The 72,089-nt window shown below is 38.8% G+C and overlaps 2 protein-coding genes, 1 non-coding gene and 1 pseudogene across 4 annotated transcripts; 3 read left to right on the plus strand and 1 right to left on the minus strand.

Annotated features, from left to right (window-relative positions):
* Window positions 1–1,293: 1,293 nt before the first annotated feature.
* On the plus strand, window positions 1,294–8,439 carry LOC102951557 (annotated as a pseudogene).
* Window positions 8,440–12,773: 4,334 nt separating this feature from the next.
* VPS35 (VPS35 retromer complex component) lies at window positions 12,774–41,244 on the minus strand. Its single transcript, XM_007096715.3, has 17 exons — window positions 41,164–41,244; window positions 35,254–35,352; window positions 33,916–34,012; window positions 32,474–32,597; window positions 31,039–31,221; window positions 29,181–29,394; window positions 27,921–28,004; window positions 27,409–27,518; window positions 23,815–23,911; window positions 23,568–23,716; window positions 21,619–21,826; window positions 20,708–20,863; window positions 17,964–18,086; window positions 15,932–16,111; window positions 15,196–15,435; window positions 13,951–14,094; window positions 12,774–13,307 (listed from the first exon to the last, which is right to left on the minus strand). Exons 1-17 carry the CDS (start codon window positions 41,164–41,166, stop codon window positions 13,128–13,130), a joined length of 2,391 nt encoding a protein of 796 aa, XP_007096777.1. The 5' UTR covers window positions 41,167–41,244; the 3' UTR covers window positions 12,774–13,127.
* On the plus strand, window positions 30,239–30,311 carry TRNAK-CUU. Its single transcript has one exon. It is a non-coding gene; the product is annotated as a tRNA-Lys (tRNA).
* Window positions 41,245–41,459: 215 nt separating the features above from the next.
* ORC6 (origin recognition complex subunit 6) lies at window positions 41,460–48,380 on the plus strand. Of its 2 annotated transcripts, XM_007096714.3 has the most exons (7): window positions 41,460–41,795; window positions 43,232–43,361; window positions 44,566–44,729; window positions 44,949–45,038; window positions 46,558–46,670; window positions 47,136–47,204; window positions 47,814–48,380. In XM_007096714.3, the coding sequence occupies exons 1-7, from the start codon at window positions 41,731–41,733 to the stop codon at window positions 47,939–47,941; spliced, it is 759 nt and encodes a 252-aa protein (XP_007096776.1). In that variant the 5' UTR covers window positions 41,460–41,730; the 3' UTR covers window positions 47,942–48,380. The 2 variants fall into 2 exon arrangements, with proteins under 2 accessions (XP_007096776.1, XP_015399570.1); XM_015544084.2 differs by lacking the exon at window positions 47,136–47,204.
* Window positions 48,381–72,089: the final 23,709 nt, after the last annotated feature.

Here is a 72,089-nt window from a genome sequence, read left to right on the forward strand (position 1 = left end):
ATGAGACTTAGGGGTTCTAAACTTTGCTTGGGGTCTTCTAACAAGTAAGCGGTAGAGCCATGATTTAAACTCAAGTCTGGTTACTAAAGCCATGATTTCACTCCACTCCCAAGAAGGCACATGTAAGTAGGAACTGGTTTGAAGGCTGAGATGGTGGACAGAGCTGTGCGGGAGCCCAGGGAATGAAGACAGTTTTGCCCCCATGTCAGGTTTCCTCCTCTGCTCTGATTCTACATGCAACAGCCCCACACAGCCTGGCAGGCAAGTAAAGTCAGCTCCTTTCACATCGCAAAGCCCAGATACCAAAATAACAATAGCAATAATAAAAATCATTTTACTTCCACTTCAAAAAAGAGCCAATGATTTCCTTTTCTTTTTTGTGCCAGATTTGGTTTCTTAGTTACACCTCTTCGGGGTGTGATTCATCCTGAGACAAAACTCCGGTCCAGTTGTAAGCCTGTGGAACCAGACAAATTAATTTGTGCTTCCAAATTACCATGGTGGGACAGGCATAGAATTGACTTTCCTATTCCAAAAGGGAGACATCAGAAAGAAAGGGGTGACAGATTCCAAGCAAGACCAGAGCCTAGCAAGGCAAATTCGTTGGATCTTAATGTTTGCTATGGACTGAATGTTCATGTGTCCTCCAACCCCCATGCCAAAGTGTATATGTTAAAACACTAATTCCCAGTGTAATAGCATTTAGAAGTGGGGCATTTGGGAGGGAACTATGGTTATATTAGGTCTTAAAGAATTAATGCCCTTATAAAAGAGGAAGAGACACAATATCTTTCTACTCGAAGATATGAGAAGATGGTCATCTGCAAACCAGGAAGTATGTCCTCACCAGATCTGCCAGCAGCTTGATGTTGTTCTTCCCAGCCTCTGGAACTGTCAGAAATATTTGTTGTTGAAGCCACCCAGTCTATGGTATTCTGTTTCGGCAGGCCAAACTGATGAATCCAAGGCTCAAGAACGATTCTCTGCCTGGATACCCTACCTTCCAGGACCACTGGGGCAGCAGTGTCAACCCTAAGGCTCTTTGCATGAGTCCCAGCCCCTGAGGCACTGTGAAGGTATAGCCTGGCCCTCTGAAACAAATGTAGCACACATACACAACAAACAGGGATTAACTCTTTAGCATGGTCCCCTAGCTACCCAATACCTGAAGGAGAGGGAGAAGTATATGCCTGCTAGACCCCATTCTCCTGTCTTCTTACAGACAGACAACAGTAGTACTACCTGCATCTTCTACATGACCTGCCATCACTTTTCCTATTTAAACTGGCCTAGATGGATTCTCAGCCCCTGGTTGGTGGGAGAGGGGCCCATCAATCTGCTCCAAGTGTCATTTCCACCAGGCCCAAAGTATCTTTTCAGCAAATGACGAGGCAATTAGTAGACAAGAAAGGAGATAAATGCTGGCTTGTTTCTTCTTTCCTCAATCATCAGAGTTGTTTCCTGCCTCAAACATCATTGCCGCCACGAGAGGGACAGTCATCTCTCGGCTGGCCATGTCTGTCAACATCAGTCTGGAACCAGCTCTGCTCAACCATAACTCCCTGGATGACCCCAACTAAGTATCTTCCCATTCTGGCCCATGTTCCCATGTGTAAAATGAGTGGATTCAACTAGATTAACCAGATGACTGTTTCTCAAATGCAGGCTGACAGCCAGTTGAGGATCACAAAATAAATGTAGTGGGTCAAGACCAGCATTTAAAAACTAATAATAAAACATAGGGTAGAACCAAAAATATCAGAATACATCATACTAAGGGCAGTCACTGTTTTTGTTTTACTTTTTCCTCACCAATATGTGTGTACATGCACATGTGTGCAGTATGTGTATACATTGGGTTATAATGTAAACAGTATATTCTAGGTGGGTTGTGGTTCAAAAAGCTTGAGAGTCATTGCACAAATAATCCCAAGGGCCCATCCCTGCTCTCTGGCCCAAGAATTTGTATCCGTGACATTGGGTCACTTTTCCCACCACCAGAACAAACTGGTCTGCAGGAGGCAAATAACAGGACAGATAAAGCAGCTGCCATCTGCATAATTTATACACATCCCCTCTTTACACATACCCCTCCCCATGCCCACACACCCCAAACCACAGGGAGGAGCTTCCTGACAGATTCTGCCCCAACCCCGGTGATAAAAGTGTTAAGGTACAGTCTTCCAACCTCTTCCCCCTCTCTAAGAGGCCATTACTCCCAGTCCTAGTAGTCCTGACAGGTAGTCCACTCTGAGCCAATTCGCCAGAGGGAAGGACTGTCTATGCTGGAGAAACAAAGGGGCTAAGGTGAGAGGGAGCTCTAGGAAGCCAAACTAAGACCCCACACAATCACTACCTACTGTCAACCTTGAAAATAAAAACAACCAGTTACTTTACCAGCAAAATGGGTCTATTCAGAAATGGCAGAGGAATTGCAATTTGGACATGCAAGCCAAAGCAAAATCATAGGCTAGTCCAGAGAACAAAGGAAAGGAACATTATAGGGGAAAGGGAAGTTGGGAGGGGCATCTTTGGATTAAAGTCCATTAGAGGAAACTGAGAAGGGTGATTACAGTTTCTCATTGGCTAAGTTGTGGCAGTTTCTCATTGGCTGGTCTGCTGTTGAGCAAGGAGCAAAATCTTCCTCCTGCTTGCTAGGGTAATAAAGTAGGTTTCTTCCTGTTGGAAAATGCAAGGTATGGATCTTTCTGTTGGGATCTGCAATTGTCCTAGAGTTGATAAGGGCTGAGATCTCCCCTTCTGGCCTCCTGCCTCAATTTTATTTTTTTAATTAATTAATTAATTAATTAAGAGAGAGACAGAGAGAGAGTGAGCAAGGGAGGGGGAGAGAGAGAGGGAGAGAGAATCCCAAGCAGGTACCACACTGTCAGCACAAAGCCTGATGTGGGGCTCACACAAACCTGAGCTGAAATCAAGATGCTTAACAGGTGTCCCTTGTCCTCCTGCCTCTATTGTAATTGAAGTTTCCTGTATTCAGTGTCACACCACTGTGAAAAAAAATTTTTTAATGGCTTTTTCAATGGTGAATTAGAACAACTTTTCTACCAACCTGGCAACCTGGCAACATGTTGTAAAATAGTATTTTATACTATTGCATTCCTTTTGTCCCAGCAATTCTGTTTCCATTAATTTCCCTTGGGGAAATTATGTAGATAAGTGAACAAAGATACACAAGCAAAATCAAACAAAACAGAAACAATTGATAGTTGTCTATCAACAAATTGAGGAAATATGCTCATCCATATAATGGAAAAATGATATCATTAAAGATAATAATGGTTACCTGTATTCCGTATGGATGTGGGGAAATGTCCAGATTTATTATTTCATGGGGAGAAAAAGCAGATTATAAATCAAAATAGCCAAACCCCATTCCACCCCCCACCCCAAATCTATGCGTTTTGGGTTTTTTGCATGTTTGTTTTGTCTGTCTAGTTCTGTGGAGGAGGGAAGAGTTGGGGGGTAAAAAAAAGGGGGGGGGGCATGAAGCCTGGAAGGATTTAAACCCAAATGTTCAAAGTGGGTATCTCAGGGAGGAGATAACGGTAAAAATTTTACTTCCACTTGATGCCCTTCTGTATTGCTTGTTTTCTAAGTGCACATACTACTTTTACGATAAAACATAATGAAACAAAACTATTCCTGTTCGGGAAAATAGTAGTAACAACTTGCTTGGAAGACTCAATCTCCCTGCATTCGCCGAGGGGAGCTAGAACGCGGCGCAGCGCGAACCCTCCACCTCCCCCCTCCCCCCGCCCCGCAGGGTCCCCTGCCCCCACTGCCAGCGGTCCCCGACTCCTCCCACCCCAGTCCCCTGGCAACTCCCCGCTCTCAGCTGCTCCCCAGCCAGCCGGCTGTCCCCAACCAGGCACCCCGACCCCGGCCCCGCCCCAGGTGTTCCGGACCCAGCCCACTGGTGGTCCCTACCCTACAGGCCAGGGGCCCGGTCCCCAGCGTCCCAGCCCTGTCCTGGCTGCAGGCAGCCGTCTCTCCGCCCTACTTCCTCCCGCTGCGCCCCCTAGATCCCCACCGACCAGGCGCCGGCTCCAGCCGCGCGCCCCCTGCCCACGGGCTCCCTTCGCCAGCCCCCGGCATCCCTGCCACCTACAGCATGGAGCCGAACGCATCGGGCAACGCGTGCGTTACCGGGCTGGGGCTCCAGTCAGGGCTACACTCCGGACGGCACGCCGGCCACTTCTCGGCGCCGGTGGCCGCGCTGCTGGCGGCGCTCAGGGCGCTGCTGGCGCTGGCCACGGTGCTGGGCAACTCACTGATCGTGGTGGTCTTTGCCGTGGACCGCAGCCTGCGCTCCAGCGGCAACTTCCTCCTCAATTTGGCTGTCGCCGACCTCCTGGTGGGTGAGTGCGGTCTAGGGACCGGCGGCATACAAGTAGCCCTGCAGAGGAGAACCCTGCGCTCGGAAGTCTCCCTCGAGAGTTGGGACGCCTTGGGGCACCCCAGACCAGGCTGGAGTTGGCAGCCCGGGGGCCAGGCCACCGCTCCCCTGTGTCCACAGGCGGCTTCTGCATCCCACTGTACATCCCCTACGTCCTGACCGGGGAGTGGAAGTTCGGAAGGAGCTGTGTAAATTGTGACTAGTGATGGATTACCTGGTGAGCACCTCCTCGGCCTTCAATATTGTCCTCATCAGCTATGACAGGTTCACCTCTGTCACCAGGGCGGAAAGAAAGCCAGAGGTTCTACACAAACCCGCTGGCGTGGAGGACTGCCAGGGACACAGTCGGGTTTGGAGTTGCTGGGCTAGTGGCGGAGAGAAACCACCATACGATTTCCATATATTTTCAGAACCCCAGATATTCAAAGGGAAAAGAAAAGGAGATGCTAAAAGTAGGTTACAAATATTGATATCCGTTTTAAATACATTTAACAAATTAAAGAGTTAAAATGCAATATAAACTGTGCCTTTCACATGATTTATTTTTATCCTTATAAAGTGTACCCTAGGTGTTACGGTCATGAGTATGGTCAGGAAGGATGCAAACGTAAAGTCCTATTAAGGCATCTTTCTCTTTCCATCCATTGTTCTCACCCTGAGTCCACGCCTCTGCTCAACTGTCACCTCCTCAGAGAGACATCCTTGGTCATCTGTGTCAAGTAACAGCCCTCACCTTCTCCAGTTCTCCTTCCCTGCTATACTCATGCTTATCACGGCTGGACACTGTATTCGAGGTCTGTCTTCTTCACTAGAACCCAAGCTCTAAGGGGGCAGGGGTCTTGCTACCTGATGTTTTCCCAGTGCTTGCTTGTAACAGTGCTAGGCATAGGTACTGATTTAATGAAAGCATAACCTCATCTGGAGGCGTGATCCAAAGTCCACATTCAAGGCCTGATGTAAAGGTAATATGGGTGCCAAGTGGCTTTTTGTCCTCCCTGGTAAGTATTCATGGCTGCCTCCCCAAGAACAGTGCTGGGTGGGAAGGGAAAATACTTCAGTATTTCCAGAGCAGATAGCAAAGGGAAGGGTTTGCATGAGCAATCACAAGTACATTGCACTCACAGTGGTGCTTTTTAGGCTGGTCCAGGAGTCAGGAGGCCTAGGGTCCACTCTTGATTTAAGACACAACACATTGTGTGCCTTTGGCACATCACAGCACCTCTGTGCACTTGTTTTCCATTAGGAAAGTGAGGGGTTAAAAGCCCTTTGGCTCTAACCTCTATGATGGCTAATTCTTTTGGTCCTCACCTCCCTGTAAGGTAGAAACTAAAGATTTTTATCCCTATTTTGCACACAGGGATGATAAGACCCAAAGAAATTAATCATCTGGGGCAAAACTGAACCTTAAATGAGACAGAAGAGAAAAAAAAAAGCATTTTTACTGCATTTAAAGCATTTTCCTTTGGGTCTTTTATGAAAATTCCTTTTATCTTTTGTTCAAGTAATCTATGTTCACTATAGGAAAATTAGCAGCTTTGGCAGATAGAGCCATCCATTGTTAAGTCCACTCTGTGGCACTCAGGCAATTTGCTTTTTCCAGCTGCAATTTCCAACCCATTTGGGAAGCACTTTTTTTTTTTTTATTACATATTTAGACTTAATGGGCTTAGAGGTGGGGGGCAAGCTTGGCATTTTTAAAAAGGCCATCAGGTGATTATAAGGTATTAGAAGGTACAACCAAGAATGAGACTCATTGCCTTTCGTCACTGCTCTAGTCCAGCTCATCCCTGTCTCTCATCTCTGTTACTGTTTATTACATTTTCACTGTATTTGACCAAAATAATTTCCTAAGTACCAACATCATTTAAAGTGGCGTTTTCTAAATAAGCCCAAAGTAAACATTACTTGGGCTCACTCTCCTGTAATCCATTGGTGATTAGGTTTCCTTTGCTATGAATGAAAGGCTTTGGGGTACACTGAGGGCATACAGAGTAAGATGGCCTAATTAGCAGTATTAAATGTTCTGCATTGAACCATGTAGAGGGCTGGGTCTTCTGCTTCAGTGACACACATTCCCAAAGGGTCTTCAATATGGCAGCCCAGTTGGGGGAAAATGCCCATCTCTCCAATCTTCAAAGAACCTTTCATTTTCACAGTTATCTCTCACCATCTCAGAACTTTTTCTGCACACCAAAGATACAGGGGAGAAAAAGCCAAGAACATTTATTTCATGCTTCTGCCCTTACAGATATTTTTATGCCCAGTAAGAATGATAGGTAATATTTGACAGCCTATTTTAAGTCAGATACTGTTTAAAGAACTTTATATGGATTATATCCAAGAGCTGATATACATAGGGTCATGACAACCCTGTGGTCCAGGTAAAGGTGTCCCATCTTATACATGAAGAAACTGAGGCACACAGAGGTTAAGTTGCCTAGGACAAACAGCTAGCCAAGTGACAGTGGGCATTTAAATTCAAGCCACCTGACTCCAGAGCCTCTACTCTTGGTCACTGAGACCTTGTGCCACCTACAGGAACAGTAGGTGGGACTGGACTGATCAAAAATAAAAATACAGAGTGAGCACATAAAGTTAACAGCAGGATGTAAAGTTGGAAGAAGAAGCACGGTGCAACACAGTGCTATTCGATTTGTGGATGTTGAGCGAATTATGTATATAATGTATACATGTTCTGAGAGGTGTTGAAAATGTATGCTTTCATACGTGGAGGAATACCACTAACATCCAAATGGGCAGACTTTGAGTTGTGTCCGCAAGAGGGAGGCTTTTCACCCATTGCACGGAGGCTCCTTGGAGTGGCAGAGTAGAGCTAGGGAAGAGTTGGCTGATAGGGAAGTAGAACCTCTCCCAGCCCCCAGACACTGGCTAGCTCAACAACTAATATCCGACCTCACCATTGGCACCATGCTGTACCAGGCTGAGTGAGTGAAGGTGCCTCAACTTCCCCTCTTACCGGCCTCTGCTGTTTCCTTTTAGGTGACTTACAGAGCTCAGAAGGGCATGACCAGGAATATTGTTTTCGAGTTGGTGGGTGGTGGCATTCCTCGTCTATGGACCTGCCATCATCAGTTGGGCATATGTGGCCAAAAGGAGCATCCTGCCTCGGGGGGAGTGCTATGCTGAGTTCTTCTACAACTGGTACTTCCTGATGACGACCTCCATCATCAAATTCTTCACTCCCTTTATCAGCGTCACTTACTTCAACTTGAGCATCTACATCAACATTCAGAAGCGCACCTCCCTGAGGAGGAACAACATTGCCCAGAGCCAAGACAACTCGGAGATGAACTTCCAGGGGAGAAAAAACAAATTATACTTTTTGTTAAACTAGCTGAGACGAGGAGCAGGAAGAAGAGAGACCAGGTACTCTCCCCCAGACACAAGGGTCTTTCCTTGGATGTCCCTGGGACTCAAGATTTACCACCTCTGCAGGTAGACATCCAAGCCAAAGCAGCACACTGGCAACAGAACAACTACAGGGCCAGCAAGAGTGTCTGCATTGCCCAGAGACAGCCAGACCTCGCCAGCTCACTGGCCAGCCGCCTGTAGCTCTTCTGGATTAACCAAGTGGCCAGGTGGCTAGCCATCATCATGTGTGTTTGGCCTGTTGCTGGGCACCCTACACATTGCTCATGATCATCCGAGCTGCCTGCCATGGGATATGCATCCAGCACTCCCTCCATGAGATGTCTTTCTGGCTCCTCTGGCTGAATTCGGCTATCAACCCTGTTCTGTACCCTTTATGCCACATGAGTTTCAGAAGAGTTTCATCAAACTGCTATGCCCTGGAAAAGCCAAGATCCACCCTCATATGTACATAGGACAGAAATGCCTCCTGGAGCAGATTGCCTAAACCCCTTATACTGTCCAAAGGAAAGATGTTTACAAACACTTCCCTAGGCCACTGCCACACATTTCTCCTTAGTCTTTACCACAAGGAAATGTAAGAACCATCTTACATTATAAAAAACAAGTGAAACAATTTACTGCAAGTACTATTAAAAATGTGTCTATGGAATTGTTATCTAGGGCTTCTTACTCAAAAGTATGGTCCCTGGACCAACAGCATTATATGGGGGCATATTAGAAACATGGAATCTTTGGCCCCACCACAGACCTGCTGAATTCCAGAATCTGCATTTTAACAAGATCCCAGGTGATTTGTATGTTTAATAAAGCTTGAGAATCTGGTCCAAGGGATGTGTAAAAGGATAAAAGTAGTTGACAGGCATGGTTTTGTGATAGCCCATATCCTGAGAGACATCCTATTTAAGGCTTAAAATCATTGTGGTTCAAATTTATATTAATTTTACTGAATCTGCACACTATCCTGTCAACCCATTTTATTCTTTGATAAGGATCACCAGTTTAGATTTTAACTTTTCTTTTAGTAGGCTCCATACCCAACATGGAGTTTGAACTCACAACCCTGAGATCAAGAGTTGCGTGCTCTACCAGCTGAGCCAGCCAGATGCCCCAATATTAACCCTTTTGATTGGAGTTTTGAGTACTCCATTGCCTTTGTATATAGACAGTAAGCTTGATAAAAAATGGTAGAACCCAGGGGCACATGGGTGGCTCACTTGGTGAAATGCAGGGCTCGATCTCAACAACCATGAGGTCATGACCTGAGCCAAAATCAAGAGTAGAATGCTTTACCAACTGAGCCACCCAGGCACCCCCAAATGTGCTCCTTTCTAACAGTATATCTAATGGTCATGAAGCCATTTGTATTTACACTTAGCTCTGCCTTGTAAAAATAGATTAAAGTCACAGCTTAAGATTTTACTTCGTCTTAGGAAGACATTTCTAACCTAAGGCTAATCACTGTGATGAGTGGTTAAAATATACAGTACATCTCCAGAGATTTTGGAGGCTTGGACCTAGTTTTGTTGGCACACTGCAGTGTGATGCAGAGGAGTGAACAGCAGTATGAGGTCCTTCCCTACCCATTCCCAACTGACTTATTTTGAATTACCACAAGCCAGAAAACCTAAGTCTTTAATCAAACCTAGGGCAGGTCACTCAAGTATACAACAAATGAGTAGATATTGGCTAGCTGACTCAGTGTCTGCTGTCCAACTCCAGGACACCCCCAATCATAGCAAACAGGAAGGCTCCTTGAGAGATTTCCTCACCCCATCACTTTTCATTTATAGTATGTAGTCTGGAATTCCCATCATCAAAGACAATGCCATTGAGAAATCCTTTCAATTCCATTCTGCTTGAACTTTTTTCTTTGAATTCTTATGAAAGCAATGTAATGGAAGAGCCCTCTGAAATCTAGACTTTGTATTTAAATCCCCTCTCAGTGTCTATGGTGGTATACTTATTCCTTGCAGTCTGTCCTATTTCTCAATGGCTCTGAGAGATATACATGAACTGTACTACAACCATTCTTCCTTTTCTTCAAAGCACTCTATGATGCCTGATCAAGTCCAACACCTCCCTCTTTTTAGCTACACTAACAGATAAAACAGCCTGCAAACTAACCGGGACCCCTAGTGGACAAGGTAAAATCAGAGCTCCTTTATCTGATGGCTCCCAATGTCATGGCTAAAGGACCAGTCAGAAGCATGAGTTTCTAGGTGAAAAAGCAATCATCTGGACTCCAAGAATCACTTCAGACAAGTGGAGATAGGAAAGGGAGGGCAGAAATGTCCTAAAACAGCAAGCTTCTCAGAATGAGAAAGGGTCATTCACTCATATCACCTCTTAGATATGTCCTCCTAACTAACTGTCCCCTAGTCTTGGAATTCTCCATGCAACATTAGGCCTGACCTAGGCTCAGTGCTTCTCTCCACCTACGAAGGATTTTTTTCCCCCGGTCTATCAAGAACCAGTACTTTTTTTGTAAGACACAATAAAAACTACTAGAAAAAAGGAGGCCAGGGAAGCAGGCATACAAAGCACAAGCCCTAATTCATTAGATTCAACAGACATAAAATCGCCAAACTGGTTTAAGTGTGTCAATTCTTAGTCCTTTTTTCTTTTTTAACTTTTTTTAAATTTCTCATTATAGACAGGTAAGAGTTTAACTTGCTTCAGTCCATGGATCACTCTTGGATAGCCTGGCTCCATCTATAAAATATGGGACTGCAGGTCAAGCATTAGCCTCACAAGGCTAAAAAGACAGACTTGAAGTCACATGAGGATTCATAAAACCTCCTCCAGGCTTTACTCCAACACCTTCAGCCCCCAAAAGCACTTCTATGCTCTCCTGGGCATACCCTTATCACATTACTGTTGGTCTTCACACCAGATGAAAATTCTCAAAGCTAGGGACCCTATCTTGTTCACCTTTATACCCAGTGCCTGTACTTGGCATATAGTAGGTACCCAATTTTTGTTCAGTAAAGGAATGTGTGAATTAAGATTAGCAGAGCTTTGGTTTATTTCCTAAATCTGTTCTCTTCACCTCACCAAAACAATGGGAAATACTTTATACCCTGTACTGACATTTTACCTCTGAACCTTCCTGAGCTCAAATTCAAGTATTCTCCTTGAGTCACGTCTTTATTTCTCCAGCTGTATTTCACAAAATATGTGAATAGAATGAACATGTTGACTTCTATTCCACAATCAAGTTTATACAGAGTAAAGTGGCACCTGCAAAGTACAGAAAGGATTTGCTAGACTAAAAGGGTCTACAGAGAAGCTTGGGATACTTGGTAGATTTTAATGGTACCAATTCTATAACTTTATTCTTTAAAACCTGATGTCTTAGTCCATTCACGCTGCTATAACAAAATACCATAGGCTGGGTAACTTATAAACAGAAGTTTATTTCTCATAGTTCTGGAAGGTGTTAAGTCCAAGATCAAGGCACCAGCATGGCTGAGTGAGGGCCCTTCTCCAGGTTGCATACTGCCAACCTGTGTTTTCACAAAGTGGAAAGGAGCAAGCAAGCTCTCTGGGCCTCTTTTATAAAGGCGCTAATGCCATTCGTGAGACTCCACCCTCACGACCTAAGCACATTCCAAAGGCCCCACCACTCAACATCTTTGGAGGCTAGGATTTCAACATATAAATTGCAGGGGTGGTGGGGAGAGGGGGATACAAACATTCAGACCATAGCACCTAAGAAGTGCTAGACGTCTATCAATGTGGGTGAAGGGGCAGATGGTAAGGTATTAAGTGAGGTGATCATTTGAAAATGTCCATACATTTGCAAAGTCTCCCTTCAAGAGGTGGAGCTTAATGTAATTCCTCTTACTCTTGAGTATGAGTTAGTCTTAGTGACTCCTTTCTAACAAACAGAAGGCAAAAACAACAGTATGTCACTTCTAAGGTCAGGTCATAAAAAGGCATGTGGCTTCCTCTTTGCCCTCTCTCACATGGGTCACTTTGGGAAAGCCAGCTGCTGTCATGAAGACTTTCTAGCTGCCCTTGTAAAGGCCCACAAAGAAAGGAATAGAGGCCTTTAAGATAATGGTCATGTGAATAAGCTTGGAAGCCAGTCCCAACCAAACCTTTAGATGGTTGCAGCTCCAGGCAAAATCTTGAGACACCCTAAGGCAGAACCACTGGCTAAGCTGCTCCCAATTCCTAAGCCAGAACACCATGAGATAAATGTCTGTTGTTTCAACACACTAAGTTTTGGAATAATTTGTTACATGACAGATAAAGGTGGTGAGCCTTCTGGGAATTAATGTGGAAGTACCATGCCTAAGGAGAAGAGAATAAGGCCAAGGAAAGCAAATGGGTATAAACAAAAGAATAGATGGTACCTTGCTCAAGAAGTGCTTAAAATGAAAGCTTAAAATGAACAAGCAAGTGCTGTACATAAGATTGTCTATTAACCACAGGCATTCTACTAGCTCCTTCTATAAATCTAGCATGAAAGGGTAAAAAGTCCCAAATTGTTAATAGCAACTTTATTGTTTCACTGGTGCAAAAAAAAAAAAAAAAAAAAAATCATGGTAATTGTACGATGCATTTCCCCTTAAATTTACAATGAAGGTTATACATAAATTATACTGATCACGAATTTTCTATTTTATGCTATTTAGAACAAAATTATTTTGATAAATATGCCCAGAGTAAAACATAGGTTCTTAATGAATGACGGAGTCCAAATATGCAAAATATAGCTTTTGGTTTTGACCATGGTGCTTTAAAATTCTCAAACATGCATTAATATATTCTAGTTTTAGGGAAAATATTACACATGGCCTTATCTTGCATTTAGGGAAAAACCCAAGCTGAATTTCACATACAGTATCCCTTTCCCCTAAATTAATCTCAAATTGGACTAGAGAACAAAGAGACAGACACTTTCAGGTTAGTACTCCCAAGTAACGAAAGAAATTACACAACCAACAAAACGAAATAAAGGAAGAAGGTCTTCATTAGTAGCTGAGATAAGTGGTAGTTTGCTGTTTTTTTTGTTGTTGGTGGGTTTTGTTTTTTTGTTTTGTTTTGTTTACAGATCACAGGAGTTTTAAATAGCAGATCAATCATGCTACCTGGGGTGATCAGACAGATTGAGCACTTATGAAGTGAATAGTTTTATTAAGGTCCTGAAGGTGAGTGTCCGGAGGTGCTGGGTAAAACACATCACAGGTAAGAAACGGGAAACCTACCTCAGCATTTCTGAAAGGCACAATCTATGGAGGGGAAACCTAGTATAATAAAACCCTTACTGGATGTACATGGAAAGAAGTATGGTGAGCCAGTTTCCTTTTTAAAGGATGAGACCTTCATAAATTGGCCCCTCAGATTCTGGTGACTCCCGCCTCAAACGCAAATGCTCCAGTGTGTTATGAAAATGTTTGTTAATCTGCTCTGTTTCTTCACTGGACTCAAGATTTGGGAGGTCTTCTCGTATCTTTTGGATAAGCTGGTTCAAAACCTGAATTGTGACCTACAAAAGAACACGCACAGTTTCATAACCAAGCATGTACAATAAAAAAGAAAAGATAATTCAATAAAAACGTTTTAAAGATTGTCTTACACCAATCACCAGAGTAATCAATCATAAAAAAAGACATATGAAAACATGATCCCTGCTTTGAGCAACAACTATTGGCAATTCACCAAAACAACCAACAAAACAAAATGAAAAAAAATCAATAAAAATTAGAGCATCACAAACCAATAAAAGAATAGCAAAATTTTACTTAACCTACAAATCTTCAACACTGTACTGCTAAAAGGATAATTCATTTAGGAATTATTCTAAACTTGTATGTGATGACCAATCAGTATGCTACATTTGTAAATTATTTTGTGTTTTTCAAACAGACAGGGACTATTTTTTTTATAAAATATTCATAACAAAAGAGATGAGAATTTCTTGTACATGATGAGTCCTTCTGTTAGAGAGATGCATCTATAGACAGAAAAGGATACTAGAGAATAAAAGAGACTACTAGGTGAATTCTCTAAACTCTGACCCTCTTAAAAAAAAAGTTATCAGGATCATAAACTTTAATATGTATCAGATCTCTGAAGAGCAGGAAGGGAAGTATTAATTCACTAACAATATTTTATTATAGTTTACTTACCGCATCATTTTCCTTTTCATAAAAATAGATGTATCTGTTCAGAATTTCTATAAAAAGTTGCACTTGTAAAGAGGGGTCCATGCACTGATTTGCGATTTTCAGAGCTTTCTTTAAGCATTCCATTACCCTCTTGCCTCCATGAAGCTAGAATAAAAGTGAGGGGATTGGGGGTAAGGGGAGAGTATTAAAGAGATTAATGAATCACAAATGTCCCATTTCACACAAAGAAATCAACAGAACCCTACCCTACACTGGCTCTTTTTTAAGGTACACAACAAATTTAAAACCTCTTCATTTTTTTTTAAAGACACAGCTATATTTTAAAACATGTATTTGTTTTACATATTCACTTTTTTAAAGAGTATCCATTTCTTTAAATGTTTATTTAATTTTAAAGAGAAAATAAAGGAGAGAGAGAATCCCAAGCAGGCTTCACACTGTCAGTGCAAAGCTTGAAGTGGGGCTCAAACTCACAATGAGACCATGACCTGAGCCATAATCAACAGTGGGATGCTTAACCAACTGAGTCACCCAGATGTCCCTGTTTTACATATTTGTATCTTAAATGTTTTATATTTATTATGTATACCTTTCTTTTTTTTTTTAGAGAAAATGTGAGCAGGAGAGAGGCAGATAATTTTCTTTTTTAATATTTTTGAGAGAGAGAGAGAGAGAGAGAGAGAGAGAGACTACGCGCAGGGGAGGGGCAGACAGAGGGGGACACAAAATCTGAAGTAGGCTCCAGGCTCTGAGCTGTCAGCACAGAGCCCAACGTGGGGCTCAAACTCACGAACTGCAGAGATCATGACCTGAGCTGAAGTCGGACACTTAGCCAATTGAGCCACCCAGGCGCCCCAGCAGAGAGAATCTTAAGCAGACTCCATGCCCCATGTGGAGCCTGACATAGGGCTTGATCTCACAACCATGAGATCATGACCTGAGATGAAATCAGGAGTAGGACGCTTAACCAACTGAGCCACCCAGGCATCCCTGTTATGTATACTTTTTAAAGGTAGTAGTATATACTTGCTGTGTTATAATATCCTTAAAGTGGGGCTTCACCACAGTATGTAACTCTGTACAGTATACTTTACCATCCATTTCATTTATTTTAATAAACAAAGCAATTTTCTTTGTCAGGTTTCCAAGCACTCCAAATGCTTCACTTCCAGCACACAAGGACCTGGCAGCTACTTCCAGCAAACAATCCCCTCTTCTATGACCAGGAATGACCTCTCTCCTTACCTCTTCCCCATTTTTGTCTGTGTTTCTGCCAGACCAGAAGAGATGTGCACAGGTGCTCACAGCTCGGCCCTGATCTGGTTTCTTCAGAAGTTTGGATGCAGCAAGTGCACACTGAGTCCTCAAAGGTTCATGATTCTCTTCACTGAAGCACTTCATCCTCTCAAAAGTACCAATGATCAAGGTGATGGCAGCAAGCTGTGCTTTGGAATCACTGATTTCATCTTCATACAGAGAAAATGCCTGGTGAACAAGAAGCAGAAGAGACCTTTACTACTATCTACTCAAGCATTTTCTAAAGTACTTCCCACCAAACCCCATCGTGTGAGACACTCTGTAGCCCCTTCAGATCACAAGATGCTTACCCCTCCCTTGGAGAAGCACAAGACACAGCTGATATGGAAAGATACTGACAACTTCCAACAAAGAAACTTGTTTTAACTACTGTTTAACCCAGAGTTCCCAAGCTGAATAAAGGTACTTTTTACCCCATGAAACACTTTTACCTAGGCTTACCTAGAAATCTTAAATCTCATTAGCACCCAGTAACTGATCCATTTTCCTGTTCCAAATCAATCAATATGACTACAGTATTAAGGAGTTCCAAGATGGTGGGAAAGGGATAGTTACAAATTCAGTTAAGAGACAATCCATGTGCACTAACCGCCATAACTACAGACAGGTGGCTGAACACAGCAAAACTGTAACATTAAACACAGAAAGGAAAACAGACCATCACCTGGGACATAAATTCATATGCTACTGTTTCGTGATTTTCAAAACCAATTTCTCCAGCAGCTAGAGCCCCTTGAAGAAAAAGTCTTAAGGGTAATTCTGCCAGCTCTGCTTTGATCAAAGCACTGATAGTCTGGTGAGCAAATGAAAAAATCTTCTGGCATTTTTTTTCCCATTTGTCATCCTAAAAGGAAAAAAAAAAAAGTTTAAATTACCTTACTTTCAAGATTAACTTGCTCAAGAATATTCATTTTATGTGAAACGTCTTTAGAACAGGGAAAGCAGGAAAGCTGAGCTCAAGGTTCTCCTGGTATCCTTCTTCTGTTTCATTTATAAAGCACACAAATGAATCAAGCACAATGTCTTCTCAAAACATCAATTTGTAGTTACTGACTTGACCATTTTTGTATATTTGGCATTTGTTTTTTCTCATCAGAAAATCAACACATACCCCAATTGGACAGAATTAAGAAAATAAACCAAAGAATTTTAAAAATTGAAATCATCCCTAAATCTACCATCCAGCAATAATCACTAATAACATTCTGATGTTAAGGTCTTCTTTTTTGTCTATGCAAATCATAACTAACTAGGATCTCTGTTCTGGTTTTGTTTTCTACTTTAACTCACCAGAAGAGTTAAACTGGGTTCGTGCTGCATGTACTTGCACCCTTCACTTATTTTGTCATAACTTTTCCTCATGATACTAAGTTACTGGAAATCATTTTAATGACTAGAAAATATTTCACAAACTGGATGTAGGATATCTTACTTAACTACTCCCTTTGGAAATAATCTGCAATATGACAATGAATGCTCTGTATACATAAAGATTTATTGAATCCTTAATTATTTCCTTAGTATAAATTCTTAGAAGTGGACTTTATTAGCTCTTTTAAGGCTCTACTTAAATAATGCCAGAGTTTTCTAGAAAGACTGTACTATCTCACATACCCACCATTACTAGGTGAGAATTATCATCACACCATTGGCACTGCTGAACCTTATTTTTCTTTCCTTTTTACCAGTTTAATTTCTAAAACAGAAGTTCATTGTTGTAATTACTAGTGAGGTTAGATATTTTATCCATATTTAACCATCAAAATTTCTTATTAAAGCAATCAATTCTTTTCATTTTTAAAATCAGATAATAGTCAAGGATTAAATGCAATAATCCAAGTATATACACAGTCCTCAGCATAGTATACGGCATGTAGTAAGTGCTGGCTGCTATTTCCATTGTTACTTTCGCTAAAATCTATACATAGAATGCTGGAAAAGGGTCTAAATGAGTGGCTGGCATGATAAAAACTGGCCAAAAGCTGCTATGTCATGCTGGCATATCTACTAAATAAATCTGCTTCTCCACTATTAGAAAAGTAAGTTTACTGAGGCTTACTCCTTAACACTAACTGACTGTCCAACTATCAGGTATGCTATATTTAAGTATTTTCTATAAAACTGTATTATCGAAGACTTAAGTCATGATTCTACTTAAGGAATAAGTGCGTAAAAAAATGTACACAATTCATAAAATAATTCAATTTTAGGCTTTTGGAGAGAGGTTATTATGCAATGTCAGGCCCTTTCATTAGGCAAAGCTACCTTGAATCAGACCTTACCTGTTATGTACTTGCAACCTCTACATGAGATTACTGTATCACTTTAGAATTGGTAAAGACCCTAAGAAAGTAAAATCATTCCTAAACTAAAGCACTCTGAGCCAATTCTCTAATAAACTTATCAATGTCTCACAAGTAATCTTTAAATACAGGAAAAACTCCTAGCATAAATTTATACTGTTTTAATCTTTCATTTCTAAGTGTTTTTATGTGATCCCTCAGCTACTATGCAATCTACCAACACCACTGTTAGGAACACTTAATACAGGATGCATAATGAATTGACTTATTGAAACTGGAATTTTATTATACCATTGTCTATTTTTGTATATGTCTCAATTTCTATAATAAATAACACATACAGATGAAGAAAAAAAGAAAAAAAAGTAATGACATACTTAAAAGTCAACCCACCACTTTAGAATTCTCTTTGTAGCGAAACGCCAGCTGGTAAGCTGCAAATACCAAAGGTGGCAGTGTGAAGCGAATCCGTTGATTTCCACCAGCTCCAAAATGTTTTCGTGCCGTGTTTAAAATCTGACACCCCCCCAAAAAAAAACAAAACCCAAAACATTAATCTTTCCTGAACTATGATTAATCATTTATAAAATTAAATGAGGGCTCTAATCATTGTCATTGCTACCATTTTTGACTGTATCTAATATGCAGCAGGCTTTACAGTAGATGCTTTTACATTTCTTATCTCGCTGGGTCAATACAATCAACATCGCAACCAAGACAGATAGTAACCCCATTTCACAAATGAAGAAACCCGAGGTTCAAAGGTAATCTGCCCAAGGTTATACAAGTAGAGACAATGACAGATGTACACATATTTTCATATAGATATGTACATAGTATACTGTGTTTATAAAGATGGCAGGCTCTGGGGGAACATGGGTGGCTCAGTCGATTAAGGGTCCAACTCTTGACTTCGGCTCAGGTCATAATCTCACAGTTCATGGGTTCAAGCCCCACATAGGGTTCCGCGCTGACAGTGGAGAGCCTGCTTGGGATTCTCTCCACCACCACAACCCCCCCAACACTCCTCCCCCGCTGGCGCACGCACTCTGCCTCTCTCTTTCAAGATAAATAAATAAACTAAAAAAATAAATAAGACTAAAATTAGGGGCACCTGGGTGGCTCAGTCGGTTAAGTGTCCAATTTCAGCTCAGTCATGTATTCACTGCTCACGGCTCAGAGCCTAGAACCTGTTTTAGATTCTGTGTCTCCCTCTCTCTCTGTCCCTCCTCTGCTCCTGCTCTCTCTTTCTCTCTCTCTCTCAAAAATAAACATTAAAAAAAAATTTTTTAATAAATAGATAATTAAAAAATAAATTAAAAAATATAAAAAGACTGCAGGCTCTGAACACAGACTTACATTTAAAAGTAGTTTCTAGGGGTACCTGGGTGGCTCAGTCAGTTAAGCATCTGACTTCAGCTCAGGTCACGATCTTGCAGTTCGTGGGTCCGAGCCCCACATCAGGCTCTGTACTGAGAGCTCAGAGCCTGGAACCTGCTTCGGGTTCTGTGTCTCCTCTCTCTCTGCCCCTCCCTTGCTTATACTCTGCCCCTCTCTCTCTCAAAAATAAACATTAAAAAAAAATTTTAATAAAAAATAAAAAAATAAAAGTAGTTTCTAACACTTACTACCTGAGTGACCCTGAGTAAAGTATTTACCTTCTCTTAGCTATAAAAGTTTCATTTGAAAAATTGGGGTAGCATATTTCTCCTAGGGTTGTTGGGAAGATCAAGTAATACATGTGAAGTGTTACCAGTTCCTGACACAAGGCAAGTGCTTAGAAAATGTTGGCTATTAGTAGGATGCAAAAACAGTTATATGCACATTGCTGGTATGTCATACCTCCTAATTCAGAAAAAAAAAATACCATTAAAGTCAAAAGAAATGACAATATACTTTAAAAAGAGCCATTGTGAAATATCAGGTTTTTCAGAAAAAACACAAATATTCATGAAATATTTTTTAATATGTGTGACACACTGTGTGACATATTCAGATTCTGTATTCACAAAATATCCTCTGATATAATAGACAGATAAGAGAATGCATTCCCCCTTGGGGAAGTCAGAGCTAATAATCCTTGTCTTAATTCTCAGTACATAGGCAAAATCAATTGGCTAGATGTGGAAGGCATACTTCCTACCACTACATTTGGTATGCAACAAAAAGTGAAAACCAACGTAGCATAAAGGGATCACTTAAAATATTTGAACAATCAGCCAGTCATCGTACACATATCACACACAGTGCACAGAATGTGACACTGGAGTGCCCAGAATGTTTATCAGTAAGCCAAGTCAAAGACTATCATCTTGCCAATAGAAACCAGCTTCTTTTTCACACTGCTTATGAAGGAGTACAAGAGTGTCAACTATAACAAAAGAAATCAATAGAAGGAGAAAGTCAGGACTCAACCTCAAATAAAAATATTCCTCATTTTAGCAGTCTAACTATAGAGTTTCATGTATCTAACAACAGTTAAACTACACCTTGCCCAAACAGTAATTAAACAGCCATCTGTGCTACCTTTCATTAAAACAAATCATCTGGGATCAGTCACCAATATTCCTACTCAGGCAACATGTTATTCATTTCACAAAGATTTACTGAGGACTAATGATAAACAAAGGGAGAACCTCAACTGATTGTTCTTTACCAAGAAAAAGAGGTTAAGAAAAAAAGACAATTTCAATTCTAAAGTGTTTTCATAAATTTTCAATGTGGCAAACACATACAACTTATATTTTCAAACCTTCGAAACATAAATACAACTGAATATGAGGACTGCTGTTTATACTTTAAATTTTATTATAATAAACAGTGGACAATTCTAAAAACAGCACAGTTGAAAAAGAAAATGAACATGAAATGAGTACTGAACACCCAACTAAAGGAGGATGGGCTTTCTGCAATTCTTAAGAAGTCTTCAATGAAACTAGAGCAACCAACTTATTCCCAATAAGCTCACAATTGTGCATTTATATATAAAGTGAAAGTCCATGGATGTCACTTAATCTTATTTGGTTGCAATTTTTTTTAAACTTTCTAAGGCCACAGCTGCATCAGACCATTCAAGTCACATCTACATGTGATTTCACTAGGAGCTGATGAAGCTGTATAACTGAGTTAACTCATACCAAGTACTGCTGGTCAGGGTCCTCAGACCGTAGAAGATGAATGAATCTGCCCACAAGGCTCTGCTCATCAGCAAAGTCTTCTGGATCAGGGTCTTCTATGGGCTGATCTGGCTGATCCTGAATCAATGTGGATACCAAATTCATTATGGAATCCACCTATAACACAAGAGACACAGAAACCCATTGAAGTGAAACTATCAGCATATAAAATCACTGTCAAAAGTGTTTCTAGTTGTATAAAGTTATCAAATAGTATTAACAATATAATTCCTTTTGTTATAAGAAAGTTTACATATGTTGATACAGATATAGACAAGAGTCTGGAAGAGATGCACCAAATTTTTTTTTGGCATTTTATTTTTTTAATAATTTATTTTTTAATTTACATCCAAGTTAGTTAGCATATAGTGTAACAATCATTTCAGGAGTAGATTCCTTAATGCCCCTTACCCATTTAGCCCATCCCCCTCCCACAACCCCTCCAGCAACCCTCTGTTTGTTCTCCATACTTAAGGGTCTGTTATGTTTTGTCCCCCTCTGTGTTTTTATATTATTTTTGCTTCCCTTCCCTTATGTTCACCTGTTCTGTGTCTTAAAGTCCTCATATGAGTGAAATCATATGATATTTGTCTTTCTCTGACTAATTTCACTTAGCATAATACCGTTTAGTTCCATCCAAGAGATGCACCACATATTAATTAACAGTATTATTCTCTTACTGGTGAGATTACAGTTACTTTCTTCTTTATACATATATATTTTTTTTTCTAATTTCTGATTTATATAATGAGTAGCTAATTATAACCTTTTTTAGTATTACTCTCTCCTCCCATTTCATGTGTCTTTCTCAAGATCTAAAATCCTAACTACATTGTCTGTTTTCCTAATATAGCATGTTGGTATTCTCTTACCTGGTCTTGAGAGACAATTTCTGTGTTATAATCCAGAACATTACTAAGCACGTAACAACTCATGCTCTTTCTGGACTCATAGTCAAAATACTCAAAAAGTGGGTGAAAATGTTTTAATTTCAAGACTGTTAAAATATTGTTGTAAGTGTCAACAGGTATCTTCAAAAGTCTGGTGAGCTCCTTTGAAACTGCACTACTGGTAGCAATACTACAAAAAGAAAAACAACAGCCCTTTAATGAATAAAATTAGCTTTCTATATATATGAATAACTCATTGCATAAAAATTTTTCATTTATACATTAAAGGAAATAGGTCAAGTGAATCATGCCATCTCAAAATACTCCAATGACCTTCTTCAAGAAGATACAGATGTCTATCTAAACACAAACACGTACTCACCTTTTAATTTTCCATTAATACAAATAAGATGTAACACTCTCCAACTCATCAACCAGGTTGTACAGCTTGAGGTAAAATAACTATCTAGAATTTGACATTTCTAAGAAAAGTATTTTAAGTGGTAGTTAAGTTCCTGGGTAGCCAATAAATACTGTATATTCATGATGAAAATCAGTAGTAAGAAAAATCCATGCAAAACTAGCACTTCTACAAAACAGTTTCTTCTGCATCAGATGTTGGTGATTAAGGAAAAGCAGGCTAAATTCAAGGTAGTAGCTCATAGCAGCATTCTGTTGAGATGAGGCATATCCGGGCATTTATAAGACCTTTAGAGGTTGGGATTTCTAATTCCTTATTTTGTCTAATTTTACTTTAAAACTTACTTGGTGGGGGAATGTAGATACATAATTTAATTTTCTCTCATATTTAACATTCAAGATCTGGAATGTTTTTCAGTTCACAAAAAAATGGAAATAACCAAAAAAAGGGGGGTGGAGTGCCAAATAAAAGGAGGTAAAAGGAAAATGAGAAATCTTCCTGATGTAGCTAAACCACCAGAAAGGAGATGGAAAGGAAAAAGATGGTATGAAGTAAAATTATGAATAATTTTATTATTAAAAATATACTTTTTAATTATTAAAAAATAATTGACCCCATGTTCAGATGCGATGCAGGATGGGACAGTAGGAGGACTGCTGGTGAAAAGGTAAAGGGACCAGAACTGCCCACGGTGGCCACTAGAGGATGCCACAGACTAGGACAGCATAGTTGAGGAAGCTCCCAAGTAGGCAACAAAATCAACTTTCCTTGATGGTATCAAAATCAAAGCTGAAAATAGAAAAATATTTCAAACCAATTTAATTTTCACACCTTAAATATATATATGTTTCTAATTTTTCAAAACTTATTCACCTGCAGGAAATCACTTCTTATGGAAACACTGCTTAACATAAACAGTTGACCCATGAACCACACAGATTTGAATTGTGCAGGCCCACTTATACATGATGTTTTTCTACAAATACAGTACAGTACTATGAAATGTTATTTTCTCTTCCTGTAATATTCTTATAATTTTCTCTTTTCTCTGGCTTACTTGATTGTAAGAATACAGTATATAATACATAGAACGTAGAAAATACGTGTTCATAGCTGTTTTTTGTTGTCAAGGCTTCTGGTCAACAGTAGGCTACCAGTAGTTAAGTTTTGGGGGAGTAAAAAGTTCTAAGCAATTTTTCAATTGTACACAAGGTCAGTGCTCCTAATCCCAATATTGTTCAAAGATGAACTGTTAATTTTCTTACCAGTTTGAAAACTCATTCAGATTCTGAAATGGAAAGACTGCTTATACTCCATGAGTGCCACTACTTTATCAATGTACATAATCAAGGAATTGGTTGGCACTTTCTGCCCTGATTAACACCAAGCAAGTCAATCTAACAAACGCTTCAGACAAATGCTAACATTTCCAAAAGCAATTAAGAATAACAAATCTGGGATTTAAAAAGTGTTTTATGAGGGTTTTTACAAAAATGTAACTTTGACTTACTGTTCAAGGTTGAGCTTATTAAATATCTCCACTGTAGTTTCTAGAACTTTATCAACATAGTCCACACGATCAGGGTAACACTTCATAGCAAGATTAATGAGAGAGACTTGTAAAGACACAACGTCCTCAGAAGGCATGTCTTGTCTAGACTGAAATGTTTAGAAAACCACAGAATTTAAACAATCACAAAAGGATATACCAGCTGAGAAGTTTCCAAGTTTTGGGAATTTAGAAAAGCCATTCAAACCTGTATTACTGTAGCCACCTGCTGTGAAAATATGTCAAAAAGTTTAATATCTGCTGGGATTCCAGGTCCATCTTCACGGTGAGCAAATAAAGCTAATCTGAAAAAGAAAACAATCTTTATTTTAACAAATACAGGGATTTGAATGGTGGGATCATGGGTGACATTTTATTCTTTATACCTTACTGTATTTTATACAAGGTATTTCTACTAGAACATTAAAAAAGATTTTAAAAAAGAACGTGGAATTGAGCCATTCCCTCCATTCATTTTTTAATTAAGTTTTTATTCTAATTCTAGTATAACAGCATTATATCAGTTTCAGTGTACAGTATAGTGATTAAATTATTCCATACATCACCCCATCCTCATGACGAGTGCCCTCCTTAATCCCCATCACCTATTTCACCTATTCCCCACCCCCCACCTCCTCTCTGGTAACCACCAGTTTATTCTTTACAGTTAAGAATCTGTTTCTTGGGATGTGTCTTTTCTTTCCTTTGCTCATTTGTTTTGTTTCTTAAATTCTACATGAGTGAAATCATATGGTATTTGTCTTTCTCTGACTTATTTCAGTTAGCATAACACTCTCTAGCAAATACATTGTCATTGCAAATGGCAAGATTTCATTCTTTTTTTATGACTAAACACATGTATATATGTAACGCATCTTCTTTATCCATTCATCTATCCATGGGCATGGGCACTTGGGCTGCTTACATAATTTGGCTATTGCAAATAATGCGCTAAACACAGGGGTGTATGTATCCCTTTGAATTAGTGTTTTTGTATTTTTGGGGTAGATACGCAGTAGTGCGATTATTGGATTGTAGGGTAGATTTGTTTTTAAGTTTTTGAGGAACCTCCATACTGTCTTCCACAGTAGCTATTCCAGTCTGACTTCCAATCAACAGTGCAAGAGGGTTTTCTCTCCATATCCTCACCAACACTATTGTCTCTTAGATTTTTGATTTTAGCCATTCTGAGAGGTGTGAGGTATCATCTCATTGTAGTTTTGATTTGTATTTCCCTGATGATGAGTGATATTGAGCACCTTTTCACATGCCTGTCGGCCATCTGTAGGTCTTTGGAGAAATGTCTGTTCATGTCTTTGGCCCATTTTTTTAATTGGATTGTTTTTTGGGTGTTGAGTTGTATCAGTTCTTTATATATTTTGGAAACTAACCCTTTATTGGATACGTCATCTGCAAATACCTTTTCCCATTCAGTAGGCTACCTTTTAGTTTTGTTAACTGTTTCCTTCACTATGAAGAAACTTTTTTTTTTTTAATTTATTTATTTTGAGAAAAAGAGTAAGCAAGCAGAGAAGGGACAAAGAAAGAGGGAGAGAGAATACCAAGCAGGCTCTGCACTAGCACCAAGCCTGACATGGGGCTCAATCCTATGAACTTTGAGATCATGACATGAGCTGAAATCAAGAGTCAGACGAGTAACCAACTGAGCCATCCAGGTGCCCCAGAAACTTTTTATTTTGATATAGTCCCAATAGTTTATTTTTGCTTTTATTTCCCTTGCCTCAGGAGACATATCTAAAAAAAATGTTCCTATGGCCAATATCAGAGAAATTATTGCCTGTACACTCTCGTAGGATTTTTATGGCTTCCAGTCTCACATTTAGGTCTTTAATGCATTTTGAGTTTATTTTTGTGTAGTAAGAAAGTGGTCAATTCATTTTTAACTGAACAGTTTGTCAATGATGTCTCATTTCACTGAATTCTTACTATATATACATATTTTATACTATACATAGATCTTCAATAGGCCAATTTTGCCATATGCTTTGAAGTCTAATCAAATAGATATGGATAAAAATGTAAAGTGACAAATGCATTCAACAACCATGATTTTAAAGAGCAATCTTTAAAAGATAAATTCCATGGGAATGCAAGCTGGTACAGCCACTCTGGAAAACAGTATGAAGGTTCCTCAAAAAACTAAAAATAGAGCTACCCTACAACCCAGCAATTGCACTACTAGGCATTTATCCAAGGGATCAGGTACGCTGTTTCAAAGGGACACATGCATCCCCATGTTTATAGCAGCACTATCAAAATTGACAAAGTATGGAAAGAGCCCAAATGTCCATCGATGAATGAATGGATAAAGAAGATGTGGTATATATATACAATGGAGTATTACTCGGCAATCAAAAAGAATGAAATCTTGCCATTTGCAAGTATGTGGATGGAACTGGAAGTTATTATGCTAAGTGAAATTGGTCAGTCAGAGAAAGACAAAAATCATGACTTCACTCATATGAAGACTTTAAGAGACAAAACAGATGAACATAAGGGAAAGGAAACAAAAATAATATAAAAACAGGGAGAGGGACAAAACAGAACAGACTCATAAATATGGAGAACAAACTGAGGGTTACTGGAGGGCTTGTGGGAGGGGGGAGGGGCGAAATGGGTAAGAGGCACTAAGGAATCTACTGTATGCTAACTAATTTGGATGTTAATTTTAAAAAATAAAAAATAAAATAAAATAAAAGATAAATTCCATTATCAGCTTCCCTTAAGAGTATGCCCAATTTGCATGTAATTCTTGCTGCCCAGGTTTGAAGAGATAATTTAGAGAATTTGCTATATAAATTCTCAGACTTTAATAACTTAGGTATTTAAAATATAACAAAAGGTATTTGCAGAAATAAATCTTCACTTGGGTTTCTGGTTTCATTATGTCAATGATGTGTAAGCTCACAAGCAGGACACCTATTATATCCTGGCACTCAGCATAGTTGCCAAGCAGGCACTCATTAAAACCATTATCAAAGGCAAAGTTTTATACTTTCACCCAAGACCACTGGCTAAAGAAGTAAAATTTAAACCTAAAAGGAATTTACTAAACATATTTAATATTTCAAAATTCTTCTTTAAAAAAATGTGATAGAGTGATTACCTAAACATTCTTAATCATCTCTATTTAATGAATACTTGATAAAAAAAAAAAAAAGACTCCCAAATCAAATCAGTTCCCACTAAAAGGTAACTTTCATTATTGTAAAAAACAAATTTTGTTCTTTGGATTTGTAAGATTTAAGTAATGAATCTGTATAACATTGCCAATTTAAATGCCAATTAAATGTCTAGATTAAGAGTATTCATGGGGCACCTGGGTGACTCAGTCAGTCGAGCATCCAACTTCGGCTGAGGTCATGATCTCACAGCTCATCAGTTTGAGCCCCACATTGGGCTCTGTGCTGACAGAGGCAGCTTCAGGCAGCTGAGAGCCTGAAGCCTGCTTTGGATTCTGTGTCTCACTCTCTCTCTGCCTGCCCCTCCCGTGCTTGCACACATGCTCTCTCTCCCAAAACAAATAAACATTAAAAAATTTTTTTTAAAACAAAACAAAAGAACAAGAGTATTCATTATCTCCATGCCTGCTGCTAAGCCTCTTCTCACGCTAAGCTAGGCAAGCACCTCGTAGGTACTCATACTTACAGAACTAAATGTTCATAATGTAATTACATTAAAATCATTAATAAAGATGTAACAGAAATAGTAATTCACAGAAATGTTTTAAGTTCATTAGTTCCAAGTCAAAACACTGCCCTGCAGTGTTGGAAATGCTTACCTATCAATTAAAGCAATGATTATGTTTTTCACATTTACATTTTGGTGTAACTCAGCACAGGCCCGGAGAAAAGGATTCAAAGTTTGAAGGTGGAATTCATCAGGGAAAACCTGAAAATCAAATAACAATTGAGTGATACAAGTAAAAGTATTTCACATTATATTCTGGATTTACGGCAAAGGTCGTATTTGTGGAAACAATCATTTAATCTTACACAACTAAATTCAAATACGTTACTTTTGAGCCTCTTTAAACATAAGGCCAGACAGAAATATTCCAATAACCAAAGTACATCTACAATTAAACTAAAACAAATGAGAACTAGAAAACATGAAAACTACTCTTTCCTACATTTTGGGGAGAAAAACCACATCAATACAAAGATGAAGTTATCATTAAGAGAAAATTCTTTACTGAGGCCAGCTGATATTCTATCAAGATTTTTTTCAAAACAATGAAAATTAATGAAAGACAAAATGAGTCCTTTTAAAAAGTGAAATGTTCTCACTTACCTGAATAATACACTCCATGAGATATTCTTGAGCCAAAGCATCCCTACAATTCACAACTTGTTCCAATATCCCAGTCAAAACAATCTAAAAGAGTTAAAAAAAAATTATTTTTAAATCCTAAACCACTCCTCTAATAACATAAACTATTAATTTGAAAATCTTACTTTAGATTTTTCTTACCCCTATTTCATTTTTAAACTTTAACATTTTATAGAAGAATTTTTAAGTAAAAATTTAAGTAAAAAATTCTGGGTTTCTATTTAGAAAGTCATTTAGGATGAAGTTCATTTTATCAATTTTTTTTTATAATTTGTGCCTTTTGTGCCCTAAGAAATCTTTGTCTAATTCAATATTATAAAGATTTCCTTTGTGTTTTCTTCTAAAAGTTTTATAGGTGCCTGAGTGCTCAGTCGGTTAAGTGTTCGACTTTGGCTCAGGTTATGATCTGGCGGTTTGTGAGTTTGAGCCCCATGTTGGGCTCTGAGCTGACAGCTCAGAGCCTGGAGCCTGCTTCTATGTTTCTGCTGTCTCTGCCCCTCCCCCACTCTCTCACATGCTCCCTCTCAAAAATAAACATTAAAAAAAAAACCTTAAAAGTTTTATGGTTTTAGGTTTTATATTTACAACCCTGATCCATTTTTGACTTTTTCTACATGGTATGAGAATGGGTCACAGTTCAAGGGTTTTGTTTGCACACAGATGTCCAATTGTTCCAGAACCATTTGTTGAAAAGGTTACCATTACACTTTTATCAAAAGTAATTTATCATATATGACTGGGCCCATTCTGGATTCTCTTTTCCAGGGCTCAGCAAATCTAGCTCAATTATCTGTTTTTGTACATTACTTCTATATTGTCCGTGGTTGTTTTTCACTATACCTGCAGAGTTTAGTGTTGTAGACAACATGGCTTGTAAAATAAAAAAATATATTACTATTTTTCCTTTCTAGAAAAAGCTTGTCAATCTCTGCTTTATTCCTCCCACTGATTTATGTGTTTATCCCTTCCACCAATATCACATTATCTTACTGTAGTTTTAGAGTAAATCTACAGTAATATGTAGTTAATCTCAATTTCAGAAAAATTGGTATCTTAATATTGAGTCTTCCAATCCACAAACAAACTGAAAATCAATTTACTTAAATCTTTAGTTTTAAAATGGTTTTCAATGTAGTATTATTTAATAAAAATATTTGTAAAAATTAGACCTCAATTTATACCTCATGATGTAAGAAAAGTGACAAGTAAAAGGATATAAACCTGTTTGTAACGTTCCACATTTACACCTTCCAACTGACTGAGGCGCACCAAATTTGTTCCCACTAAAATTCTGAGTTCTTGTCTTTCTCGTTCTCTTTTTTCCCTATCTCGGCTATGTCCCTGATGTTGCATTCGCACCCAGAGCTTGTTCATCTCTGCAAAGTTGAGTAGTACAAAATCCATGGAATCACTGATATCACCAGTTGTTTCTTCACTGCAAAGAGACAGTTGAAAAATTCTTTATATACACTATTTATGCCATAGGACCAGCTTTACTGTTATCCCTCTCCTTTGTGCATTTCCTTATTGCATTAATATGTCAATGTTTTCTATTAGAAACTTTAACTTCATTGGCTTAGTGTTCAATTTCAAGGAAAACAGACTCAAGAGAAAAAAAATACCAGGGAGAGAACATAGTACAAGTACAAAGGGACAAAAAACTTTCCTCCACTCTCTATCCGGGGCCAACCTGTTCTTACAGCAACTCCATTAATTCAAAAAGCCTAAAAAACTTGATACTAATAACATACTAACTACATCATTTTATCAAAATTTTTATGGTTCCAATTGGAATATAAGCTTTGAGAGGGAAGAAACTATGTTATTTCCTGCTTATTTTTCATCTTCTAGGATATGAAACATAGTTTTCAAAATTTTTTAACAACTGCCTAATTAAATGCTCAAAACTGGGGTGCCTGGGTGGCTCAATCACTTACGCGTCCGACTCTTGACTATGGCTGAGATCATGATCTCACAGTTCATGAGTTCAAGCCCTACATTGATTCTCTTGGGATTCTCTCACTCAAAAAATACATAAATACACTTTAAAAAAATAAAAAATAAATGCTCAAAAGTGACAGTCAAATCATAATAAAACAAATAACCTCACCATCTCCTCAGCACTGTTAAGTTTTTATCTCCTCTATACTGTTTAACTTTGTCACATGCATGGTAAATTTTTATTATATTCTTTTTCCCTTAAAAAGGAACTGATGTAGATATACTAAAAACTATCGAATTGTGCACCTTAGAAATAAATGAATAAATAAATAAGGGGTGCCTGGCTGGCTCAGTTGGTAGAGCATGTGACTCTTGATCTCAGGGTCACGGGTTCAAGCCCCATGTTGGGTGTAGAGATTACCTAAAAAATAATAATAATAAAAAAATAATAAAAATGAATAAATGAATAAATAAAATTAAACAAAAAGATATTAAGTTCCTCAATCTACAGAATCTTCACATAAATAGTTCATCTAGTTGGTTGAAGACCACAGCTGGCTGACTATCTACACTTGTAGAATAAAAGTGCAATGGATGTGGGTACTAGAATACTGGTCACACAAGAGATGGGGCTCTCACTGAAAGGCTTTTGTTTTTTCAGTTTTGGAGTTAATATGTAATTTGTGTACACAGATAACTTAAGTCTCTTATATCCAGGTTATCCAGTCCATAAATTATAAAACTGATAAGATACTCAAGAAACAATATGAAAATTAGCCTCACTTGTGGAAAAAGTTCATCATACCTCATGAATTCATCATAAATGTAATTTAAAAGGTCACAGTTTCAAAGAATACTTAACATAATGGAAAAATGCTCTCAATTGTGTTAAATGAAAAAAGCAGGTTCTAATAATCCACAGACATAAATTTCATAATAGTACATTTTACATCACACCACACATGCTCAAGAGTTCTGTATCACAGGGGAAATACATACATGAAATGCTACAAGTCGCTAGTTGGGTGTGGGGAGGAGAATTACTGAGATTTATTTTCTTCCAAACACTTTTCTATACTTCTTGCATATTCTACAACAAAAAAATCTTACAACTAAATCAAGAAAGAAAATCACTTACTCTGTTGGCTCTCCCTCATCAGGTAAGATATTTCTGGTACACTGAAGAAGATAGTTCCGAAGAAATAAACCTCTCAAGGGATGTTGCACACCACGACACATTTCTACCAAATCTTTCAAAATATCTTTCCTGGACTGAGGAAACGATTTGACGTATACAACTCCAACTGTGATCAATAGATAACTAGGGGAATTATGAGAAAATATTTGATTAAAAATAAAATATTCAAAAATAAATAAGTAAAATATTCAAGTCAAGAATTTGATTATGTCGAAACATACTGACTACAAACCTATTAAGCAAGACAGGAACCATGTTTTTCTTCTGCACAATGAAAAAATATCTAATTTATAATATAACCACAGTGCCTGAGTGGGTCAGTCAGTTAAACATCTGACTTCAGCTCAGGTCATGATCTCGCGGTTTGTGGGTTCAAGCCCCACATCGTACTTTCTGCTGTTAGCACAGAGCCCACTTCAGATCCTCTGTCTCCCTCTCTCTACCCCTTCCCCGCTCACTTGAATGCTCTGTCTCAAAAATAAACTTAAAAAGAGAGAACTTATAAAGAGAGAAAACCACTCATTGACCCTCTCCCCAACTTACATATATATTTACATACAGGTTATGTATATTTACATACATATACAAATGTATATATATATACACACATGAGTATCATAATCACCTTTACACATTAGGAAGAGAATAAACATCATTAATTTTTCTAGTAGTCACGACATTAAACAAAACAGTAAGTCCACTTTTCTATTTCAAAAATTCCTCAACTATCTATATAAAAAGTAAAATTAATCATACCCTAAAACCTTAAAAGAAAACACAGAGTATTGGGGTGCCTGGGTATCTCAGTTGTTTAAGTGTCCAACTTTGACTCAGGTCATGATCTCACAGTTCGTGAGTTCGAGCCCTACATCAGGCTCTGCACTGACAGATCAGAGCCTGCTTCAGATTCTGTCTCCCTCTCTCTCTGCCCTTGCCCACATTTGTGTGTGTGCATGTGTGTGCGCTCTCTCTCTCAAAAATAAATATTAAAAAAATAAAAGTGGGGGGACACCTGGGTGGCTCAGTCGGGTAAGCATCCGACTTCAGCTAAGGTCATGATCTTGCAGTCTGTGAGTTCGAGCCCCGCGTCAGGCTCTGTGCTAACAGCTCAGAGCCTGGAGCCTGCATCGGATTCTGTGTCTCCCTCCCTCTCTGCACATCCCCAACTCGTATTCTGTAATTCTGTACTTAAAAATAAGTAAAAACATTAAAAAAAAAAGAAAAAAGAAAACCTAGACTTTCTACCAAAATGTTAATCTCAATTTGTTAAGAAATTAAGTAACCTTAAAAATGATTTTTAAAAATCAAAGTTTAAAGGCTATAACATAAAGTGGAAAATGCAGTTATAAAAGCCCTCAAATTCTCAATTACTTACAGTCTTGGGATAATGTTTCCAGCATACTGTACAAGTTCATAGAGATCTGCCACTTTTCTTCCTTTAGCAAATTCATCTGTCAGGTAGACCTCCAAATAGTGTAGTTCATCAGAAATAGCCATATCTTTTCATTACGATTAAGGACTCAAATAAAGCTAAGCCAGCCTAAGCAATACAACACTTGATCTTAGCCAAAAGGCCGAGAAGCAATGCCAGCCTAAGCAATACAATGAACTTGTTGGAGTCATTAAACTACTGGGCAGATATTTTAAACATTAGTCCTTCAAAAAAGTATGTGTTTAAGTGAAGACGATTTCAGTGGGTTTTCCTTATTTTAAAATAAAGGTTTTATGGGGTGCCTGGGTGGCTCAGTTGGTTAAGCATCCAACTTCAGCTCAGGTCATGACCTCACAGTTCATGAGTTCGAGCCCACATCAGGCTCTGTGCTAAGAGCTCAGAGCCTGTGTTTCCCTTTCTCTCTGTCCCTCCCCTGCTCGTGTTCCGTCTCTCCCTTTCTCAAAAATAAATACACATTTTAAAAAAAAAATTTTTTTTTTTTAATTTTTTTTCAACGTTTTTTATTTATTTTTGGGACAGAGAGAGACAGAGCATGAACGGGGGACGGGCAGAGAGAGAGGGAGACACAGAATCGGAAACAGGCTCCAGGCTCCGAGCCATCAGCCCAGAGCCTGACGCGGGGCTCGAACTCACGGACCGCGAGATCGTGACCTGGCTGAAGTCGGACGCTTAACCGACTGCACCACCCAGGCGCCCCTAAAAAAATTTTTTAATAAAGTTTCTGTTTACTCATATGTGGAATTTAAGAAACAAATGAACAAAGAGAAAAAAAAAGAGAGACAAACCAATAAAGAGACCCTTAACTATAGAGAACAAACTGATGGTTACCAGAGGGGACAGGAGTTGGAGGATGGGTGAAACAGGTGATGAGGATTAAGGAGGGTACTTGTCACAATGAGCACCAGGTGATTAAAAACTTAAAAAATAAATGGAATAAAATGCTAAAGAAAAAAAATAAAATAAGGGTTTTTAAAGATAGTCTGGTAAAGCAAAGGAGTATAAACAAGGATTGCCTAACATACTACTAGAGGGTTTTAAAATGGCAAATCATTGAATTCATTTCCACTTCAGAATACTGCATAACAAAATCTAAGCATTAAAGAACCAACTGCCTAATAGCTTCAATATCCTTCATGAAGGGACTGGAAACTGCAACAACCTATTTAAAGAAGCTAAGGCATAGAAAAAGGGTTTCTGATATTCAGTTTTTCTTTTTCTCACAAAATTTCCATGGAGTACTATTTGGTTAAGACAATGAAAAATAATGTAAAACCAGAAAAACATAATAAGGAACAAACAAAATATGGCCTTATCAAGAAAAAAAGTATGATGAAAATGTTCAATCTTCAACATTCAAAAGATACAAAGTTCATAGTAGCTCTTTGGTGATAACATAGAAGTCCGGAGTTCACCAAGCATATTAGAAGCATGTTTCAGAGCATCCATAAGCTTGTTTTTGTCCTACAGAAATACCAAGAGAACTGATGAGAAAGCTTTCATTTAACTTGGATTTGTTATACAGTATGTAGTACTTAAATTATTTTAATCACATGCAAATCAGGTTAGTTTCACTTTACATTCTCTCTACTGAAAGAAAAAGATTCATGGTTCATCAGGACTGCAAAGCTTATTAGCAAGTCATCTGTAACTAGGACTGCAAACTTCCTGGCATAACTCTAATCTTTTCAACCCCTAGTGACTATGAAACTAGCTCCATTAATTCACATTTCCTACAATCAAGAGGGCTGGCATACTAATTCTTTTAAAGCAAGATATTATCCTGATAATGGCTTTGCCACAAGTAAAGACTCTTCAGATATGTATGAAATGACTATCCTTTTAAGTATGTTTTCCTCCTCACAATGCCCATGTGTCCACTGAACACATAAATACAAAAAATGCCTGCAGATACAGAAAGCAATATTCAGACTCAGAAAAAACAGAAACAAGCAATACCAAGTTCCATACCCACCCGTCTTCTCCATTCCAACACACTTTTTTGTAAGAAAAAAATACAGTAGGTATAATTGGTTAAAATGGCATATTGCTAAGCTTTAGAAACTATAAGACACTTTACAAAGATAAGGTATCATCATCATCATCATCATCATCATCATCAGAGCAACTTATAACTTGAAGTACCGGCCTCTTTGGTTCCATTTCATAAATTTTAATGCAGAGAATCCATAGTTTCTATACAGATTACCTCCTACCCTGTCTTTTAGAATATGAAAACACAGAAACCGGTGTAAGGATAATTTTCAAGTTGGTTGCTGCAAAAAATATGTATCTATTCAGAATAGAAACAAAAAGTCTTCAAGATAGAAAAAAAGCTGAATAATCCAAACTGAAAGCTTTTAAATATATTTGCTCAACAAATATTTATTAAGCACCCATTATATGTCAAGTACTCCTCAGATTTGAGATATAGAATCAATGAGGCTAGTAACTAAGGGCAGATATTGGTATGTAGATCAACACTATGTGTAAATAGATGATAGGGTTTCTTGTCCTCCTGGAGCTTACATTCTGGTAGAGAAGAGACAATCCCAAATCATAAATGCAAATGCAAGTAAACAGGGCTCTCTGTTGGAATTGCTCCACACAGTGCTTGAGGGACGTGGGATAAAGACAGAAGAAGTGATGCTATAGGACTTAAGAAAACCCAGGCTGAAATTCTGCTTTCATATTGACATTCTTACCAGGCATCTCTTCATCTGGAATGACTGGACCTTCACAGCCTGGATGGCTTCATCCAAGAGCTTTTCCTGCTCATCCTGAGGTGACTGCTGTGTTGTAGGCTGAAAAATAAAAAATATTTCCATTAATGTCCCATTAGCACTCTCCTCTAAAAAATCTGTTATTTCTGGGGTGCCTGGGTGGCTCAGTGGGTTAAGCGTCCGACACTTGATTTCCACTCAGGTCATGATCTTGCAGTTCATGGGATCCAGCCCCCAGATGGGTAGAGCCTGCACAGGATTCATATTCATTCTCTCTCTTTTTCCCTCTCTCTCTCTCTCTCTCTCTCTCCCCCCCCACCCGCCTTCCCCTCCTCCCCCCCCCCCCACACCCATGTGCTTGCGCACTTCTCTCCCTCTCTCTAAATAAACTTTTAAAAATAAATAAAATTAAAATAAAAAAATAAAAATCTGTTATTTCCATAGCTCTAGCCATAGCCCTTTTCCAAAGCTTTCATAAGCTCATTCCAGTTCTAGATCTCAAGCCCATTTATCTATTTTTGACAACTATTGAACCCAGTCATCTAACTTAACAGCAAAATAATGCCAAAGGGGAACAGTAATGTATACGGAATTTCTTCTCTCTCAGAAACTGATTCAATATACTTGTTAGCAGGTTGGCCTCAAAAAACATGTGGTGTTAGTTTAAATCCAACCCGAACACAGCCATCCAATCAATCCAGTCTTTGTGATAGGTATAGTGTAACCCAAATCTCTAAAAGCCTCTTTTTTTCTCCATACTACTTTTCATCTGCATTTTAGTCTATTCTTAGATCAAGAAGCCAGTTTATGGAACACTGACATTTTCAGGCAATATAGAACAAGGAACTAAAAAACTTAGAAATAAAATAACTGAAACTAATATTAGTGACTGATGTAGAAGGCCATAGGAGTACTCTCAAGTACCTACCTTACCATTTCAAATAGAAAAATCTATAGTTATAATGGACAAAATATTATGTACTCTTCAGTTTGTTACCAGCAAAACCTTATTTGCAAAATTAATTAGATTTACCTGTTAAGCAGAAATAACTACACCCTCCTTTATGCTATATAAACGTGTTTACACCTCTACACTCTATAAATGCACTGTACTGCAATTATAAATGATGATCATTTTTATATTAGGTTATGTGATATTCACAAATGTTCACTGTAGGAAAGAATGAGTTGGTTTTAGAATGTTCAGGTTACGTGTTTAATTAAAAAAATGACTAAAGAATCAATAGATGAATAGTTAAGTTCTGGTATACACATATACATAAACACATAAACTGGAATATTATTCAGTCATGAAAAGGAACAAAGTAGTGATATATGTGACACGAATGAAACTAAAAAACATCTTGCTAAGTGAAAGAAGCCAGACAAAAAAGAGACCACATATTGTATGAGTCCATTCATATAAAATATCCAGAATAGGCAAATCATCCATAGAAACGGAAAGTAGAGGGGCGCCTGGGAGGCTCAGTTGGTTAAGCTTCCGACTTTGGCTCAGGTCATTATCTCATGGTTCGTGAGTTCAAGCCCTGCGTAGGGCTCCCTGCACCACTTCTGAGCCTCTGTCTGCCTCCCTCTGTCCCTCTCCCACTCAGGCGCACACACATGCGCATCTGTGTTCTATTGGTAAAAAAAAAAAAAAAGTACACTGGTGGTTACCAGAAGAGAGACTCATGGAATAACTGCTTAATGAGTATAGGGTTTCCTTTGGGAGTGATAAAAATGTTTTGGAACTGGACAGAAATAGTTGCACAATACTGCGAATGTACTAAATGTCACTAACTTGTTCACTTTAAAATGGCTAATCTTATGTTATATAAATTTCACCTTAATAAAAAAAATAACCAAAGATAAAATCCCTCTTACACAATAAGATGGAAAGGAAGGCCGCAAAGACTTACACATAAACGTGAAAGTTTAATCTGGTCTGTTCCAATATCTGACAATCAAAACAACAATGAATTTGAGAGTAACAAAAACCACATAAAACCCATTTCTGAATTATAATCACTTATAAAAGTGGAAAGTTTTCTCTTGGTCTAATTTTGTAAAGAGGGGAAAGCTAATAACAAGAAATGCTAAGCGTCTCTATCTTTTTCCCATGGCAAACTCTAGTATCCTGTGCTTCCCTATGACCACACTTCTTCACAAGCATACACAAATTTCAAAGAAAAAGTTATGTCTTTTAAGCTAAACTTGCTTAAACATTAATTTACACAGCAGAACTATTAGTGTTAAATGTTGGTCTCAGAGGCAAAGACAACACCAGCATCTGAGGATTCTGACTTAATAAAATTTGCTATTCATCCTGGGCTAGTCCTCTGAGAACTTCAGTGACATCAAACTATAGTTTGGAATTTTTTTTGGCTCTTTATCTCTAGATGGAATAGATTTAACAATTATTAGAATCAACAGATTTCATTATATTCAGATGATCAACTTAGAGATAAATATTTATACATCAAGAAATTTTTATAATTATTTTTTATTGTGGTAAAATACTTACAAAATTTGCCATGTTAACCATTTTTAAGTGTACAGTTCAGTGGCATTAAGTACATTCACACTGTTGCACAGTCATCACCAACCATCCATCTCCAGCAGCCTTTTATCTTTCCCAAGGGAAACTCTCTACCCATAAAATAATCCCCCATTCTCCACTCCATGCCAGGAAACCACCATTTTACTTTCTCTTGAGTCTGACTTCTCTAGGTACCTCATATAAGTAGAATCATACACTTTTGTATCTGGCCATTTCAACTTAGCATGTTTTCAAGGTTCAACCTTGTTGTAGCATGTGTCAGAATTTCCTTTCCTTTAAGGCTGAATAATATTCCATCATTGTGTATATACCACATTTTGTTTATCTATTCATCTATTGATGGGACACTTGGGTTGCTTCCATCTTTTGGCTATTCTGTATTAAAATTACTTTAATATAGCAAATATAACTGGTTACAAAGAGACTACAATTGTAAAAATATTTGTATAGAACTAAATAGATTCAGTGATTTATAAATAAAACTTTAGCAAAATTCTTCTATTTTGTATCAACTGGGTTTAAAATAGAAACATAAATACAAAATGTAGAAAACTACACCCTTATTACAAAGTAGGCTACAAATGAAAAACTAAAGCTATAATAAAGAAATGTATTTTTAGATATTACTCCCAGAACAATGTAGTTATTATACAAATGTAGCCATAATATGGCTATTCTAAGGGAGTGTCTTGATGCCCTCCCTGGGAAGTGTCACATACAGCAAGAACAGTAAGAACTGTTACGAACATGCTCTCATTAAACATGAGCCAGGTAATCAATGTCTCCTCACTTACAGAAGTGGTTCCTCATTTACAAATGACTCTATACTTAGCAGTTACATGGGTCAGAGAAAAATGGAAACACTAAAGAATCAAGATCAAATTAACATTTGTGACTAGGCTCACTTTAGCTTGAGACCCAGGCCAAACAGTCCTAAGTCTATACAATTACACGGTTCAGAGAAAGGCAGAGAAAGTGATCCATTATGAACGGATCACTTATAAAATTACTCTCCATTCAAACAATGTGCATTCATTTCCTCTTCCATCAAACAGGAACAGTAAGAGTACTTATACTATTATGACGAATAAATGAAATGACACAGAGCTCAGAACATGCCTAGCACTTAGTAATAAGCACTTTTTAAGTGTTATTATTATTATACCCCCCTCAGATACAAGCAATTATCTCCACCCATCCTAGCCACTTATTTACTGGTCCATTTTTTCACTGATATGCTGTAGATGTAATCCTAACACAATGCAAATCAACTGTAAAGTGAAAATAACCACTCTCACAAAGATACAGAATTTCATCATATTTAGTGAAAGTACTATTTTATTTTTCTCAAAATCAGAAATTTTGTATTTTCTTTTGTTTTCCTTTGCTTTCTTTCCTTCCCTTCCCTTTCTTTTCCTTTCACAACATTACAACTGAAGTACAGAGCATTAAGGATGATGAGGGCTTGGGAACTTCAAAATACAATTTGAACACTAAACTGGCTCCAACTTCATTTACCAATAAATTTCTCCAGGAATTCTATGTTGGTACACACCATGAGCATTCACTTCTCTCAGCTTCACCTATTGGCAATGCTCTTTCTCCTCCACCTGGAGAATTTCTGCTTACCTTCCTCACTGTCTCAGTTCACATGTCACTTTCCATAGTCTTTTTCAGGCTCCTGAAGCAGAACTCTCTCCCTCTACGATCCCACAACACTGAGCTGACAGTGCTAATAAAGACTGTAAAGACTATATTACATTAAGTTCCATAAGCATATCTTCCCTGTTAGACACTCAAGCTCTTGGACAGTAAGGACCGTGTTTGTTTCCAGTGCCTAGCACTGACATTAGAAGGCATACAATATGCTTGAATTGAATTGTATCCCAGAATTTTAGGACGGGGAAGAGCCAAAGAAGCCAACAGTTGTTTTCAGTGAGACTCAAAGAAGAATGAATGACTCGCCCAATTCATAGAAACACTGACTGTGACAAGACTGACAGCCAAGTTTCCTTTCCCAAAAATGTCCATGAGGACAGGACCGTGTGTCCAGCTCACTGCTTCAAACTGGTTCACCCAGTACAGAACTAAGGTGTACAGCAGATCCTTAATTAAGTGCTTTCCATTACAAAACACTGTACATATCAATCCATAAATGTTGAGAAACTGACACATCCTCGCTAAATTTTTACATCGTCCTTACATCAGTTCTCTATTGTAAAAATTCTGAGAAATAAACAAAATCTTGTACGGCAATATATTATATGAAAGTAGTATGTCAAACATTTAATCCTGCTTTCTGGCATTAACACATTTAAAGTGAAGTCTGTTTCCAGGCTTAGAGGTTTATAAAAGCCTGTCTACATGAACTGAATAATGAGATCATTAAAATTACATAGAATACACCAACACCCCAAAACATGGTTTATACACTGCAGATTATGTCAAAAGCTAATAAAATGCAAGTGACAACTTGCCTTTGTGGAAACTAGGCACATGGATTTACATTTTGAGGAAGTTCAAGTTTACAGGCCAACAGCCACATCACGATTTGCTGCCACCACGAAGAGGAGCTAACAAGAATGAATGCCTACTTCCAGCAAATAAAATACTTAGATTTCATCAATGAGAAGACACGTAATATAGCCAAGGTACCCGATAAACAAACATTAAAGGAAACAAGAAGTCTCCTTTCTGTCCTACTTAATGGATATCAGATAGCAAGAGTCCTTCCAGGAAATTCACGTGAGTCCCTAGAAATCGCTGACAAACACAGCAGTGGAAGGGGGCTATGAGGCCGAAAAAGGCCAAGACACCACTTGGCCCCTCCGGTAGGTATTTCTTGTACAAGAAAAGGGCGTGGGGACAACAGAGCACTACCAGGCACAAAGGTGGAAACGCACGCCAGCGACAGATCAATCTCTGGGCGGATCCCTACGCCACCTCGGAGTCTCAGGCCCACTGCACGCCCCCGACCCAGCCTGACGCTTAGACCCGGTATTCCCCTCAAGGCGCGGCGGTGGCCGACTCCACTCAAGAGGTGGCAGCAGGCCTTCATGGACCTCAGAGCCTACAGGCCGAGACACCCCCTCGAAAAGGCTACCCCATTCCAGAGCAACCGTTGCGATCAGGAGCCGCCGCCCACCCCGATCTCGGATCTGCCCGCCTGCGGCCTTCCCCGGCCTGTCCTCATCCCGCAGGCCAAGCCGAGCTGGTCTTAGCCCCGATCAGGCTGCAGAGCCCCAACTCCGCCCGCAAGGCTCCAGGGCGGTGGGAGAGCGCAGAGGTTGAAAGAAGGGTCCGCCCGGGGCCCGCCGCCCCTCAACACTTACCATGGCGACTCCCCAAAGCCTGCAGCAAGCAGCACCCACCCCGCGCGAAGCCTCCTGCGGTCAGGTGACGCTGCGGCCTCTCCAAACCCCGCCCTCCTTAGCCCCGCCCTCGGACCCTGCAGGCGGCTCCTCGATTGGCCCGCTTCTAGGAACTCAAGTCTCGCGTGTTTATTGGCTCCTGCCACTTATCCATGGACTGACGGACCTGGGTTCTAGCCTGTCCCTCCACAGTGTGTGAGAGAGGGCGGGGAGGTGCACTGTAGCGGGGAATCTCTCGGCGGCAGGAAGGAGACAGCAGGAAGTAAAGGTGTCGTTTGAGTAGTTTGTCAAGACGGAAGGAATGGAAGAAGTGGGAGCTGCCGGCCCAAGTTCACCTGTCCAGGGGCGTGCAGTCACGTTGCGCATGCGCAAAAGGAAGACTAGGCTTGATTTGTGGAACGGTCTCAACTTCTTGTCCCAGCCAATCCAGATGCAGTTAGAGGGGTGGGGCCTGGCCGTCACTGGCTGGCGCGGCGTTTGCGCGCGGGTTTCATCGTGTAGCAGCTGTTCGCGAGATTAGTTCGCGCCATGGAATCGGGGCTGATCCGGCGTTTAGCACCGCGCTTGGGTATCGCCGAGCCAGATGTGCTAAGGTGGGTTTGGCGGTGCACGCCTCAGCGGGCCTTAGACTTCCCTCAGGCGAGGCCCGAGTCATTCCCGCGCGTCGGGCAATGCTGGAGTGAGGGGGGAACGCCGGAAGTGGGTGGGATTAGGCCCTGTCTCAGGAAAAACTTGCCAGCAGAGTGGGCCTTTATGAGCCGGCGAGAAGGGACAATTGCAGATGTCTTTAGGAACAGCTGTTTCGGTGGGAAGGGAAAAGTCGGAGAACTTAGGTCGTCCCACAGATGTTTATTGAGGGTCTCTTTACAGTGGTGAGCCACACAGACCTCCATTGAGGTTACTGTCTATGACAGAACTAGGGAGAAAACTAAACTGGGTGATGTGCCGGAAGCGGGGGAGGGAGGAGCACAGAGCGCGCCCTGGCGTTTGCTTTTCATTAAAAAAACAAATCCTAGGGGCGCTTGGGTGGCTCAGTCGGTTAAGCGGCCGACTTCAGCTCAGGTCACGATTTCGCGGTCCGTGAGTTCGAGCCCCGCGTCAGGCTCTGGGCTGACGGCTCAGAGCCTGGAGCCTGCTTCCGATGCTGTGTCTCCCTCTCTCTCTGCCCCTCCCCCGTTCATGCTCTGTCTCTCTCTGTCTCAAAAATAAATAAAAAACGTTAAAAAAATAGAAAAACAAATCCTAGAAAGGCCTTGGAGGGGCTGCCACTTTTGCTGAGACCAGATTGATAGAAGGTGCCAGCTATCGGAAGACGTGGGAAGAGCGGCACAAAAAATCACTTTGCATAATCCAGGGTTAGAAATAAAGCTGTTGTGGCTGAAGCGTGGAGAGCAAGACAAGGCCCGATGCTTTGGCGCTCAATTGAGGGAGAGAAAGGAAAGCACTTCTTAAGAGTTGAAGTAAGATCTCTTGAATTCAGTAATCGTTTAGAACAGCCATTCTCAAAGTGTGGTTCCTGGACCAGCAACATCCGTATCATCTTGGCACTCCTTAGAAATGTAAATTCTCGGGTCCCATTTCAGGCCTACTGATCAGAAACCCCGAGGATGGGACCCAGCAATCTGTTTCAAGCTCAAGGTGATTGTCTTGTACATTAAAATTTGAGAATCACTGATTTAGAGGAAGGGGTAAAAAGAAGGAACCCTGGTATAACTGCCAGCCTCTGCGATAGTTCATGTTTGTCCCAGTAATGGAAGGATGAAAGAAGTTGGGGTTTTTTGTATGTTTGTCTGTTTGTTTGTTTGTTTTTAAGAAATTGAAGAACTTACTTTTGCTTAGAAGTACTTAAGCACAGTGGTGTCTGAGGTCAGGGCTGATTCTGTCTTACAGAACCTTGTCTCCCACCCCCACATAAACTTGCATAGGAGTTAGGCCCAGAACGAAGTCCACCAAGCTGTATTTATTGTTTACCAAAGTGTTGGGCAAACTTCTGGAAGAGTCTTAATGAGCATGTTGCCTTTATAACCAGGAAAGCAGAGGAGTACTTGCGACTGTCCCAGGTGAACTGTAATGGCCTGTCTGCACATACCACAGAAACCAGCAATGCAGTCATGTGCCTGGATCTTGCAGCTTCCTGTATGAAGTGCCCCTTGGACAGGGTAAGTAGGTCCCACTGAATGTCTAAATAATCCTCTGCAACACTGAAACTTAATCATATGTTTTAATTTCTGATTGGAAAGAGTAGACTCTAACTAAACTCTTGTTTTTTAGAATTTTCCTGGCTATTAGATAAGATTATTCTAGGTAAACTTCAAGACCATTTTTGTCAAGTTGAAGAAAATTCCCTTTACTCTTTACCATCTAGTTTCCTTGGCTGCCTCTTTCTTTACTCAAGACCATCTTTCATGCAGCTGCTAGCATCCTCCTAAAGCGCATGCTTTAAAACCCATATGTATTTTTCTTCCAGTATCACAGTGGTTGAGAGCACAAGCTAGGAGTCAGGAAGAGTTAGATGTTGAGACCAAATCTCAGTACCACCAGTTACTAGCTCTGTGAGCTTCCAGTTTCCTCATTCATGAAGTAGGGATAAGAATATCCATTTCACTGGATTATTGTGAGGATTAAACCATATACTGTATGTAACACACTTAACACAGTATATATCACATAATGATATACTCATCAAATGGTGACATTGGCTCCCCATTACTGTCAAACTCTCCAGCCTGTCTTAAATACTAACCTCAAGCTACACTATTTACTTAACAGACTATGCACTTTAATGACTTACATCTTTGTAAAGCAACAACCTTTTTTTTTTTTTTTTAACATGCATTTCTTTTCTGGCAAGGTCTTCCATGACCCTGCCTTGCTGTTACATCCTTCATGAAACTTTCCTTGACTTTCCCAGGTGTAGTTGGTTTCCCTCAGTTGTTGATCCTCCTGTTTCCCAGTTAGCCTCTCCTCTCCCTCCTCCACACAATCATCCTTCCCACCCCCACTCCCACTACTTCCCTCCATCCTTTTCCCACTAAATTGCACATTGTCACTTTTGTTGAAAAACAGGTGTCTCCTGTGTTTTTTTATTCACAGCGTGGCTGTAGTAACACTATGTTGTTTTTTAAAATTATCTGTGCTTATGCATGACTGTCTTTCTAAAGTGTGAGCTCCTTGAAAGCAGTACTCAATTCTGCCTGACATGATTACTGACTTTTGACTAAATGAAGCTAAATGTTTAGATAGAGTCAGTTGTCACAGAATTAATTAATTTTGAAAAGGTGACCTACTAAACAAACGTTTAAGGCCACCAATATAGAATGATTATGATAATTTTTATGATTCATGCATTTTTTTCTTTTAAAGGTTTATTTAATTAAACTTTCTGGTTTGAACAAGAAGATGTATCAGAGCTGTCTTAAATCTTTTGAGTGTTTACTGGGCCTGAATTCAAATATTGGAATAAGAGACCTAGCTGTACAATTTAGCTGTACAGAAGCAGTGAACATGGCTTCAAAGATATTGCAAAGGTAAGAAGCATAAAGAGTCTTAACTGAAAATTTATACTGATACAAAAGGCAGAATTATCTAATGTCCTATTTTCAGTCTTAAAAAATAACTAATATGGTAAGGTGATATGATGTATAGCTCATGCATTTAAATGGCTTAGTAAGTTCTCATATGCATTTTCAGTCCCTTTGAAATAATATTTTTTAACAAATAATTCTGCAAACACTGCTTTCCCTTAGCTATGAGTCCAGTCTTCCACAAACACAGCAGTTGGATCTCGACTTATCCAGGCCACTTTTCACCACTGCTGCACTACTTTCAGCATGCAAGTAAGTGTGCCTTTTAATATTGAGAAAAGTCCACAGTTCACAAAGAGATTTCTCATTCCCAAAGAAGACTTCTAATTCAGTTTATTTCAACACAGAGCATGTTTTCCCATATAAATAATATTAGGAATAGTGGCCAAGTGACCAGATTCTGTTTAGCCTACAATATATCTGACAATTTGGATCACTGTTGCCAGTAGTCTGCTTGCCAAGGGTCCATGTTTTGTTTTTTAAGTTTTTTATTTTCTTTTGTAATCTGTACACCTGACGTGGGGCTCAAACTCACAACCCCAAGATCAAGAGTCATATGTTCTTCTGACTTAGCCAGCCAGGCACCCCCAGGGTCTACCTTTAAGAGTGATGAAATCTGTCGTTAAAACTGGTTTATGATTATTCCAGTCCTATCTTTTTTAAGTACCAATTGCAGCTGTTTTTCAAATAATTTAGAAAACACCAGTGATGAATTTTTACATCTGAATTTTAAAATTTGGGGTTATTTTTGTGCATACTGAAATGGTACCTTGGAAATACTCCTAACTGTTATCTTTGTCTAAAGTTGTCTTATTTGATCTTGCTGGGAAACTCCTTATAAAACAAAATATAGTTGTCCTGTAAAGACTGGGTTTCTTACTACCCAGCCTCTAATTTTGGTTGTTTAGCTCTATTAGCTACACACCTAGAATGATTAATTGGCATTCATAGAAAATGTCCTTTTATTTCAACAAAGATATGTGTATGTGGAGAAAGAGTACGGCGGCTGTTACAAAAAACAATATTAACAACTAACCCTACTTTTGAAACCAAATTACACTGAGCAAACAGAGGTTTGACTAGATTTATCCTAAACAAGAAGTCTCTTGTATATTTCATTAGTAGTTGTTGTGGACTGGTAATTAGGAAGGTGATTGGTAATTGGGGAGGTGAAAGTGATTTATCTTCCTATAGTATAAACATAAGTATCATGGGTTAAAGTGAGTTGAACACTTAAAAATGCTATGATTGTCATTCAGCAAATTAGTAACATCTGAGATTCACTGAGAGTTCTTTAAGGCATGAACCACTATACAGATGTCTTCTGTGTGCCCCCTTTTTAAAAATTTTTTTAAATTTATTTTTGAGAGAGAGAGGGGGGAGGGGCAGAGAGAAACTGTGACAGAATCCGAAGAAGGTTCCAGGCTCTGAGCTGTCAGCACAGAGCCTGATGCAGGGCTTGAACCCATGAGCTGTGAGGTCACGACCTGAGCCAAAGTCGTATGCCCAACCAACTGAGCCACCCAGGTGCCCCTGTGTGCCCCTTTTGTTACATGACAGATCCCATTATATTTTAACTGTCAGTCCAACAAACAACTAAATAAGTAGTTTTAAAAGGCAAATTTACATGATTATAGCTAATAATATATGTTTGGAATAAAAGGAAAACTAAACATAAAGCATGAGTGGAAAGGAAATAAGTTGATAATATGGTTGGCCAGAGATAGCTATACTGGTCTTAAAAATAGTAATTTATTAAACTCTTTTATAGGGTTTTAAAGCTAAAGGTGGATAAAAATAAAATGGTAGCCACATCTGGTGTGAAAAAAGCCATATTTGATCGACTATGTAAACAATTAGAGAAGATTGGGCGGCAGGCTGACAGTGAGTATTCATTCTATATTTCAAGAATGTGTTATTTGAAAATGTAAACTTACTGGTAAAAGCCTAATATTTTCAAACTTGCAAAATGGCTGCTTTCTGAATTCTGTATTTAATGTGGACCAAGTAAGTTTTTAGTGAGAAATTACTTGGTTTTTCAAATAAAGTAGCATAATGACCTTTAAAACACCTGTGATTATATGACTCCATGCCTGAAAAATAGATTTTCTGTTAACATGCTCCAATGTTAAATGCTAGCCTCCGTATACATAAGCTAGAATAGAAAAGATTCTCAAGTCTGACAAGAGAAACTAAAGAAAAGAGAAGGGCAAGATCATTTGCCTTCTCCTTATCCTAGTATTTGGTCAAAGTATCTAATTTTTATTTGTAATCCAAAATGTGCCCAACTAGTAAAATTAAGAATAGGAGAAAATTTAGTTAGTAGGTAACACGTTTTTTCCCTTAAAGGAGAGGCTGGAGATTCAGCTACTCCACCACAGAAGAAAAAGAAGACAATGGTTGAACCTCCAGCAAAAGGTAAGTTGTATTAACACTGGACAAGCTTTGAAATTAGTGCAGTGGGATTAGTGTACAGTGAGTTTAATGCAGTGAATAGTACTGTGCTGCTTTAGCTGCTTGCCTGATAAGAGTCAGGTTTTAAATAAATTCTAACAATCATTTATTTGATAAGACACTTTTCCAAGTAGTCATTTAAAGAAGTTAATAGAAATATTATGTAAGAACCTATCTGAAGCCAAACGGCTTAGGTTCAAATCCTGCTTTAATACCCACTGACTCTAGAACTTTAGGAAAGTCACTTATTTCTGTAAGCCTGAATTTTCTAATCTTTTGCGGTTAATATTAGCACCCACTTCATAGAATTATGGTGAGGGTTGAATGAGATAATGCCATTGAAGTTCTTGGTTCAGTGTCTTGAAGCACAAGATAGGTGCTTGATAAATGTTAACTATTTTAAGGATGTTGTGAGGTGCATGGAGTAAAAGAGCAAAAAACTAATGTGTTAGCTACTGTTTCCAGTTTTCAGCATTATATTCCATATTTTTTAATTAATAAGATCTTTGAAACAGGTTACTTTTTTTTTACTTGTAAGAATTTTGAAACACTTTTGAAAATTTTCTTTCATAGAAACAGAGAAGGTAGTAGACAGACCACATAAACTGCAGAAAGATGAAGATCTGACACAGGATTATGAAGAATGGAAAAGGAAAATTTTGGAAAATGCTGCCAAAGCACAAAAGGTTATAGCAGAGTGATTTCAGCTTCCAGACTGCCATTGGCTGCAAACTAATAGTACATCTGCCACCTCAATGAAGATGTGAGAGCTTTGGACTTTTATTTGAACTCTTATAACAAGGATCCGAAGACTATTGCCTTAAAAGCAAAGAAGTCAGTGCTGGGGCTGAGTTCTTGGAAGCAAACTGGCTGGTGACATGGGCGACAAATTCATTAGGTCAGGCCCAGTGCCTGGTTGGCATGGCTTTGGCTCCCCACAGGTCTGCATTCCTACAAAATGGAATTGGAGCCATTTTGCTCTTTTGTTTTAAGCAAAAGACATTCTCCTGTCCTATCAATATAAAATTCAGGTCTGAATGGAATACTATGGATTTTACTTAGGTTTTTGTGTAAATTTCTTGTTTGACTAAATCAGTATATGGTACAGCTTGAGTTAATAAATATTTCTTTTTATATGCATTCAGGTTGCCCTTGTCATCAGTTTGGGGGAGTCATTGCTATGCTAAAAGCTGTCTACTCTAGAAGAAAAAGGCCATATGCTGAACCATAATAATGCTCACTAGACAACAAACTCTTGAATCAGACTCCCTGAGTTTACAGCCACTTAACTACCTATGGAACCTTGAGAAAACTAATTAACTTCTTCATGCCTCATCTATAAGTAGGACTAAAAATGGTGTCTACTTCATAGAATAATTTGGAGGTGTATCTGAGCTGATACATATAAAACATTTAGCACAGTACCTGGTATAAGTAAGTATTTAGCAAATGTTAGAATATAGAGAGAACTTCACATATAAAGGTCTCATGTAATGAATTACACATTAACAGCATATTAAAAAGTCAGATGGACTGAGGGCTATTTTCTTTCACACCCACATAGTGAAGAATGTAACCTTACTAAAAATACTCCTTATTTTATAACTATAAGAAAGGACCTTTATGGAAGATACATTGCTAGGGGCTCAGAGGCATTGTGCCAGGTATGATTTTAATTAAATCAAGTATAGCCATGAAGAATATCCAAATTTTAAAATCTATGCAGAATAGTGTCAATAGGGGTTGTATTTTATTTGCTATAAGTAAGATGTAATACCTGCTGTATAGACCTGGAGTGCTAAAACAGGGATTTCTTGGGATGCCTGGGTGGCTCAGTCAGTTAAATGTCTGACTGACTCTTGGTTTCAGCTCAGGTCATGATCTCCTGGTTCATAAGATTGAGCCCAGCCTCCAGCTCTGTGCTAACAGTGCGGAGCCTGCTTGGGATTCTCTGTCTCTCCCTCTGCTCCTCCCCAACTAGCATGCACGTGCTCTCTCCTTTCTGTCTGTGTGTCTGTCTGTCTCTCTCCCTCTCTCTCTCTCTCTCTCTCTCTCTGTCAAAATAAATACATAAACATTAAAGAAGAAAAAAAAAGCAGACTAACATTTAAAAGAGTAATTTCTTCCCCTGCCCTTTTTAATTCCAGATCCTTCCAAGATCTGGAAATCTAAAAGAAAAGCCACGGTCAAATGATCCTAACTCAGGCATAATGTCTAGCAAGCCCTGTGATAGAGGGAAATGAACATGAGCCTTTGGAAGCACATACATTGGTATTTAAATTGTGACTCTGCCACTTCCACCGTAAGGAAATTTCAGAACCTTAAAAGAGCTTCAGTTTCCTCATTTATAAAGTAGAGATATTCTCTGCCTTGTGAGAACTGAAGGTAATATTTCTATAAAGTGCATAGTACTTAGAAGGCATTTCTTAAATAGTAGCTCATTGCTTTCATCTAAAATGAATAAGTTAGTCTTTTCCTAGTTTATTTTAAGAAAGTATATAATTTGTTTTTATTTGATGCCAAGATTTAGATTTCTGGCTTTGAGTGAAAAGCAGTCAGTCTATTCATCACCAAGTAAAATTAAGCATATTCACTTTTTTTTTTAATTGTAAAATGTACCTAACATAAAACATAGCTTCTTAATCATTTTTTAAATACGGAGTTCAGTAGTGTTACATTCACACTGTTAGCAACCAATCTCCAGAGCTCTTTTCATCTTGTGTAGCTGATTACACCCATTAAACAACTTATTCGTCCCTCTCCTAATTGCCTCCCTGGCAATTACCATATGTTTATATCTGAATTTGGCTATTCTAGGTCGGTACAAGAGTGTCTTTTTGTGAGCGGCTTATTTCACTTAAAATTATGTCCTTAAGGTTCATTCTCATGGCATGTGTCAGAATTTCTTTTCATTTTAAGGTATTCTAGTAGTCCATGGTATAGATATACCACATTTTGTTTTATCCATTCATCTATAAATGGACACTTGGGTTGCTTCCACCTTTTGGCTGTTGTATATAATGCTGCTATGAACATGGGGTACAATATCTCTTTGAGACCCTGTTTTCAGTTCTTTTTGGATATATACACAGAAATGGGATTGCTAGATCATGTAAATGCTATTTTTAAAATTTTGAGGAACTGTTTAGTAGCTGCACTATATGACGTTCCCACCAACAGTACACAAGGGTTCAATTACTCTACATCCTTGCCAACACTTTTTTTTTTTCACTTTTTAAAAATTTAAATCCAAGTTAGTTAATATATAGTGTAATAATTTCAGGAATAGATTTAGTGATTCATCACTTACATGTAACACCCAGTGCTCATTCCCAACAAGTGTCCTTAATGCCCCTCTCCCATTTAGCCCATTCCCCCACCTAACAACCAGCTAGCGACCCTCAATTTTTGTTCATTGTATTTAATAGTCTTTTATGGTTTGTCTCCCTCTCTGATTTTATATTATCTTTACTTCCCTTATATTCATCTTATGTTGTTTATTAAATTCCATATGTAAGGGAAATGTATTTGTTTTTCTCTGATTGACTTATTTCGCTTAGCATAATACAGTCTAGTTCCATCCATGTTGTTGCAAATGGCAAGATTTCATTCTTTTTTATTACTGAGTAATATTCCATTACATATAAATACCACATCTTCTTTATCCATTCATCAGTTGATGGACATTTGAGCTCTTTCCATACTTTGGCTATTGTCAATAGTGCTGCTATAAACATGGGGGTGCATGTGCCCCTTCAAAACAGCACTCCTGTATCCTTTGGACAAATACCTAACAGTACAATTCCTGGGTCATAGGTAATTCTATTTTTAATTTTTTGAGGAATCTCTGTGCTGTTTTCCAGAGTGGCTGCACCAATTTGCATTCCCACTACCAGTGCAAAAGGATTCCTCTTTCTCCGCATCCTGACCAACATCTGTTGTTGCCTGGGTTGTTAATTTTAGCCATTCTGACAGGCGTGAGGTGGTATCTCATTGTGGTTTTGATTTGTATTTCCCTGATGATGAGTGATGTTGAGCATCTTTTCATGTGGTTATTAGCCATCTGGGTGTCTTCTTTGGAAAACTGTTCATGATTTTTGCCCATTTCTTCACTGGATTATTTATTTTTTGGGTGTTGAGTTTGTTAAGTTCTTTATAGATTTTGGATACTAATGCTTTATCTGATACGTCATTTGCAAATATCTTCTCCCATTCTGTCGGTTGCCTTTTAGTTTTGCTGATTGTTTCCTTTGCTGTGCAGGAGATTTTTATCTTGATGGGTCCCAATAGTTCATTTTTGCCTTTGTTTCCCTTGCCTCTAGAGACATATCAAGTAAGAAGTTGCTGCAGCCATGGTCAAAGAGGTTGTTGCCTGTTTTCTCTTCCAGGATTTTGATGGCTTCCTGTCTTACGTTTAGGTCTTTCATCCATGTTGAGTTTTTTTGTGTACGGTGTAAGAAAGTGGTCCAGGTTCATCCTTCTGCATGTCCCTGTCCAGTTTTCCCAACACCATTTGTTGAAGACACCATCTTTTTTCCACTGGATTTTCTTTCCTGCCTTGTTAAAGATTGGTTGGCCATACGTTTGTGAGTCTATTTCTGGGTTCTCTATTTTGTTCCATTGATGTATGTGTCTGTTTTTTGTGCCAGTACCAAACTGTCTTGATTATAGCTTTGTAATACATCTGGAAGTCCAGAATTGTGACGCCTCCAGCTTTGGTTTTCTTTTTGAGGATTAGGCTCAAATCCTAGCTTTGGCTATTCACGGTCTTTTCTGGTTCCATACAAATTTTAGGATTGTTTATCCTAGCTCTGTAAAGAATGCTGGTGTTATTTTGATAGGTATTGCATTTAATACATAGGTTGCTTTGGGTAGTACTGACATTTTAACAATATTTGTTCTTTTTTTTAATTAAATTTTTTTTTTTTAATGTTCATTTTTGGAGAGAGGGAGAGTGAGAGTGGGGAGGGGCAGATAGAGAAGCAGACACAGAATCCGAAGCAGGCTCCAGGCTCTGAGCTATCAGCGCAGCCTGACACATGGCTCAGACCCACGAACTGTGAGATCTTGACCTGAGCTGAAGTCGGACGCTTTGACTGAGACCACCCGAGCACCCCAATATTTGTTCTTCCAACCTGTAAGCATGGAATGTTTTTCCTTTTTGTGTATGTGTCTTCAATTTCTTTCATAAGCTTTCTATAGTTTTCAGTACGTAGATTTTTCACCTCTTTGGTTAGATTTATTCCTAGGTATTTTATGGGTTTTGGTGCAATTGTAAATAGGATTCCTTGATTTCTGTTTCTGCTACTTCATTATTGATGTATAAAAATGCAACTGATGTCTGTACATTGATTTTATATCCTGTGACTTTGCTGAATTCATAGATCAGTTCTAGCAGTTTTTTTGGTGGAGTTTTTTGGGTTTTCCACATAGAATATAATGTCATCTGCAAAGTAAAAGTTTGACTTCCTTCTTGCCAATTTGCATACCTTTTATTTCTTTGTATTGTCTGATTGCTGAGTCCCAGACTTCCAATACTGTGTTGAACAGCAGTGGTGAGAGTGGACATCCTTGTGTTCCTGAACTTAGGGGGAAAGCTCTCAGTTTTTCCCCATTAAGAATGATATTAGCAGTGAGTCTTTCATATATGGCCTTTATGATCTTGAGGTATGATCCTTCTGTCCCTACTTTCTTGAGGGCTTTAAGAAAGGATGCTGTATTTTGTCAGATGCTTTTTCTGTGTCTATTGAGAGGATTATGAGTTATTAATCCTATCTTTTATTAATTTGATTTATCATATTGATCAATTTGCAGATATTGAACCAGCCGTGCAGCTCAGGAATAAATCCCACTTGATTGTGGTGAATAGTTCTTTTAATGTATTGTTGGATCCGGTTGGCTAGTATCTTGCTGAGAATTTTTGCATCCATCTTCATTAGGGAAATTGGTCTGGAGGTCTTCTTTTCAGGGGGTCTTTGTATGGTTTTGGGAATCAAGGCAATGCTGGCCTTGTAGAATAAGTTTGGAAGTTTTCCTACCATTTCTATTTTTTGGAACAACTTCAAAAGAATAGGTGGTGGGGCGCCTGGGTGGCTCAGTCGGTTGAGCGTCCGACTTCGGCTCAGGTCACAATCTCACGGTCGGTGAGTTCGAGCCCCGCGTCAGGCTCTGGGCTGATGGCTCAGAGCCTGGAGCCTGCTTCCGATTCTCTGTCTCCCTCTCTCTCTGACCCTCCCCCGTTCATGCTCTGTCTCTGTCTCAAAAATAAATAAACGTTTAAAAAAAAAAAAAAGAATAGGTGTTAACTCTTCTTTAAATGTTAGTAGAATTCCAGCCCTGGACTCTTGTTGGGAGATTTTTGGTTACCGATTCAATTTCTTTACTGGTTATGGGTCTGTTCAAATTTTCTGTTTCTTCCTGTTTCAGTTTTGGTAGTTTATGTTTCTTGGAATTTATCCATTTCTTTCATATTACCTAATTTGTTGACATATAAATGCTCATAATATTCTCTTATTATTGTTTGTATTTCTGTTGTGTTGGTTGTGATCTCTCCCCTTTATTTGGGTCCTTTCCTTTTGCTTTGTGATCAGCCTGGCTAGGGATTTTATCAACTTTGTTAATTCTTTCAAAGAACCAGCTCCTGGTTTCGTTGATCTGTTCTGTTTGTTTGTTTTCGATATCATTAATTTCTTCTCTAATCTTTATTATTTACCTGCTGGTTTTGGACCTTATTTGCTATTCTTTTTTCCAGCTCTTTTAGGTGTAAGGTTAGGTGGTGTATATGAGACCTTTCTTCCTTCTTTAGGAAGGCCTGGTTGCTATATACTTCCCTCTTATGACAGCCTTTGCTGCATCCCAGAGGTTTTGGGCTGTCGTGTTTTCATTTTCATTGATTTCCATGGACTTTTTAAATTTCCTCTTTAATTTCTTTGTTAACCCATTCATTCTTTAGTAGGATGTTCTTTAGTGTTCAAGTATTTGTTACCTTTACAAATTTTTTCTTGTGGTTGATTTCAAGTTTTGTAGCATTGTGGTCTGAAAATATGCAAGGTATCATCTCAACCTTTTTGTACTTGTTGAGGGCTGATTTGTGATCTCTTCTGGAGAATGTTACATGCGCACTCATAAAGAATGTGTATTCTGCTTTTGGATGAAATGTTCTGAATATATCTGTTAAGTCCATCTGGTCCAGTGTGTCATTCAAAGCCATTGTTTCCTTGTTGATTTTCTGCTTACATGATCTGTCCATTGTTGTAAGTGTGGTGTTCAAATCCCCTACTATTATGGTATTATTATCAACAAGCTTTTTTATGTTTGTGGTTAATTGATTTATATATTTGGGTGCTGCCACATTGGGGCATAAATATTTACAGTTGTTAGATCCTTTTAGTAGATATACCCCTTAATTATGATATAATCCTTTCATCTCTTGTTATAGTCTTTATTTTTAAATGTAGTTCATATATTATAAGTATGGCTACTCCAGCTACTTAGCATGATTGATTGTTCTCCATTCCCTTACTTCCAATCTGTGGGTGTCTTTAGGTCGAAAACGAGTCTTGTAAGCAGCATATAGATGGGTCTTCTTTTCTAATCCATTCTGATACCCTGAATCTTTAGATGGGAACATTTAGTCCATTGACATTTAGAGTGAGTATTGAAAGATATGAATTTAGTACAATTGTGTTTTCTATAGAGTTAGTATTTCTGGTGATGTCCTCTGGGCCTTTTTAGTCTTTGTTGCTTTTGGTCTTTTTTGTTTTATCTTTTCTACACTCAAAACCCCCCCTTAAAATTTCTTCCAGGGCTGGTTTAGTGGTCATGAACTCCTTTAGTTTTTGTTTGGGAAACTCTTTATCTCTCTTTCTATTTTGAATGACAGCCTTGCTGGACAAAGAATTCTTGGCTGCTTATTTTACCCATTCATCACATTGACTATATCCTGTCACTCCTTTCTGGCCTCCAAGTTTCTGTGGATATGTCTGCTGTGAACCTGATCTGTCTTCCATAGGTTAAGAACTTTTTTCCCTTGCTGCTTTCATAAATCTTTTCTTGTCTGTGTATTTTGTGAATTTGACTATGATATGCCTTGGTGGCGGTCGGTTTTTGTTGAATCTAATGGGAATTCTCTGTACTTCTTGAATTTTGATGTCTGTGTCCTTCCCCAGATTAGGAAAGTTTTCCACTATAATTTGCTACCATAAATCTTCTGCCCCTTTTTCTCTCTCTTCATCTTCTGAGACTCCTATGATTCAGATGTTATTCCTTTTCAATATATCACTGAGTTCTGTAAGTCTTGTATCGTGATCTTTTTGCCTTTGTTTCTCTCCTTTTTCCTGCTTATTATTCTCCATAATTTTATCTTCTGTATCACTGATTTACTGCTCTGTTTTGTCCATCCTTGCCATCGTGGCATCCATTTGAGATTGCATCTCAGTTAAAGCATTTTTAACTTTGTCCTGATTAGATTTTATTTCTTTTATCTCTGCAGGAAGGGGTTCTGTGCTTTTTTCAACCCCACCTAGTATTCATATTATTATGGTTCTAAATTCTAGTTCAGACATATTGCTTATATCTGTGTTGATTAAGCCCCTGGCTGTCATTTCTTCCTGTTCTTTTGAGGTGTATTCCTTTGTTTTGTCATTTTGGAGGAAGAAAAAATAATAAAATTAAAAGTTAAAATTAAAAACAAAACACAAAATCAAATAATGAAAGCCAGACCATAGTTGTGTTTTGATCTGCTTGTTGTGAGAAGCTTGATAGGATAGAGAAAAAAGGGAAAGAAAAGAAAAGGTAAGAAAACTTTAATAATTATATATATATATATATATATATATATATATATATATATAATGTATAAAATAAAATGAAATAGAATAAGAAATCTTTAAAAATTAAAAAGTAAAAAATAATAATAATAATAATAATAATAATTTTTTCTCTTTCTGCTGAGTTCTGTGGCTCAAGTTATACAAATTGTTGTGTTAATCCTCAGGTTAATTTCCCAGGTGTTCAAAATGGTTTGGTGCTGATCTAGCTGCGTTTCAGGGAAGAAACAAGCTCAGTGTCTCTGTGCTGCTCCATCATCTTAACTCTTTTGCCAACACTTATTTTCTGAACACTTGTTACTCTGTTGTTTTTGTTTTTGTTTTTCTATTCTAATGGGTATGAGGTGGTATCTCATTGTCCTTATTTGCATTTCTGTAATGATTAATGAGCATTTTTTTCATGTGCTACTGGCCATTTGTTTATCATCTATGAAACACATCTGTCCAAGTCTTTTGCCCATTTTTGAATCATTATTTTTTGTTGCTGAGTTTTAGGAATTCTTTTCATAGTCTAGATATTAACCTCTTAGCAGATAAATGATTTGCAAATATTTCCTCCCACTTCTGAGATTGCCTTTTCACTGTTGATTCCATGAAAGTAAATAGAAGTTCTGTTGGTGACATTTTTCCCCTTTATGCCTTAAAGCAGGTGATGGTAATTTATTCTGACTATCTGGAACGTAGTTATTTCTTACTTGGTTATTTCCTTAATTGGGGTGGGGAGGTGAGGATTGCCTTAAGGCAATATATCCAAATGCCCTCCTAGGGCACAAATTCTTTCTACAATGTGTTTCCCACACATTCACATTCCCAGTGATAGATGCTTACTACCTAGTGAGTCTCTTTCAGAACTGTTGTAAAGATTTTATGGAAGCTCAGTTCTTTTCTTTTTATTCTTTATTTTCTATTTTTCTTTTCATATTTTCATTTAAATTCCAGTTAGTTAACATAGAGTACAATATAGGTTTCAGAAGTAGAATTCAGTGATTCATCACTTACATACAACACCCCAGTGCTCATCACAAGTACCCTCCTTAATATGCATCACCCATCTAGCCCCATTCCCCACCCTTTTCCCTCCATCAACCCTCAGTCTGTTCCCTATTGTCAAAGAGCCTCTTGTGATTTCTTTCCCTTTCACTTTTTTCTTTTTTTTACCCCCTCTTGATGTGTTTGTATGTTTTGTTTCTTAAATCCCACATATGAGTGAAATCGTATGGTATTTGTCTTTTTCTGAATGACTTATTTCACTTAGCATAATCCACTCTAGCTCCAGCCATGCCATTGCAAATGGCAAAATTTCATTCTTTTTGATTGCTGAGTAATATTCCATTATGTATATAAACCACATCTTTCCCCCACCACACCTTTTTTTTTTTTTTAATTTAAATTTTAGTTGGTTAACATACAAGTGCAATGTTGGTTTCAGGAGTAGAATTCAGTGATTCATCACTTACATACAACACCTAGGGCTCATCACAAGTTCCCTCCTTAGTACCCATCACCCTCCTAGGCCATCTCCTACCCATCAACCCATGTTTGTCATTAAGAGTTTCTTGGGATACCTGGGTGGCTCAGTCAGTTAAGCAGCTGACTTTGGCTCAGGTCATAATCTCATGGCTCTTGAGTTCAAGTCCCACATCAGGCTCTGTGCTGTCAGCACAAAGCCAGTTTCAGATCCTCTGTCACTGCCTCTCTCTGTCCCTCTCTGGCTTATGCTCATACTGTCTCAAAAATAAATATTAAAAAAAAATTTTTTTTAAGTTTCTTTTGGTTTGTTTCCCTCTATTCTCTTTTTACCCCTTCCCATATGTTCATCTGTTTTCTTTATTAAATTCCACATATAAGTGAAATCATATGGTATGTCTTTCTCTGATTGACTTAATTTTGCTTAGCATAATACATCTTAGCTCCATTCACATTGCAAATGGCAAGATTTCATTCTTTTTGATGACTAACACTCCATTGTGTGGGGGGGGGGCAGGGGTATACACTACCTCTTCATCTCTTTTTTTTTTTTTTTGTAATATTTATTTACTTTTGGGAGAGAAAGAGAACACAAGTGGGGGACGGGCAGAGAGAGAGAGGGAGACACAGAATCTAAAGCAGGCTCCAGGCTCCAAACTCAGCACAAAGTCCAACACAGGGCCCGAACCCACGAACTGTGAGACCCTGACCTGAGTCAAAGTTGGATGCTTAACTGACTGAGCAACCCACTCACCCCCACCACCTCTTCTTTATCCATGCATCAGTCTATGGACATTTGGGCTCTCTCCATAGTTTGGCTATTGTTGATAATGTTACTGTGAACATTGGGGAGCACGTACCCCTTCAAATCTGTATTTTTGTATCCTTTGGATAAATATCTCATAATGCAATTGCTGGGTTGTAGGGTAGTTCAATTTTTAACTTTTCGAGGAATCTTTAACTTTTTGAGGGACCTCCATACTGTTCTTAAGAGTGGCTGCACCAGTTTGCATTCCCACCAACAGTGCAAGAGGGTTCCCCTTTCTCTGAATCAACACCAACACCTGTTGTTTCTTGTGTTGCTAATTTTAGCTATTCTGAAAGGTGTGAGGGGGTATCTCATCATGGTTTTTATTTGTATTTCCTTGGTGATGAGTGACATTAACCATCTTTTCATGTCTGTTAGCCATCTGGATGTCTTCTTTGGAAAACTATTTCTCTCTTCTGCTTATTTCTTAAATATTTATAATATTTATTTTGATAACTCTTTATCAGATGTGTCATTTACAAATCTCTTCTGCCATTCCATAGGCTGTCTTACAGTTTTGTTGATTGATTCCTTTGCTGTGCAGAAGATTTTTACTTTGATGAAGTCCCAGTAGTTCATGTTTGTCTTTGTTTCCCTTGATTCTGGCGATGTGTCTAGTAAGAAGTTAGGGCTAAAGTTAAAGAGGTTGCTGTCTGTGTTCTCCTCTAAGATTTTGATGTCTCAAAATGTAGGTCTTATCACCCATTTTTAATTTATTTTTGTGTATGGTGTAAGAAATAGGTCCAGCTTCGTTCTTCTGCATGTTGCTGTCCAGGTTTGCTAACACCATTTGTTAAAGAGACTGTCTTTTTTCCATTGGATATTCTTTCCTGCTTTGTTGAAGTTGAATTGATCATATAGTTGTGGGTCCATTTCTGGGTTTTTTATTCTATTCCATTGATCTATGTGTCTCTTTTTGTACAGTACCATACTGTCTTGATGATTACAGCTTTGTAGTATAACTTGAAGTCTGGAATCGTGATGCCTCTAGCTTTGCTTTTTCAGGATTACTTTGGCTATTTGGGGTCTTTTGTGGTTCCATACAAATTTTGGGTTTCTTCTAGCTCTGTGAAAAATGCTGGTGGTATTTTGATAGGGATTCCATTAAATATGTAGATAACTCAGGGTAGTTAGATATTTTAACAATGTTTTTTCTTCCTGTCTATGAGCATGGGATGTTTTTCCACTTCTTTGTGTCTTCAATTTCTTTTTTTTTTTTCAATATATGAAGTTTATTGTCAAATTGGTTTCCATACAACACCCAGTGCTCATCCCAAAAGGTGCCCTCCTCAATACCCATCACCCACCCTCCCCTCTCTCCCACCCCCCATCAACCCTCAGTTTGTTCTCAGTTTTTAAGAGTCTCTTATGCTTTGGCTCTCTCTCACTCTAACCTCCTTTGTTTTCTTTTTTTTCCCTTCCCCTACCCATGGGTTTCTGTTAAGTTTCTCAGGATCCACATGAGTGAAACCATATGGTATCTGTCTTTCTCTGTATGGTTTATTTCACTTAGCATAACACTCTCCAGTTCCATCCATGTTGCTACAAAGGGCCATATTTCATTCTTTCTCATTGCCACGTAGTACTCCATTGTGTATATAAACCACAATTTCTTTATCCATTCATCAGTTGATGGACATTTAGGCTCTTTCCATAATTTGGCTATTGTTGAGAGTGCTGCTATAAACATTGGGGTACAAGTGCCCCTATGCATCAGTACTCCTGTATCCCTTGGGTAAATTCCTAGCAGTGCTATTGCTGGGTCATAGGGTAGGTCTATTTTTAATTTTTTGAGGAACCTCCACACTGTTTTCCAGAGTGGCTGCACCAGCTTGCATTCCCACCAACAGTGCAAGAGGGTTCCTGTTTCTTCACATCCTCTCCAGCATCTATAGTCTCCTGATTTGTTCATTTTGGCCACTCTGACTGGCGTGAGGTGATATCTGAGTGTGGTTTTGATTTGTATTTCCCTGATGAGGAGCGACATTGAGCATCTTTTCATGTGCCTGTTGGCCATCTGGATGTCTTCTTTTGAGAAGTGTCTATTCATGTTTTCTGCCCATTTCTTCACTGGGTTATTTGTTTTTTGGGTGTGGAGTTTGGTGAGCTCTTTATAGATTTTGGATACTAGCCCTTTGTCTGATATGTCATTTGCAAATATCTTTTCCCATTCTGTTGGTTGCCTTTTAGTTTTGTTGGTTCTTTCCTTTGCTGTGCAGAAGCTTTTTATCTTCATATGGTCCCAATAGTTCATTTTTGCTTTTAATTCCCTTGCCTTTGGGGATGTGTCGAGTAAGAAATTGCTGCGGCTGAGGTCAGAGAGGTCTTTTCCTGCTTTCTCCCCTAGGGTTTTGATGGTTTCCTGTCTCACATTCAGGTCCTTTATCCATTTTGAGTTTATTTTTGTGAATGGTGTGAGAAAGTGGTCTAGTTTCAATCTTCTGCATGTTGGTGTCCAGTTCTCCCAGCACCATTTGTTAAAGAGACTGTCTTTTTTTCCATTGGATGTTCTTTCCTGCTTTGTCAAAGATTAGTTGGCCATACGTTTGTGGGTCTAGTTCTGGGGTTTCTATTCTATTCCATTGGTCTATGTGTCTGTTTTTGTGCCAATACCATGCTGTCTTGATGATGACAGCTTTGTAGTAGAGGCTAAAGTCTGGGATTGTGATGCCTCCTGCTTTGGTCTTCTTCTTCAAAATTACTTTGGCTATTCGGGGCCTTTTGTGGTTCCATATGAATTTTAGGGTTGCTTGTTCTAGTTTCGAGAAGAATGCTGGTGCAATTTTGATTGGGATTGCATTGAATGTGTAGATAGCTTTGGGTAGTATTGACATTTTGACAATATTTATTCTTCCAATCCATGAGCACGGAATGTTTTTCCATTTCTTTATATCTTCTTCAATTTCCTTCATAAGCTTTCTATAGTTTTCAGCATACAGATCTTTTACATCTTTGGTTAGGTTTATTCCTAGGTATTTTATGCTTCTTGGTGCAATTGTGAATGGGATCCGTTTCTTTATTTGTCTTTCTATTGCTTCATTATTAGTGTATAAGAATGCAACTGATTTCTGTACATTGATTTTGTATCCTGCAACTTTGCTAAATTCATATATCAGTTCTAGCAGACTTTTGGTGGAGTCTATCAGATTTTCCATGTATAATATCATGTCATCTGCAAAAAGTGAAAGCTTAACTTCATCTTTGCCAATTTTGATGCCTTTCATTTCCTTTTGTTGTCTGATTGCTGATGCTAGAACTTCCAACACTATGTTAAACAACAGCAGTGAGAGTGGACATCCCTGTCGTGTTCCTGATCTCAGGGAAAGAGCTCTCAGTTTTTCCCATTGAGGATGATGTTAGCTGTGGGCTGTTCATAAATGGCTTTTATGATGTTTAAGTATGTTCCTTCTATCCCGACTTTCTCGAGGGTTTTTATTAAGAAAGGGTGCTGAATTTTGTCAAATGGCTTTTCTGCATCGATTGACAGGATCATATGGTTCTTATGTTTTCTTTTATTAATGTGATGTATCACATTGATTGATTTGCGAATGTTGAACCAGCCCTGCATCCCAGGAATGAATCCCACTTGATCATGGTGGATAATTCTTTTTATATGCTGTTGAATTCGATTTACTAGTATCTCATTGAGAATTTTTGCATCCATATTCATCAGGGATATTGGCCTGTAGTTCGCTTTTTTTACTGGGTCTCTGTCTGGTTTATGAATCATAGTAATACTGGCTTCATAGAATGAGTCTGGAACTTTTCCTTCACTTTCTATTTTTTGGAATAGCTTGAGAAGGATAGGTATTATCTCTGCTTTAAATGTCTGGTAGAACTCCCCTGGGAAGCCATCTGGTCCTGGACTCTTATTTATTGGGAGATTTTTGATGACTGATTCAATTTCTTCACTGGTTATGGGTCTGTTCAAGCTTTCTATTTCCTCCTGATTGAGTTTTGGAAGAGTGTGGGTGTTTAGGAATTTGTCCATTTCTTCCAGGTTGTCCAGTTTGTTGGCATATAATTTTTCATAGTATTCCCTGATAACTGCTTGTATTTCTGAGGGATTGGTTGTAATAATTCCATTTTCATTCATGATTTTATCAATTTGGGTCATCTCCCTTTTCTTTTTGAGAAGCCTGGCTAGAGGTTTATCAATTTTGTTTATTTTTTTCAAAAAACCAACTCTTGGTTTCATATATCTGCTCTACAGTTTTTTTAGATTCTATATTGTTTATTGCTGCTCTGATCTTTATTATTTCTCTTCTTCTGCTGGGTTTGGGTGTCTTTGCTGTTCTGCTTCTATTTCCTTTAGGTGCGCTGTTAGATTTTGTATTTGGGATTTTTCTTGTTTCTTGAGATAGGCCTGGATTGCAATGTATTTTCCTCTCAGGACTGCCTTCGCTGCATCCCAAAGCGTTTGGATTGTTGTATTTTCATTTTCATTTGTATATTTTTAAATTTCTTCTCTAATTGCCTGGTTGACCCATTCGTTCTTTAGTAGGGTGTTCTTTAACCTCCATGCTTTTGGAGGTTTTCCAGACTTTTTCCTGTGGTTGATTTCAAGCTTCATAGCATTGTGGTCTGAAAGTATGCAAGGTATGATTTCAATTCTTGTATACTTATGAGGGCTGTTTTGTGACCCAGTATGTGATCTATCTTGGAGAATGTTCCATGTGCACTCGAGAAGAAAGTATATTCTGTTGCTTTCGGATGCAGAGTTCTAAATATATCTGTCAAGTCCATCTGATCCAATGTATCATTCAGGGCCCTTGTTTCTTTATTGACCGTGTGTCTAGATGATCTATCCATTTCTGTAAGTGGGGTGTTAAAGTCCCCTGCAATTACCACATTCTTATCAATAAGGTTGCTTATGTTTGTGAGTAATCATTTTATATATTTGGGGGCTCCTGTATTCGGCACATAGACATTTATAATTGTTAGCTCTTCCTGATGGATAGACCCTGTGATTATTATATAATGTCCTTCTTCATCTCTTGTTACAGCCTTTAATTTAAAGTCTAGTTTGTCTGATATAAGTATGGCTACTCCAGCTTTCTTTTGACTTCCAGTGGCATGATAAATAGTTCTCTATCCCCTCACTCTCAATCTGAAGGTGTCCTCAGGTCTAAAATGAGTCTCTTGTAGACACCAAATAGATGGGTCTTGTTTTTTTATCCATTCTGATACCCTATGTCTTTTCGTTGGCACATTTAGTCCATTTACATTCAGTGTTATTATAGAAAGATATGGGTTTAGAGTCATTGTGATGTCCGTAGGTTTCATGCTTGGAGCGATGTCTCTGGTACTTTGTCTCACAGGATTCCCCCTTAGGATCTCTTGTAGGGCTGGTTTAGTGGTGATGAATTCCTTCAGTTTTTGTTTGTTTGGGAAGACCTTTATCTCTCCTTCTATTCTAAATGACAGACTTGCTGGATAAAGTATTCTAGGCTGCATATTTTTTTCTGTTCATCACATTGAAGATTTCCTGCCATTCCTTTCTGGCCTGCCAAGTTTCAGTAGAGAGATCAGTCACGAGTCTTATAGGTCTCCCTTTATATGTTACAGCACGTTTATCTCTAGCTGCTTTCAGAATTTTCTCTTTATCCTTGTATTTTGCCAGTTTCACTATGATATGTCGTGCAGAAGATCGATTCAAGTTATGTCTGAAGGGAGTTCTCTGTGCCTCTTGGATTTCAATGCCTTTTTCCTTCCCCAGATCAGGGAAGTTCTTAGCTATTATTTCTTCAAGTACACCTTCAGCACCTTTCCCTCTCTCTTCCTCCTCTGGAATACCAATTAAGCATAGATTATTTCTCTTTAGTGCATCACTTAGTTCTCTAATTTTCCCCTTATACTCCTGGGTTTTTTTTTATCTCTTTTTCTCAGCTTCTTCTTTTTCCATAATTTTATCTTCTAGTTCCCCTATTCTCTCCTCTGCCTCTTCAATCCGAGCCGTGGTTGTCTCCATTTTATTTTGCAGCTCATTGATAGCATTTTTTAGTTCCTCCTGGCTGTTCCTTAGTCCCTTGATCTCTGTAGCAAGAGATTCTCTGCTGTCCTTTATACTGTTTTCAAGCCCAGCGATTAATTTTATGAGTATTATTCTAAATTCACTTTCTGTTATATTGTTTAAATCGTTTTTGATCAGTTTGTTAGCTGTTGTTATTTCCTGGACTTTTTTTGAGGGGAATTCTTCCGTTTCGTCATTTTGGATAGTCCCTGGAGTGGTGCGGAACTGCGCGGCACTTCCCCTGTGCTGTCTTGAATAATTTGCGTCGGGTGGGCGGGACCACAGTCAGACCTGATGTCTGTCCCCAGCCCACCGCTGGGGCCACAGTCAGACTGGTGTGTGCCTTCTCTTTCCCTCTCCTAGGAGCAGGATTCACTGTGGGGTGGCATGGCCCATCTGGGCTACTTGCACACTGCCAGGCTTGTGGTGTTGGGGATCTGGCATATTAGCTGGGGTGGATCGGCAAGGTGCACATGGGCGGGAGGGGCAGGCTCAGCTCGCTTTTCCTTGGAGATCCGCTTCGGGAGGGGCCCTGCGGCACCAGGAGGGAGTCAGACCCGCCAAGGGATGGATGGGATGGATGGATGGATCCACAGAAGCACAGCGTTGGGTGTTTGCGCAGTGCAAGCAAGTTCCCTGGCAGGAACCGGTTCCCTTTGGGATTTTGGCTGGGGGATGGGCGAGGGAGATGGCGCTGGTGAGCCCCTTTGTTCCCCACTAAGCAGCGTTCTGTTGTCCAGGGCTCAACAACTCTCCCTCCCATTGTCCTCCAGCCCTCCCGTTCTCCGTGCAGAGCTGTTAGTTTATAACCTTCCAGATGTCAAGTCCCGCTTGCTGTCAGAACACACTCCATCTGGCCCCTCCGCTTTTGCAAGCCAAACTCAGGGGCTCTGCTTGGCCACTGGGCCGCCCCTCCGCCCCAGCTCCCTCCCGCCAGTCCGTGCAGTGCGCACCGCCTTGCCGCCCTTCCTACCCTCTTCCATGGGCCTCTCGTCTGTGCTTGGCTCTGGAGACTCCATTCTGCTAGTCTTCTGGCGGTTTTCTGGGTTATTTAGGCAGGTGTAGGTGGAATCTAAGTGATCAGCAGGACACAGGGTGAGCCCAGCGTCCTCCTATGCCGCCATCTTCCCAGGATCCTTCAATTTCTTTCATAAGTGTTCTATAGTTTTCAGAGTACAAGTTTTGTTTTTTGTTTTGTTTTGTTTTGTTTTATCTCTTTGGTTAGGTTTATTGTTAGGTATCTAATTGTTTTTGGTGCAATTGTTAATGGAATCGATTCTTTGATTTCTTTTTCTACTGCTTCATTATCGGTGTATAGAAATGCAACAGATTTCTGTATTCCTTACATTGATTTTATATCCTGCAACTTTGCTGAATTCATGTATTCTAGGAATGTTTTGGTGGAGTCGTTTGGGTTTTCTACATAAAGTATCATGTCAACTGCAAATAGTGGAAGTTTGACTTCTTTCTTGCTGACTTGGATGCCTTTTGTTTCTTTTTGTTGTCTGACTGCTGAGGCTATGTTGACATATGTCAACACTATGTTGAACAACAGCGGTGAGAATGGACATCCTTGTCTTGCTCCTGACTATAGAGGAAAAGCTGTGGGTCTTTCATATATGTCCTTTATGATATTGAGGTATGTTCATCTATCCCTACTTTGTTGAGTGTTTTTATCAAGAATGGATGTGTATTTTGTCAAATGCTTTTTCTGCAACTATTGAGAGGATCATGTGGTTCTTATCCTTTCTTTTATGAACGTGGTGTACTGATTTGCAAATATTGAACTACCCCTGCAGCCCAGGAATAAATCTCACTTGATGATGGTGACCAATTATTTTAATGTACTGTTGGATTCAATTTCCTAGTATCTTGTTGAGAATTTTTGCATCCATGTTCATTAGGGATATTGGCCTGTAATTCTCCTTTTTAGGGGTGGGTCTTTGGTTTTAGAATCAAGATAATGTTGGCCTCGTAGAAGGAGTTTGGAAGTTTTCCTTCTATTTCTATTTTTGGAACAATTTGAGAAGAATAGGTATCAACTCTTCTTTATGTGTCTAGTGGAATTCCTCTGGGAATCCATCTGGCCCAAGACACTTGTTTGTTGGAGACTTTTTATTACTGATTCAATTTCTTTGCTGGTTATGAGTTTGTTCAAATTTTATATTTCTTCCTGTTTCAGTTTTGGTAATGTGTATTATTTTTATGAATTTATCCATTTCTTCTAGATTGCCCAGTTTGTTGGCATATAATTTTTCAAAATATTCTCATGATTATTTGTATTTCTGTGGTAGCAGTTTTGATTTCTCCTTTTTCATTCATGATTTTATTTATTTGGGTCCTTTCTCTTTTTGACATGTCTGCCAAGTGGTTTATCAATTTTATTAATTCTTTCCAAGAAAGAGCTCTTAGTTTCATTGATCTGTTCTACTATTTTGTTTGTTTGTTTGTTTCTGTATCAGTTATTTCTGTTGTATCTTTATTATTTCCACTCTTCTGGCTTTATGCTTTATTTGCTATTACTTTTCTAGCCCCTTTAGATGTAAGATCAGATTGTGTATTTGAGACTTTTCTTGCTTCTTGAGCTAGGCTTGTATCGCAATATTCTTCACTCGTAGAACTGTCTTTGCTGCATCCCAAACGTTTGGACTGTCATGTTTTCATTTTCATTTGTTTCCATGTACTTTTTAGTTTCTTCTTTAATTCCCTGGTTAACCCATTCGTTCTTTAGTAGGGTATTCTTTAAGTTCCATGTATTTGTGGCCTTTTCAAATTTTTTCTTGTGGTTGACTTCAAGTTTGATAGCATTGTGATTGGAAAATATGCATGGTGTGATTTCAGTTTTTTTGTGCTTAGTGTTGATTTGTGAACCAGTATGTCATCTATCCTGGAGAATGTTCCATGTGCACTCAAAAAGAATGTGTATTCTGCTGCTTTTGGACAAAATGTTCTGAATATATCTGTTAAGTCCATCTGATCCAGGGTATCATTCAAAGCCATTGTTTTCCTGGTGATTTTCTGCTTACGTGATCTGTCCATTTCTATAAATGTGGTGTTCAAGTCCCCTACTATTATTATATTATTAATGAGTTTATTTATGTTTGTGATTAATTGATTTATATATTTGTGTGCCATCAAGTTGGGGGCATAAATATTTACAATTGCTAGATCTTCTTGATGGATAGATCCCTTAATTATGATATAATGCCTTTCTTCATCTCTTGTTACAGTCTTTATTTTAAAATCTAGTTTGTCTGATATAAGTGTGGCTACTCTAGCTTTCTTTTGATGACCATTAGCATGATAGATGGTTCTCCATCCCCTTACTTTCAATCTGCAGGTGTCCTCAGGTCTAAAATGAGTCTCTTTTAGAGGTTAGAGTGGGAGAGAGCCAAAGCATTAGAGACTGTTAAAAACTGAGAACAAACTGAGGGTTGATGGGGGGTGGGAGGGAGGGCAGGGTGGGTGATGGGTATTGAGGAGGGCACCTTTTGGGATGAGCACTGGGTGTTGTATGGAAACCAATTTGACAGTAAATTTCATATATTAAAAAATAAAAAAAAAATAAAAATAAAAAATAAAATGAGTCTCTTTTAGTCCAAATGTCCATTGATAGATGAATGGATAAAGAAGAAGTGGTATATACATACAATGGAGTATTACTTGGCAATCAAAAAGAATGAAATCTTGCCATTTGCATCTAAGTGGATGAGACTAGAGGGTATCATGCTAAGCGAAATTAGAGAAAGACAAATATCCTATGACTTTACTCATATGAGCACTTTAAGATACAAAATGGATGAATATAAGGGAAGGGAAGCAAAAATAATATAAGAACAGGGAGGAGAACAAAACATAAGAGATTCTTAAATATGGAGAACAAACAGGGGTGCCTAGGTGGCCCAGTCAGTTGAACATCTGACTTTGGCTCAGGTCATAATCTCACAGTTCATGAGTTTGAGCCCCACATCGGGCTCTGTGCTGACAGCTCAGAGCCTGGAGCCTGCTTCGGATTCTGTGTCTCCATCTCTCTCTGCCTCTCTCCTGCTCACACTGTCTCTGTCTGTCTCTCAAAAAAATAAACCTTAAAAAAATTTTTTTTAAATATGGAGAACGAACACAGGGTTCCCAGAGGGGTTGTGGGAGTGGGGATGGGCTAAATGGGTAAGGATCATTAAGAAATCTCCTGAAGTCATTGTTGCACTATATGCTAAGTTGGATATAAATTTAAAAATAAATTAATAAAAAAATTAAATTAAAACAAAATAAAGAGTCTCTTGTAAGCAGTATATATATGGGTCTTGGTTTTTTTATCCATTCTGATACCCTATGTCTTTTGATTGAAGCATTAAGCCCATTTATATTCAGAGCAATTTATTGAAAGATATGAATTTACTGCCATGTGTTTGGCTCTGTAATGCTTGTGTTTCTGGTGATGTTCTCTATTCCTTTCTAGTCTTTGTTCCTTTTGGTCTTTTTGCCCCTACTCAAATAATCCCCTTTGGGGCAACCAGGTGGCCCAGTTAAGTTTACAACTTTAGCTCAGTTTATGATCTCACAGTTCATGATACCAAGCCCTACATCAGGCTCTCTGCTGCCAGCACAGAGCCCACATCAGATTCTCTGTCCCCTTCTCTCTCTGCCCCTCCCACTCTCTCTTTCTCTCAAAAATAAACAAACATTTAAAAAAAAGTCCGCTTTAGTATTTCTTGCAGGGCTGGTTTAGTGAACTCCTTTCATTTTTCTCTCTCTTTCCATCCTGAATGACAGCCTTGCTGGGTAAAGTATTCTTGGCTGCATATTTTCCCCATTCATCACATTGAATATATCCTGCCATTCCCTTCTGGTCAAGTTTCTATGGACAGATCTGCAAATCTGATCTGTCTTCCCTTGTAGGTTAAGGACTTTTTTTCCCTGCTGCTTTCAGGATTTTTTCCTTGTCTGTGTATTTTGTGAATTTGACTGTGATATGTCTAGGTGATGGCCGGTTTTTGTTGAATTTAACTGGAGTTTTCTGTGCTTTTTGGATTTAGATGTCTGTAACCTCCCCGGATTAAGGAAATTTTCAGCTAAAATTTGCTCAAATAAACCTGCCCCTTTTCCCCGCTCTTCCTCTTTTGGGAATCGTATGATATGAATTTTATTACATTTTAGGGTTTGCTGGGGTTGGGGGGATAGGCTGGGTGATGGGAATTAAGTAGGGCACTTATTGTGATGACCACTGGGTGTTATATGTAAAGTAATGAATTACTAAATTCTACTGAAACCAATAAATAAAACAATAATAAAGTAATACTAATTATGAAAAAAAGTCTCAGAGTTCCTTAAGTCTACGCTTGTGATCCATTACCATTGTTTCCCTTTTATTTTCAGCTTCATTATTTTCCATAATTTTATCTTCTATATCACTGATTATTCCTCTGCTTCATCCACCCTTGTTGTTTTGGCATCTATTTAGGTTTGCATCTCGGTTATAGGATTTTTAATTTTGGCATGACTAGATTTTAGTTCTTTTATCTCTGCAGTAATGGATTCTCTAGTGTCTTCTATGCCTTTTTTCAAGCCCAGCTAGTATCCTTATAATTGTTGTTTTAAGTTTAAGATGTTTAGTTCAATACATCTGTATTGATTAAATCCCTGGTTGTAATTTCTACTTCCTATTCTTTTGCGGTGAATTCCTCCATCTTGTCATTTTTGTCCAGAAAAAAAAAAAAAAAAAGATCGTATATGTATTTTGGTCTGCTTGTCAAAGGAAGCTAGATCCAAAAAATAGCAGTAAAACATATATATTTGAATGAATAAAAATTTTTAAAATTTAAAAATATATTAAAGAATAACTTTAAAAGTAAAAATAAATAAAAAGGAAGCTATCCTATTTCCTCTAAAGCTAAAGCTTTGCAGGACTCTATGATCAGTAGACTTCGTTTGCCTTAGAGGTTTGTGCTGATCTCCTGAGTGAAGAGCCTATTGCACTGATTCTCAGGGCAACTTGCCCTAGTGGAGATGAACCTGCTGAGCTCAGAGGGGCAGGGCTTGGTTTAGCCACTCTGGTCTCCACTTGGTGGCACTGTTTAGCTCACTGAGGTCTGTCAGTGCTGGTGGGCAGGGGGTGAAAATGTCTTTGCTCCGCTCTCATTTCTGGAGTGGGGAGCTTGTACCCACCACTCCTCAGGAAGCTCTCAGACAAGCAATCAGCCATCCTGTGTCACAGACTTCCCTTAGATCCGTCTTCACCCTGTGTCCAAGCTGTCTGCCTGCCAGGGAGCACAGCCCTCCTGTGTTTTATCTCAAACATGGCTGTGTTTCAAACTCTAAACTTCAAAGACCCCCATGGCCCAGACCTGCTCTGATCCTCTGGAGGAGGGTGTCACTGCTCTGTGGCTGGTGCCGGCTTGTCCCAGAAAATGGTCGCGTGACCACGCAGCAGTTAGGAATAATCACAGCACAAAGCTAGCACTAGAGTTTACTGCCCTCAGCCTGCGTCTTTGTTCCTATGCTAAGGAATGGGGTAGCTCAAAGCCCTGCAGGATCTTTTGCCACTGGAGAAGCTGTAATGTATCACCTCTCCCAAAAGGCACTCCAAGCAAGGGAACTTTCTCCCCGTGCAACCAAGGGGATCTTCAGACCATGCTGCTGGCTGGTTGTCCTTCCTGCTCCCCAACGGGAACACTGCCAGGTATGAATGACCCTGGCCATGGCACTAACCTCTGAAACTTCAGACTCTGTGCTCCACTGTTTGTTTTATTTTTTAATTTTTTTTAATGTTTATTCATTTTTGAGAGACAGAGTGCGAGTGGGGGAGAGGCAGAGAGAGAGAGGGAGACACAGAATCTGAAGCAGGCTCCAGGCTCCGAGCTGTCAGCACAGAGCCCGATATGGGGCTCGAACTCACAAATTGTGAGATCATGACCTGAGCCGAAGTCGGTTGCCCAGCCACGGAGCCACCCAGGTGCCCCCGTGCTCCACTGTTTATAAAAAAAACTTAATATTTAAATCATCCCTTTCCTCCCCCCTCCCCCCCCCCCCCCCCCCGTCTTTGGCTTTGAGGAAGATTTTTTCCTGTGTAATCCCCTGCACATATTTTCTTTCTTTATTTCTTTCCTTCTTCTTTCTTTCTTTCTTTTACTCTCGCTGTTCTCTCCACAGTCAGGGTTCCCTCCCATCGACAAGGCCCATAGCTCTTTTCACTCCCAAATCAACTCTCACAGTTCCTACCTTCCACAAGGTGGTTGTTTTTCTGCTCATCGATGTGCAGCTTTGTTGTTTCAGTCTTCAGATTGATTTCTTGTGTGTTCAGAATGATTTGATATTTATATAGCTGTGTTCGAGGGAGGAGGCAAGCTTAGGGTCATTCTACTCCTCTGCCATCCTAACCAAGCCCCTGAAGCTCCGTTCTTTAACACCTCTTTATGGTGTTTATTTAACTGATTTAAAAACTTTATATCAAATGTATAGAATAGTAAAGAGAATAGTATAATGAAAATTTTCGTATGTATAGAACAATAAAGAGAACAGTATAATGAAACTCCATATAGATCACTCAGACCCAATTGTTAACAAAGATTTTACCACACTTACTTAACTGTATCCACTTTTTTCCTGAAATCATTTAACCTACATTATAACCACATTACCATTATCATACCTCACAAAATTAATAGAAATTAGAAATTCTATGTATTATTAAATATGCAATTTAGAATTTTATTTCTCTGGATGTCTCAGAAATATCT

The sequence above is a fragment of the Panthera tigris genome, chromosome E2 (genome assembly GCF_018350195.1).
Source record: "Panthera tigris isolate Pti1 chromosome E2, P.tigris_Pti1_mat1.1, whole genome shotgun sequence".
Lineage (NCBI taxonomy): Eukaryota > Metazoa > Chordata > Mammalia > Carnivora > Felidae > Panthera > Panthera tigris.

Excerpts from the sequence above, each read along its gene's own strand:
- ORC6 (XM_007096714.3), top strand. The coding sequence starts at position 41,731 with ATGGAATCGGGGCTGATCCGGCGTTTAGCACCGCGCTTGGGTATCGCC. Across the intron at positions 43,362-44,565 it reads TGAAGTGCCCCTTGGACAGG|GTTTATTTAATTAAACTTTC; the intron begins GTAAGTAGGTCC and ends TTTCTTTTAAAG. Across the intron at positions 46,671-47,135 it reads GATTGGGCGGCAGGCTGACA|GAGAGGCTGGAGATTCAGCT; the intron begins GTGAGTATTCAT and ends TTTCCCTTAAAG.
- VPS35 (XM_007096715.3), bottom strand. Across the intron at positions 16,112-17,963 it reads ACAAAGAGAATTCTAAAGTG|GATGACAAATGGGAAAAAAA; the intron begins GTGGGTTGACTT and ends TTTTCCTTTTAG. Across the intron at positions 14,095-15,195 it reads CAGACAAAAATGGGGAAGAG|CTTCATGGAGGCAAGAGGGT; the intron begins GTAAGGAGAGAG and ends CTTTTATTCTAG.